Source organism: Pleurodeles waltl, chromosome 1_2, assembly GCF_031143425.1.
Source record: "Pleurodeles waltl isolate 20211129_DDA chromosome 1_2, aPleWal1.hap1.20221129, whole genome shotgun sequence".
NCBI classification, from domain to species: Eukaryota; Metazoa; Chordata; class Amphibia; order Caudata; family Salamandridae; genus Pleurodeles; species Pleurodeles waltl.
Genome location: NC_090437.1, coordinates 1267024024 through 1267096112, shown reverse-complemented (window position 1 = coordinate 1267096112; position 72089 = coordinate 1267024024). Strand labels below are relative to the sequence as shown.

Genomic DNA, 72089 nt, shown 5'->3' with positions numbered 1-72089 from the left:
TCTGGTCGACCATAGAGCTTGGCGTACAGGGGTAGGACCCCGTCCCCGAGCTTGTCCAGTTCCTCGGTGGTGAAGGCCAGGGCCCTTTCCCCTGCCACTCTTGCCATTTCCAGGACCAGAGGCAGGATACAGCAGCACACTCAGTGGAGTACCTGCATGCACGTAATCCGGGAGTCAAGTGAAGTTTGGGTGACAAGATGGCGTACGCTCCGCGGCAGTGTGCACCGTCACCGCCGGTGGCGATCATGATACGCTAATATTCCACATTGACAACCATGTTAACCAATGAATGGTCGCCTTACACTATTACGACAACCGCTAGCGGTATGAGGTCACTTCCACTACAATATTTCTGGGTTACAGGGGGCAGACATTTTGGCCATTGCTACACAGTTATTAATTTTCTCATTAGTCCCATGCAGGCTCAATTGTCCCCAACCCCTATAGGCATGAACAAATATACATTTACTCACCACAACAGTCCGAATGTATCATTGAGGACATGTCACTCCAGTTTAACATCTTACTATGCATATGTGTCATTGACTTGTATGCCAGCAGTGCTGAATATTTAACATGTTGGCAGATGTATGTGTGTTCCTCTCATGTGTTCTCAAGTCCTCCTCGGTACAGACCCATGTGGCGAGGGAGGGCCACATTGAGTACAAACCACTTGTTGATTTGGGGACCATTGTGGAGCGTCACATCATTATCAATTGCAGACTCAACCGTGCTACTATTCATGAACTTTGTGCATTACTGGATCCAGCACTGAGCCCGACTAATCAGAATCCGCATTCCATCCTTACTGAAGTTCAAGTGCTCCCTGCACTCCATTTCCTGGCCACGGGCTCATTTCAAGTGACAGTGGGCATGGGTGCAGGTATTTCACAGCCAATGTTTAGCATTATACTGTCCAGATTCCTGAATACATTTGTATGACACCTGCAGTCCTATGTGAGGTTTCCCCAAAGTGCTGACCTCCCTGCCATCAAGTCAGACTTCTATGCCTTTGCCAACATTCCCCATGTGATAGGTACCATCGATGGAACCCACATAGCTCTCATCTCCCCAAGAGTAAGTTGACAGGTGTACAGAAACAGGAAGAACTTTCACTCCATGAACATTCAATTGGTGTGTAATGCAGACCAGTACATCTCACATGTGAATGCCGTGTTCCCTTGATCAGTCCATGATTCTGGCTACCCCAACATGCGTTGGCTCCTGACATCAGTGAGGAATCCTAGGACAGATGCAGAGAGGAATTACATTGAGGCCCATGGACATACTTGGAGGGTGATAGAGCGCACAATAGGTCTCCTGAAGGCTAGATTCCGTTGCCTCCATATCTTTGGGGGATCCCTGGCCTATGAGCCTGTAAAGTTGTGTAGAATAGTGGTGGTGTGCTGCATGCTGCACAACGTGGCTGTGAGGAAATCTTTTCCCCTCTTGGAGGAGGAGGGGGCAGTATATCCAGACCAGCTTTCTCAAAGAGGGGATGAGAGTGATGGTGATGATGAGGAGGGGGAAGATGTACACTCCAGGAACCAACTTATGCAACTGTACTTCTAGTAACTAAGTGGTACTATTTGACACTGTTGCTGTCTGTGCAGCATAATGTCAGTATGCCTTATCTTCTATGGGGTTTATAGACATTGTCACTGTGACTAGGTTTGCATGAGACATGTGAAATTATGGAAACCTTGTTTGGCATTTCTGTTGGCAAAACCCCATGTTATGCGTGAGGTGCCATTCCTGCAATTAAGATATGAATAAATGATTTCAAAGACAAATGCATGCACACTTCCGTTTGATTCAACATAATGACAGGGGACATTTACATTGGTGAACAAGTGTTTTATTTGGTATCAGGGATGCCATTGTACTCCTTACAGTGATGGGAGTAGGCTACTGGTGGATGTCCATATTGGCTACATGGTCTCAGTGTTTGTTGGCAGTGGTGATATCTCCATCTGTTATTTACAGTTTTTGGGGTTGTTATTGCACTGTGTGGATGGTGGTTCAGTTGCACACTTGGAGGACAGTTCTTGTCAGAGTCACTTATTAGAGGGGGCCTTGTTCTTGGCAGGTGTTCCAGTGCCATATCTGGCCCTGAGGGACCCTTTGGGTGCCTGGTGTTGGCCTGTATGGTTTGAGGTGCAGGTCTCCTGTGTGTCCTCAGATGGTGGCACAATTCCAGTTGCTGCTGCTGCTGTTGTTGGCCGGTCTGTATCTTGGCCTGTAGTAGGGGCTTCTTGGTCTCTGGGTTTCTCAGGCTGGGTTGGGACAAGGTGCAGCAGCGCACTTGCTATGGTGGCCATGGTGGTATTGTGCAGTTTCCCCTGCTCCATGGTCTCTTGGTGTTGGGCTCTCTGCAGCCTTTGACTCTGCTCCAGGGTGGCCACAATCTGGGTCAATCTGTCCTGGGTATGGTAATATGCTCAGAGATCACTTCCTGGGCTGCAGCATCCATCCTGTGGCCTCCCCCCTGTGCCACTGATGCCGTCCCACTGGGCCTAGCCCTTTGTGCCTGTGTCCCTGGCACAGGTCTGGCGGTACCACTTGTACTGGGGCCATCGTCTTCCTGTCTGTTGGTGGGGGTGACTGTGGCCTCTGTCCTTGTGTTCCACCAGTCTGTGGTATGGATATACAGGTGGGGTACTGGTTGCCCTTGCCTGATGTTGGTGGGTGTGTGGTAGGGGTGTCAGTGGTGTCCTGGGTGGGGCTGCTGGATGGTGACAGTCCAGGACTGTGTGAGGGGCCATAGTATTTGTCACTGTCCAGGGTTCCCTTTCCAGTGTCCTGGGTGGTACGTCTGTCTCCATGTGCGGCACTGCAACTCCTTGTCCTGTCCGTCAGGGTGGCATGGGTGGTGGTGCATGTTGGGGTGAATGGACATGTCTTTTACAGTTGCATAATCGGATGGGGTGCACAGGGCTGGGCTGTTTTGTGCAGGTTTTCCACTTTTGGACCATGCAGGGTGCCATTGTGAGGTTGCCATTGCACTTTACTTAGGATGTGGTTGGTGTAGTGCCTTTGTGATTCCTTTCAGGGGTAGGTAGCTGTGCACAGGGGGGAGGTATGTAGGCCTGTTGGTGGAATTGTGGACATGCAGGGTGACTGGATGTTGTGATTGTTGCCTGGGTGGGGTAGTGGTCCTGGTGGATGTTGGAGGGGTGGGTGGTGCATGCATTACAGGTGTGATGGATATGGGGTAATTGTAGACGACTTACCTGAGTCCATTCCTCCAGTGAGGCCCTTAGGGTGCAGAATGACCAGTACCTTTTCCTCCCAGTCAGTGTAGTCGGTTGGCGTTGGTGGAGGTCCTCCCCCAGTATTCTGGACTGCAATGTTGTGCCAGGATGCCGTGGACGGAACCTTCCAGCGCAGGTCGTTCCTTCTCTTGCGGATGTCGTCCCTTGTGCGTGGATGGTGTCCCACTGCATTGACCTTTTTGACAATGTTCTCCCATAACTCCATCTTCCTGGCGATGGGTGTGTGCTGGACTTGTGCCCTGAATAATTGTGGCTCGAACGTCAGTATCTCATCCACCAGGGTCCTTAGCTCCCTTTCTGTGAAGCGTGGGTGCTTAGGGGGTGCCATGATGTGTGTTGTGAGTGGTGTGTTGTGTGGATCTAGGTGAGGGTGCTGTTGGGTGTGTGATTCGTCTGTTGTGGCCTTTAGTTTCCGCTTGTGGAGTTCTCAATCTCAGTTGTCCTATTGGCGATGCAAAGGATTGTGGGTTTTTTCTGTGTGTTTTTTATAGTGTTGTGGATGTGTGTCGGATGTGTGGGTTTAAACTTGACAATTTGTGCAATTCTCACTGTTGGGTCCCGTTGCTGGCTGTGGCGGTCTGTACCGCCAATGGTCGTTCGACTTCCACTGACCACTGCGGTGATTTGTGCATCATTATCTGGAGGGCGGGAGTTTGTGTGCTCGGCGGTGGCGGGGTGGGATGTCCTTCATTTTCACCGACAAGGTCCTGGCGGTGACTGGTGGCTGGGACATTTTTGACGGATTCAGATATCTGCATCTTTATTTGACGAGTTTCTGTTCACCGCCTGTTGGACCTGGCCCTTTTACAGGGTCATTCCCCAGCCATTTTGCTTTTTGCCTCCTTATTTTTCTGACCTTTGTTGGCTGACATTGTGACTCTGAGCAGTGCTAAAGTGCATGTGCTCTCCCTTGTAAAATTGGTATGATTGGCTTATACCTAATTGGCATATTTAATTTACCTGTAAGTCCCTTGTAAAGTGGTATCCCTATACCCAGGGCCTGTAAATTAAATTCTACTAGTGGGCCTGTAGCACTGTTTGCGCCACCCACTGAAGTAGCCTGTCAAACCTATCTCAGGCCTGCTAGCGCAGGGCCTGTGTGTGCAGTTTTCTGCCACAGGGACCATGCATCTAAATTTACTTGCCAGGCCCAGAACTCCCCTTTTACTACATGTAAGTCACCCCTAAGGTATGCCCTAGCTAGCCCTATGGGCAGGGTGTCATGTATGTAGAAGGCAGGACATGTGCCAGGTTGAGTGGCCTGTCCTGGTAGTGACAAACAGCCTAACTGGGTGTCCACTTCTTTGAGTGCTGCCTTCTCACAGGATTGCATTAGAAATGCCTTGCCTCATGTGTAAGGGGCATTGTCTGATTTATTAGGGGTAGCGTAGGCGTGTTTGGTATGGTTGTGATGGTGATAATAAATGCTGCTTACTGGTGTAATGCAACTTCTAGAAAGTGCACATTTATCTGTGCTTATGACTCTGGTGTTTTGCAGCTTGCCTCCAATCCACGTCTGGGCAGACTGACAGTTGGGGCTTTGTGCATACTTTTCAGACAGCCTGTACACAGGGAGGGTGGAGGTGTCTCAGAGGTACATCTACATATCGCATAGCCTTCCTGGGCTGGGAAAAGCGAGAGGTCGGGCACACCTACATTTGTAAAGGCTGTGCCCTGGCCTTGCACAATATGGTTGTTTACCCCCCACTGATGTTTGGAGCCTGTGCCGGAGGAGAGAAAGGACACTCCCAGAACGAGTTGTAACTGGTTGGGACCCCCTCTCCTCCCCATTGTAAAACACACTGTAAACTTAGTATAAGTACACAGGAATTTTCCCCACAATGTAGACACTTTGGACATTCTTGGAACTGCAGGAACCTTACCTGGAGCTGGACAGGACGCTGTTGAAAGGACTCACCAGGACCACCTTGGACTGCTGCTGCGCATTTTACCTGCTGAAGAAAATCACTGCCACAGCCCGGGCTGCAGATTTGGCCTTAGCGCTTTAAAAAGCGCTCTGTTTATGCCCCCAAATCACGCCGCAACCCGGGTGTCTAATTGACATCTAGTGCGAGGATCACGCTCTTTCCGGTGCCCCTAGGCAACAAGAAGAAGCAAAGTGGAGCAAGTGTGCTCCTGTCAGCGCCCCCGGGGCACCAGCCACCTTCTATCCTCGAGGGATCACCACAGCAGCCCGGGAACCTTCTTCAAACACTTGTGCACAACATCAATGGGTCCGATCTACCAAGCCTCACGAGCAGGACTCCGGGGAAGGCGCAGGGAGCGCTCCCTTCCCCCGGTCTCTGCATTAGGAGCAGGACAATCCTTTTCCTTCAAAAACTGGCTTTTTTTCTTTTTTTTTTAGATAACTGGGAAGGGAGACCTCAACAGATGCCATCTTCCTCTCGCCCCCTACTTGTTTGTTGGGCCTTGCCTGGCCCCCTCCCCGTGGACAGGGTGTTAGGAGGCTGAGGCAGGCCCCCACCAAGATCGTGGGCCCATTTATCACAAGGAGAGGGTCCGACTGCCCCTCTCCCCCAGGAGCACTGCATGGCCCCCGTTGTGTGCACAGGAGCGCTGAGGGCCCCTCAAGCTCCGCTTCTAGACACTGGGAGTGCCTCTTCTGCAGGAAACCAGGCACTTTTGAGGAAGTATTGGCTCAATAAGCCTAGTATGAACCTTGGGGGGGATTATATGTTTTTACCTGCTTTCCGGCCATTACATATATGTGCTGATGTTCTTTTTATGGGCATGACATGCTGATATGTACTTTTTATGACTTGTGATATGTTCTCGAATGTTCCTTTTATGGGTAGTTACAAGGTATTCATGACAAGTGCATAGATTTCCTTACTGTAATTCCTGACTACTGCTTATGTTGCAGAATCCTGAGTACTTACGTGTTCTAATGTGACAACTGCGTGTTCCTGCAGAGTATTAGTAACTTGTGTAATGTTCTGACAACTGCTAAGGTAGCAGGGTATTACTAAAGTGTAATGTTGGTCTAATTATGGTTTGTGCAATACAGTTTATTTTTACATAGCTCAGTGTTGTGTTTACTTTGTGGTGTACATTTTGCATCACGCATGTTGTGTGTGTTGTGCAAACACTTTACACATTGCCTCCGGGTTAGGCCTGACTGCTCATGCCAAGCTACCAAGGGGGTGAGCAGGGGTTATCTTGGATGTGTAACAACCTTGCCCTGACTAGAGTGGGTGGGTTCTGCCTGGCTTAGGTGCATACCCTAGCCAACCAGAAACAAAGCCAATGGCGGGATTCTGTTCAGCGTCGCCACAGTGGGGAACGGGGTTTACCGCCATGTTCATAATGACCCCTTTTATCACTAAGATGTAAAGACGTGGATCCTGCCAATGGGAGAGATTGTGTATTTACCACGTGACTGTGGCAGCCAAAAATATTGTATTAGAACTGAGAAGGCAGCAGTCGCTCCTTGACTGGCCACTTTGAGACTTCAAGTGGAAGCCTGTTGTGAAACCTTTAAATGAAATGAAATTGTCATGAGGGTGTCAGCTTCACTGGATACAAGCATTGATAAAGGCATGTTGCCAAAATCCATCTGCTTGTAATAAACGTTGAATTGGACCGCACGAGTGCTCTGTGCCACTTTTTGGAAGTTGTGTATGTTACCGGGAGTCCACCCTCACATTTTATGGAGACACCCGCCTGAGTTTGGCAGTCTCTGGTGATATATATAAATTGATGACTAAGAAAATTGGTTGGTGCAGAAGCATTTTTCTGTGTCCTTCCTAGGTTTCAGAATATAGACAAGAAGATGTGTTGTATATATATATCTTTCTGTGTTCCATTTTATGTTGTTTATGGGAGTTTGTGGGGTACACCTGAATATAAAGTACAGTGACCTGGATTGCCTTAATGAGTCGGTTGATTGCAACTATATACTTTCCAAACTGCCTTTGAGTATTGAACATACCCATATTAGAATATTTGTTTTGCTCTCCCTTTTCCTATTCTCTATTTTCTTTTTCCCCTAGAACATAGAATGCCCTAATGTGGCAATGACGCTGAATATATTTGCATGTGTATTGGCATCAGCTGCCTTGTGGCGCTTGCACTGCTGAGTTTTGAGGTTTAGGGAAGATATAAATGTAATGATGAGTGGCACTTGTGACACTAGGGACAGAATTTGTTCAATCTGGTATTACAGCACAGCTATTAGTAATCCACTTCTGATGATAAGGATGCAAATGTTAATTCCCACCTTATGCCTCCTGTTTTGTGCTTTTGCACTGTGCAAGAGTATAGCGACAGGACAACTACAGATCCTGCGCACAGAATAAAGACTGGTGTGCCCCACCTGTATCTTTCTTAAGGGAACATCACACTTGTACAAGAAAGAGGAAGTGGCATCTGACACTAGTGATGCCTGGCATGCCCCAGTCCTTCTAGCCTTGATGCAACTATTCTGTGTGTTGAAGATGTATAATGGGATAAAATCCTCTGTTTCAACCATACGTGTTTTATACACGTGCAACATTTGTTTTTTTCTTACCTTTGGGGTTACCATTTGTATGGTGAAATTGTTTGTGTGAATAGATAACTGTTACAGAGTGTCATTGTTTATTTATTATTTGGAAGCTGATTTTCTTTTATGATGATACTTGTGTATGTGATTAGCAGGGATCCAATTGCAACGTTTTGTGCTTACTTAATAAATACCTCAGTAATGACATGAAACATGACTTTAGAAAAAGGAACAGTAACAACATGTTGGTATTACATTATCAGTGGATTTCCAATGTTTGATCTGAATTAATATCCTGTGTCACAAATATACTATAAGAGGGCTTAGTGCATTGGTTGTGCACTGAATATGCAATGATTGTTGGCTATTAACATTGATGGTAATGTGTTTCCTAAATGTTATCACTTCCTATTATTTTACAAATATAATTAGAAGAGTTATGTTGCAAATATTGCGTCAAGCACTTACCAGAGGAAGAGCAAATTTTTATTGTTGTATACAATTGTTGTCATATTGCAATATACCTATTTCTTTCATAATGATGCGGTTGTGGACACAGGGGGAACCTTTACCCCACATAACTAGAGTGGATTTTCTTCTTTTTTTTATTTGAAAATGATTCAGGTGCTTATGCCCCTTAGCACCACTTCAGCTTCAGCTAATTGCGTTACAGGTTACAAATGTAGTACAAGCATGATTTGCACTGATAACGATCATGTCCTTGATATATTATATGTGAATGAGAACTTATTATACTATCCTGACCACATTGAGTTGAAAGGAATTGTCCCATTAACGGTGATGTTGTATACTACAGGCTTTATGATTCTGCTGCTTTTACTATCAGTCACACCTCACACGTGCTACAACATCCTGTGGGATCAGGTGTGTGCAAACAGGATGGGTTGAAATGATTGATTTACCCCATAATACATTGAGCTTTTAACATCAAAGTATGACTTATTAATGCAATTGGATCAAGATTTCCCTTTACACTTCAGATTTCTGCAACAATTACAATGAACTAGAGACATACTCTGGAAGAGAGCAGTGAGCTATGACTGTGGCCCAATGTTAGATTTTTTAAGTTCCGACAATGGATCATTGTTAGTTTTCATAGTGAAAAAGTTTCTTCTGCAGGGGTCTTGGAAAAACACAAAGTTTCACTGTCCTTCCATTCCCCAGCACAGGGTGCATGTTAGAAATGTAGTCTCTAGTTGGCAGAGGAATATACCCTTGTCCAAGTAGGGACCACAATCCTAGTCACAACCAATCAAAATTATCCTGTGCTCACCCTCTGGTAGCTTGGCACTGAGCTGTCAGGCTTAACTTAAAAGGCAGTGTGTAAAGTATTTGTGCAATAAATCATACTGTAAGACAGTGGAAACACAACAAAAAATACACCACACAGGTTTAGAAAAATAGATAATATTTATCTGAATAAAATAAGGTCAAAACGACAAAGATCCAATAAGCACAAGTTGAAATATCACTTTTAGAAGGTTAAAAAGAGTCTTAATCCTTAGAAATAAACAGTTGTCTCTTTGTTACACACAGTATGTGGAATGCGTAAAAAAAAAGACGCACGGAGACCACAAAGGAGGAGATGCATGGAAAAATAAGGTGTGCATCTAATTTTCCGATGCAGCACAGACGATGCGTCATTTCTTTCCACGCTGCAAGGGTTTTGCATCATTTTTCGGCATGCAGTCTTGGTTCATCACTGCAATGCGGAGATATTTTGATGACCCAGGGTCAATGCTGGGAAAATCCTTGACGTGCTGCAAGAAGGCACAGGTGCTACATCGATCCAGTAGGTGATATGTAAAATTTTTCCATTGCAAGACAGGAGCTGCATTGAATTTCCACTTGGGAAGTCGGACTGCGTCTTTCAGGTCGGCTGTACGGCGATTCCTCGGTCACAAGGTAGGCTTCACGTCGTTTTCAGCAGGTGTTGCATTGATTTTTGATACACAAGAAATTTCTTTGAAGAGGTGAAGTTTTTGGGCCCTGAAACTTCAGAAAACAGGAGGCGAGCTCAATCCAAGCGCTTGGATAGCCCTTTTGGGGGAAGGCAGAGTCCTTCCAGCAAAGTCAGAGGCCAGCAGGGCAGCAGGGTAACGGCAGGGCAGCAGTCCCTCTCAGGAAAGCAGTCCAGATGAGTCCTTTGGGCAGCCAGGCAGCTCCTCTAACAGGGTGCAGGTGTAGGTTCAGAAGCATCTGAGTTGGTGGGGTCAGAAACTCAGTTTATATGCCCCAAAATGCCTTTGAAGTAGAGGGGATTTCAAAGAGTGTTTTTGAAGTGCACTGGTTCTCCTTTCAGTTCAGTACTGTTTGCCAGGGTCCTAGTAGGGGGTTTGGCAGTCCATTGTGTGAGGGCAAGCCAGTGGCCTTTGAAATGTAAGTGTCAGGCCCTCCACCCATCAGGCCCAGGAAGATCCATTCAATATGCAGATGATTGCAGGTGTGACTGAGTGTCCTGTGTTTGTGGTTGCCTGGGTGAAATGCACAAGGGAGATGTCAACCAGCCCAGCCCAGATGTTGATTGGAGACAGGCTGTAAGGCACAGATAGTTTTTAATGCAGAGAAATGCTCACTTTCTAAAAGTGGCATTTCTGAAATAGCAATACTGTATAATCTCCAACCTCACCAATAAGCATGATTTTCTATTACCATTCTGACCATACTAAATATGACTTGGGTATCCGTTTCAGATCAGAATCTACCACTCAAAAAGTATATAAGGGCCGTCATAATGCTAGTCTATGAAAGGAGCCGACCTCACAGTACTGGAAAAAGAATTCAGGAGTTTTTCACTACAGGACATCTAAAAACACATATGTACATGTCCTGCCTTTTACCTACATAGCAACCTGCCCTATGGGTTACCAGGGGCCTACCTTAAGGGTGACATATGTAGACAAAGGCGCGTTTAAGGCTTGGGAAGTACTTTTACATGCCAAGTCAAAGTGGCAGGGAAACTGCACACACAGGTCTTGCAATGGCAGGCCTGAGACATGGTTAAGGGGCTACTTATGTGGGTGGCACAATCAGTGCTGCAGGCCCATTAGTAGCATTTTTACAGGACCTGGGCACATGTAGTGCACTTTACTAGGGACTCATAAATCAATCAAATATGTCAATTGGGGATGAACCAATGCTATCATGTTTAAGGGAGAGAGCATATGCACTTTAGCACTGGTTAGCAGTGGTAAAGTGTGCAGTGTCTTAAAACTAGCAAAACAGTGTCAGACAAATATTGGGAGGCAGGCAAAAAGTTGGGGGATGACCACCCTAAGGCTGTCAGGTCTAACAGTACAGTAGATTGCAGGATGGTGTACTAAAACTGAAATTGAAAAGATTTGTGTGTTTCCTGAGCTGTTCTGGATTGATGCTCTTTGACTTGCTATGTTGGTCAGGAGAAGCATCCCTGAGAGAATGGCCAAACTGAGACAGCAACTAAAATACTGTTTGACTGGCCTATGCACATGTCCATTGTTCCGCTGTCAGTATCTGATAAGTTGTTTTGACAGTCACATTGAGTTGCCTTCAGAGTCAGGTGGTGCAGGCCCTTCCTGACTCAACAACAACACCTGGACATGATCTCTAACTGGGAGATTGAACATGGGTCACCTGTGAAGTGTTAGGGGCTGACTCCTGGACACAAGGCCCTGATACCAAGAAGATGTCCCTAACTGGAGCAGCAACAAGGACAAAGGGCACCGTCAACATAACCAACTTCATCTCCTGCAGTTCTGGCTGAAAGACCTCAGTAGAACCGCGGTTCTAGAGTACCTGTCCTCCACTCTAGAGTACTGTTTTACCTCATGTACTGGTGACCTCTGAGGCAGGATATAAAGTACAGAAAATTGATAATTTTGAAGGTCTCTTTTGAAATTCATTGAGGCAACATGTCTCATACCTCTTCAAGGCCCACTAATAAATGGCTACGGGTACCCGCAGTTTTCGTTGTGCTACTACTCATGGTGTCTGTTGATTTCAGACAGATTCCTCTTACTTCAAAATAGGAACATTGAATTACAATGAGACTTGTGAACTTTGAGACTTTGAACTTCTTTCCCAGATTTACAATACAACTAAACATCAAGGGGATGACCAAGCATGTTTTGAGGGGAAAAGAACTATGTTGAATTGAAAGTGAATGTTGATACAATGTTACATGTTCTATGTCATTTGATGTTTGAGCACACCTGCTCCAACAGTGCTTAGTAGATAATAAATTACAGAGCATTATTGCACATCACCTTTACCAACTATCGCTGTAAAAAGACATACAACAACACCAATGTTCCATTACCGGTCAAATAAGAGTTGTCATGAATAACAATGCATTATAGTAAGTACAAGTGTAGGGATAATAATAGGAGTCAGTTGTTGTGAGGTTAAGAATAGATTAGTAAGTAGTGTCTCAACTATGCATCCCAGATTCCCGGTGGAGGAGACAAATGTTTGTTCCTAATTACACACAGCAACAGGTAGCTAATGACCATCTACGGCTTGTTAATGTCCCATGTACAACATTGCCTACACAAACTACCACTGATAGTGATACATCAGGTATCCATCAAAGGCTGAGCAAGAGATACTAAGGATGATGCAGGACTGCAATAAAGGTAATTACAACATGCATTCCAGACACAATTTACAGACCTAAACACTGCTGGAAACAGGTCAGTGCCAGGAAGATTAGGTACACCATTTCATCATTGATTATCAGAGGAGGGTTGTAGAAGCATGTTTTATTTTATGTGGAATTTATCTTGCATTGTTCACGTTTTGTGATATTCAATGATGACAAAGGCCTGCAAAGTGTGTATAAATGCACCCAGAGAGATAGCTTGTAATGCAAGGCTTGCTTAAATGAGACAACTCACTTAACCTGCATTGCTTCATTCCCCCAGCAATAGACAGACATCACCATGTCCACATAGGTCTGGGCAGGAGTTGTGAAGAAATTGTTTTGTTGATGCCTTGGGAAGTCCCAACCGTTTCAGTAATGTGAGTGTCACACTTGTAGTCATCTTGTATCACGCTGCCATCACAACATGTTTTTTTACTGTGATTGGTTTGATGCGTCATATGTGTAATACATTGCATCTCCTGATCAATATCACACCATGTATTAGCCCTTAGTGATGAAGAAATCACCTTTTTCTGTAGCCTGATTGGAGGATGTATTTTTATGCATTTGTGGTCTTCATGCATAAGAATTCTGGTTGGTGTTTCTCTTATCGAACATGTTATTTCTAAACACATGGCCCCATTAATTGATAAAAACAGCTTAGTAAAAAACTTGACTTTTCCTGTGTCTCTTTCTTTAGCTTCGACAGGTTGATATCTAAGATATCATCTACCATCAATCCAAAGTGTCTGTACCAGAACATTGAAGCAGCCTATTGACATTTTCCAGAGGAGAGCAAAAAATCTAGGATTCAAAATCAGGAACTCATATTCAGGGCGTAAAGGTGTCTCTAACGCTTCACGGAAGAAATCATTGGCAAAAGATCATCATAGTGCACACAGATTCTTTTCTCTCAGGAGAGAGGGAATTTAGAAAGTTTTTTTTTTTTATTTGTTCTCTTGAAGTTCTCAGTGAGAAGGAATGTCTGAAGACATTCCAGTAAGTGAAGTCACAAAGTGTTCTCCTTGTGGGAAAAGTTTAATCAGAGCTCTTCAACTGCACTCCACTCACAATATGTGTGTCCTACATGAGTAGATGTGCTAGGTGGAAGTGTACAATAGCCCATGGCTTTGCAATACAGATGTTCTACCTTTGTATTAGTATAGAGTTTTTGGTCTGTGCATTATTGTGCTATGGCTGTGATTATACCGGAATTTCGATTGTGATGCTCCATTGTTTCAAAACATTGCAGAAGATGGCAGGACATGTTTCTGAAACTGAGCGGTGTTATCTAGTTCCTCAATGATTAGTCGCACTGCTGAAACTAAATATTAGGTTCTGCATGTCGTAGGGCACCAATCATGTAGAAATCTACTGATATACTGGCATGCTTATTCCTTAAATGCCTATTCCTGTAGCTAAGATTGTCTGGTGCAGAGGGTTATGGTTGGTGTATAGCTACAAGAGTATGTATAATGACCCATGTTTCCAATATAAATTGTGGAGGGTACAGAAACCAACAAGAAGTAGTCAAATATCATTAAGGCTAGACAGATTGCCTTACATTTATATAGAAACATTTTCTTTGATTTACATTATTTTTAACTAAAGTCATGAAATTGTGGAAGACTAATGTATATTTTTTCACAGTACCCAAGCTTCAAAAGCATTAGTGATATTTGAAGTTGTTTTGTGTGAGCATTTGGAGTATCCTAGGTAGTTCGTTTAGGACCTCATTAGTGTCCTGTTAATTACAATGGGCCCCAGAATGGGGCTTACCAGAACCACTTGAAGAGAGCAGCTGAATTCTCCTTAATTGTCAGGAGGAAAATATGGGAAGCAGCACAGAAATACTCATTATACATGAGTACTTTAGCAAGCGTGATTCTGACCCACAGACTCAGCATCATATCTTACGCAGATGACACTCAACTCATTCCTATCCTTCTCAGAATGTGCATGACCAACATAGCCAACTGGATGAGAGACAACTACCTCAAACCCAATGCTGACAAGATGGTAGTGCTGATATTCAGCTACATTAACTCACCCTAGGACTCCACCTGGTGGCCCACAGAACTAGAACCCACCCCCTCAATGTCGAACCAAGCCAGAGGCCTGGGCATCATCCTGGACACCAACCTCACCAAGAGACACCAAAACAGAGCCATCAGTTCTGCATGCTTTCACATACTTTGCATGCTCAAAAAAGCTGTCAAATTTGTCCCTCCTGACAACAGAAAGAACATCACCTAGGCCTTCATCACAAGTAGATGGCACTATGGCAATATCATCTTCTATGGCATCTCCACACACCTGCTACACAAGCTGCAAAGCACCAAAACACCACCGCCAGACTAATCCTCAATCTTACTTGCTGCATGCACACCACACCTCACTACACTGGCTCCCCATTCAGAAACGCTGCCAGTACAAGATGCTCACCCACATCTATAAGGCACTTCACCACCAGGGTCCCACCTACCTCAACAAGAACCAACCAACCAGGTGCCTCTGCTCTGCATCACCCCCTTTCACCCATACTCCCTGTATCCATAGGAGCAGGACAGGAGGTAGGGATTTCTCTTACCTGGCAGCTATACCCTGGAACAAACTCTCTCAGCACAGTGGGGCAGCCAAGTCACTTTGGATTTCTGCAAGAAATTGAAAACCTGACTCTTCAACTGATCCTACATGCAGAAACCGCACCTACTCACTGCCTGGATACCATCATGAATGATGTTTTGCGCTCTACAAATGCAGGTTGCATTATGTTACATTAAATTACATTATAACGTTATACCTCAAAAACCTGTAGTTCCCATTATTTATCAGCCCCATAATTATTGTGTACCCTAATAATGGTAATTCAGAGGACAGGACAAAAAAGGGACTATTTAAGTACACATGTAATACAGGCAAAGTTAGGATTTCAAAGTCTTTGACCAAGGGATGACTAACGGTATCATCCAATATCTGCACCAAAAAGAAGGGGCCTGGGTTTTAGAAGGTTATGGGGCATGTAACTTTCCATCATCCGGCCAGTGATATATGGATACATTGAATAGCAGCCTTGTTGGAGCTGATTCTTGGGGGCACCACACATTCAGAAATAGAAGCTCTGATTTAGCCATTCACCATCAGCAATACATGCTCAATGTTGTATTCTCTACGATCCCAACAAATTATGGAATTTCTCACCTATATCTGACAACACGACTCCTACATCAAATACGTCTTTGCTCATTTGGGTCCTTTAAGATGTAAGTAAATGTACGTATATGTAAGTAAAGCGTAAATATTTATTAATAACTTTCTTTTGACAAATAAGGCTGGGTAGCTCATTTGTAGTTTCTCAGTACACTTAATGACAGCTATTTGTGTTACCCAATGTAATTCAGTTGATTTTGGGATGGATGGAAGGCTGAATTAGTCTTGTTTGGGTTCGAACCTTCACTAAACTTTTCAGAGACAAGCTTTTAACTGGGCCTGATTCCCGAAGGTAAGTTTACGCTTTTTAACCCCTTTGCTGCCAGGCCTTTTCCCCTTCCTGTGCCAGGCCTTTTTTTGCCTTTTTGGAATAGTTCTCGCCTAGGCCCTCATAAATTTTTGGCCACATAAGCTACCCACGCCAAATTTGTGTCCTTATTTTCCAACATCCTAGGGATTCTAGAGGTACCCAGACTTTGTGGGTTCCCCTGAAGGAGGCCAGGAAATTAGCCAAAATACAGCGAAAATTTCGTTTTTATAAAACAAATGGGGAGAAAGGGGCTGCAGAAGAAGGCTTGTGATTTTTTCCCTGAAAATGGCATCAACAAAGGGTTTGCTGTGCTAAAATAACCAGCTTCCCAGCTTTCAGGAACAGACAGACTTGAATCAGAAAACCCAATTTTTCAACCCAATTTTGGCATTTTACTGGGACATACCCCATTTTTACGATTTTTTGTGCTTTCAGCCTCCTTCCAGTCAGTGACAGAAATGGGCATGAAACCAATGCTGGATCTCAGAAACCTAAACATTTCAAAAAGGTAGACAAAATTCTGAATTCAGCAAGGGGTAATTTGTGTAGATCCTACAAGGGTTTCCTACAGAAAATAACAACTGAAAAAAAAAATATTGAAATTGAGGTAAAGAAACAGCAATTTTTCTCTACGTTTTACTCTGTAACTTTTTCCTGCAATGTCAGATCTTTGAAAGCTATTTACCGTTACGTCTGCTGGACTCTTCTGGTTGCGGGGATATATAGAGCTTGTAGGCTCATCAAGAACCCTAGGTACCCAGATCCAATAAATGAGCTGCACCCTGCAGTGGGTTTTCATTCTATACCGGGTATACAGCAATTAATTTGCTGAAATATGAAGAGTGAAAAATAGCTATCAAGAAAACCTTTGTATTTCCAAAATGGGCACAAGATAAGGTGTTGAGCAGCAGTGGTTATTTGCACATCTCTGAATTCCGGGGTGCCCATACTAGCATGTGAATTACAGGGCATTTCTCAAATAGACGTCTTTTTTACACACTCTCTTATATTTGGAACGAAAAAATGTAGAGAAAGACAAGGGGCAATAACATTGTTTTGCTATTCTATGTTCCCCCAAGTCTCCCAATAAAAATGATACTTCACTTGTGTGGGTATGCCTAGCACCCGCAACAGGAAATGCCCCAAAACACAACGTGGACACATCCCATTTTTTAACAGAAAACAGAGGTGTTTTTTGCAAAGTGCCTACCTGTAGATTTTGGCCTCTAGCTCAGCTGGCACCTAGGGAAACCTACCAAACCTATGCATTTTTTAAAACTAGAGACCTAGGGGAATCCAAGATGGGGTGACTTGTGGGGCTCTGACCAGGTTCTGTTACCCAGAATCCCTTGCAAACCTCAGAATTTGGCAAAAGAAACACGTTTTCCTCACATTTCTGTGACAGAAAGTTCTATAATCTGAGAGGATCCACAAATTTCCCTCCACCCAGCGTTCCCCCAAGTATCCCGATAAAAATGATACCTCACTTGTGTGGGTAGGCCTAGCGCCTGCAACAGGAAATGCCCCAAAACACAACGTGGACTCATCACATTTTTTGACAGAAGCAGGCACTATTAAAAAGGAAGTAGGAGCTGAGGACCAAAGCATAGGAAGATCTAGATAAAGCAGCCAAATTAAAAGATGGCAAACTTTTTCGGGAGATTGTTAATCGTCCGTTTTTTGAAAAATGTTCTGACCCAAGGAATCGAGTGTTATATCAGCAGTCAGGTTTGGAGTGATCATTTTTCCAATATTTTTAATTCTGAGGAGGCTTCTTTATTTCATCTGGAAGCTTTACCCCTGCTGTGTAATTTAGCAGGGAAAGAATGGTTAGCTGATCTTATAATTTACTCTCTGTAATTAATGCAATTCAAAGTGCAGCAAATAACAAGGCTCCAGGCCCAGATGGGATTCCAATCGACTTGTATAAACACAATAATAATTTATGGGCCCCCCTATTGACTAATGTCCTCAGAGGCGCTGTCAAAGGCAACCTTAGAGACTCGTGGAAAGAGTCAATTATTGTTCCAATTTTAAAAAAAAGGAGATGGAAGTCTCCCCACATGCTATCGTCCGATCTCCATGCTAGATTCCACAGTAAAGATTGTTGGTTGGGTAATTCTAGATAAATCGGAAACTTGGGCAGAGGACTTAGCCTTTTTTTCACCTGTGCAGTATGGCTTTAGTCCCAGTGCAGGGACAGTAGAGCAGGCCTTAAATGTAACCCTTATATGGGGTAAGTATGTCAAAGCCAAGAGAGGCGCACTTTCTATGGCTTTTATGAACCCCTCTTGCGCTTTTGACCTAGTGGATCGATCAGTTCTCTGGGATCACACGGATCAAGCTGGCACTGGTCACGCTCTGGTAGACTTGGTGCAAAGACTACACACAGATACATCACAAAGGTGCGTTACACATTGTTATGGGATTGTACAAGTCCTATTAGGGTGACCAGAGGTGTGAGACAAGGGTGTATCCTTGCGCCTATTTTATTCCTATTATATATTAATTTACTGGGTACTTTTTTTAGAATCCCATAGTTTGGGTATTCTAGCCTAGGCTCCCGAGCTGTTCCGGTCCTTCTCTATGCAGATGATGCAGTCCTACTGGCACTAACGGCAAATGGCCTTCAACAATTGCTGGATGGATTCTATGACTTTATGTCTATACGTAAGCTTAAGGTAAATTTTCAAAAATCATTTGAAATGACCTCTGTCCTCAAAACTATCAAAACAAATAATTTTGATATAGGGGGACCCAGTTGACAAAAGTTCCTTTTTTTAGCCTTTTGGTGCATTTTGTTTGATACAGGTGGGTCTTGGGAGAGACTGATTGCAAAAAGAGCACTCAAACTAGGAGCAGCATTGGACGCGCTATTTAGATTTGCAAAGCAGCTTGGTTGTAAACCCATTAAGGAATTGATGCAACTATATAGAAGCAAATGTATTTCAATTGGGGTTTATGGTGCTGGTATATGGGGTAGCTCCCCATGAGGGCAACTACAAGTCACAGAGAATAGATTTTTAACTTGCCTATTGGCACTACCTCAAAGTACAGCAAGTCTGATCCTTCATCTCGAATTAGGGGTAGATTATATTGAGGAATTTACAGGCTTAGCTCCCCTGTTACTATGGGTCAGAATTTGGTCTACACCGAATGTAGCATTTTCTCGGTTAATATTAGCAGATTGTTTAAAATTAGCCAAATGGCAAGCAATACCATGGCTGGTATAGGTCAAAAGAATTTTGTATGATCTTGGCTTACAGGCCCTTTTTGATCATCCTGAGGATATTTGTGCGCAAACTAAAGACCGGGTTAAAAAACAGTATCTGGCGTACAGAGAAGAAGGGTGTATTGTGAGAGCCCTTAACATGGTGTCAGTGACGAATTCCATGCAGCTTGAAAATATTTCAGGAGTGAATACATACTTGTTATGGCTACCTAATCCTCAGCATAGGTATTATATAACAAGGCTGAGGCTAAATTTTATTCACTACCTGGTAACTTTTCCAGTAGCAGGGACTAGAATACCTATACATTCTTGTTGACCACGCGATAACACCTCTATTCAATCTACATTGTACTTTATGCTTTTTTGTAAATTATACTCTGTTTATTGGGCCCGCTTCCTCTGCCCTGTTCTTAAATATATGCAACCCCTTTCTTATAAAATGGTTTGAGATACTTGCAATCTGTTGCCTCTCCTGAAATATATTTTGCTGTTTTGAGTTTTATTATTGCTTCCAAAGACCAAACGGAAAGTCCATGGTACGGGTTCGTGAATTCTTAAGCCAGACTGATTTTTAAATTTGTGTTATTATCCAACTTTACGCAAAATGCACTTTAAGAGAATTAAATTGAGATATGTCTTATAGTGTATTGATTCTGTAAAATTAATGGTGTTAGTGATGTTATACTGTGTATATAGGATTAAGAGCCCACACAACCAAAGGGTTTTATTTCATTTAGTATGATTAGACCAAGGGAATTGCTGGAAGTGACTCAAATATTTTGCTATTTTGCACAGCTACTATCCAATTAGACGTAAAATGTGCTCTACATGAATAGAGCTGAAAAATACTTTTTGATGCGTCAACGTTTTCTTAAGGATTTTTTACTGTATATATTTGATCTAGAAGTGATATAAACAAATATATTTCCTGTTCTTTTGTACACTTTTTATAGTATCTTTTTCACTTTTTAACTGTTTTAAGATTTTAAGATTATTCGTTATATATGTAATGATTAATGTTTGAAATAATATTTCATGTACTTTTATGGTTTCAAGTGAGACTGAATAAAGTTATTTTGTCTGTATAAAGTTATTCATTTTTTGCACAATCTTCTCTCTTTATGATAAATTAAAATCCTTAGAGAAGTGGTCTGTAATTATCAGATATATCGTGCAATTTAAAAATATAATCCAAACAACAATTTAGAAAACATACTGAAAAAAATAATTTGCATTCTTTAGCAAGTAAACAGCACTGCTATAATTTTATAGTTTCTGCATGGCTTTATAAGTAAGTACATTACAACATGACAATTTCGATTTTTGCAGTAATCAGCTTCAGAATGAAAAAAAATAATGAGACAAAGTAAATTTAATTATTTGATGCTGGCCCACAGACTGTATGCATTGGTCTTATGTTTGCTGAAAGATCTCCATCCTGTTTAGCTTCGGACATCCTACGTTGTAAGCATCTGTTACAACATCTGTTTAGTCTTTTTTTTTAAAGAAACACATTTTCCCACTGCATTATTTATTTTTGGCATTTTTCATCTGAATCCCCAGTTGTTATTGTGGAGTCTTTGATTAGGTCATACTGTATTTTTTAATTTTATAATATGTGCTCCCTGACCTTCTCTGCTTTTCCATTGCATATGAATGCCAGAGTGTTGCAAACTGCTATTAAATTCCAATACTCAATACAACAAGTTTCCAGGTGAATTTACGGTATAAGAATAGGGAATAATGGATTATAGTTACAGATCGCCTGATGATTGTTAGACAATGTTCAAAAACACACACTCCTAAAAGGTACTAATTGCATGGACATTGATACATAAAAAAATGGCAGGGGGAGTGGAAGTGACTACACATTCCTTTTGCCCTATTGATGGCATCGTAGGAAGTGACATCACAGGATCATTGGCCCAACTACCTCATGAGAAATACCATCACATAACCTCTGACCTGCTGTCAGTTTGGGGTGTCACTGTTTTCTAGACTAGTGCATTTTAATGCAAATCTGTCCAATTATGAAGTAGGTACGGAACAAGGTCAAATGCTAGACTTTGATTTATCATTTTCTGGGGGAATTGCCATTTTGAAAAACTCTCGACAGTAATTCTGGCCAAAAATATGAGTTTCTGTCTGTGGCTATCAATTAATCAACCCCCTTTCAACGTTTTTTCAATGGTAAATTCAATCTGAACCAACAATACAATATTGGAGCTGCCTCTGTACAGCTGACAACCATGATACATGTTCAGTTGTGGAAAGGCACAGTGTAACTTGATATATTGTTTAAATGAAAAAGATGCAAAATGCTAGTAAAAAAAACAATGTGTTATTTGTCTTCAGCTTTAGACATTGTATTTTTGATTAAAAAAGAAAACAAAACTGGGAAACACAGTGGGCTTCATAACCGCCCTGTAGGGCACAATGCAATATGCCTGCATAATGAATGAGGCGTAATTAAAAAAGACAACTCACCTAACTCCATAAATAAGACATATTAGCTCCCAAGTTAATATAATTTAGTTTGTTGTATTTTGAACAAATAAATATAGTCTTGATCTAGTCGAGTGCACTTGTATTATAAGCTAGTGAGATACCAATATTTACAACAGAGCCGTGGTAAAATAGGTTGAGAACTCCGTCTGGTGCCCAGTTAATTAAATGGCTAGTGATGGCGTACTGCAGACCTAAAAATGGGAAAACATAGAACAAGGCACCCAACACTCACTTTTAATTAATATTTCCCAAAATGAAATTCAAATGTAAGCAATTGACGCAGAGTTCTTGGTTTTAAAAGGTTAGCGTTTTATCAGTGTCACTCCTTGTATGCAGATAGTTCCTTAATATTATTATTCTTGATACAGAAAGAGGTTGGGTGTACACAAACACCAGCAACAGCCTGCACAATTGCTAGGCCTTAAGAGACTGCCATTCACAGATTATAAACCATTGTTTAAAAACTATAAAACACTTTGCTTCACACCATGATGATCTGTACCCATCTCTTCATGTGCAGAAGCGCTTTTCTTGTCTCAACTGCATGGCAGAGGATTCACTAGGAGCCTGTAAATTACACACACATTCACTGAGAGCCTGTAAATCGCTCACAGCTTTTCGGAAGTGGCTAAAAACTTAGTGTTTCCATCTCTGCTCTAATTTGGTAAAGTTATGGCTTGACGATCCGGGCTAAGGAGGAGGCTAGCACTGGAAAACCTTCCAGGTAGCCATGACCTTTACAAGTCATAATGTAAGGATATACAACAACCAGTGGCATACCAATTGTGTCATAGGCCCTAGTGCAAGTAAAAAATAGGTCCCCAACTAATACAGGGCTGCAATAATCGGGGTTCAGGGGGCTTTTCTATAGCCTTTGGAGACCAGTGCGACTACACCTCTAGCCCCATTGGTATCCGAGCCTCTGAAGCCTAAGCAGCACCTCTCTCCAACTCTGTCCTTACCTTCTGGCAACAGAGAAAAAATTACTTTTCTTGCCTTCGTTGAGCAACAATTCCAAGAAGCATAATTGGCTCTAGGGGAGCTCTGTAAGCAAGGGGTTATCCAGGACTTACTGCTGCTTGACTTCCGTATACTTGGATATCAAACTTTTACTAGTAAGTTTCTTTCACAGGCTTTCCATGCAAAAATATATTTAAGGTAAAGGGGAGCATAAACATTTATGTTAATAGATCAATTTAGTGACGTTCTGTTGATGTTTCCATGCAGGGCTTTGTTTTAGTACATATGAAGCGCCAGGAGTGAACATTGTCCTAAGCCAACCCATGCTAGGACAATACACCCTGCATGATAGGTAACCACATGCAGTAACCTTTCAAACTCCCAGAGTCTCAGAAAAATTATTTTAATGTTTGAACCTTTTGGCTCTCTGGGACATGAGTACTCACAAACATTTTTCCCGAGGGTAAATTGTATGGTCTGTGTTGAAAGAGATACTGATCTAGTGACTAAATTGCATAATGTGAAACCAGAAAAGCTGAGATCGATTCCCGTTCATACTTGATTGAATTGTGTGACACTAGGCAAAATATGTATTTACTTTGCCTCTTTTTCTTTCTGATCACATGAAATACATTGTTAAACTGTCCCTACAAATTTTTCAGGACTGTGTAGTTCGTCAATAAAACTTCATAATATAGAGACTAGGGCCCTCATTACGACTTTGGCGGTCGTTTTAAAAGACCGCCCAAGCCGCTGCAGCCAGCATATGCTTTCTCCGCCCTATTAGGAGTTTTCCGCTGGGCCAGCGAGCAAAAACAGCATTTCCGCCTGCTGGTCTAGCGGAAAACTCACCACACAATTGATGCCATCAAGTAATCGAGCCGGCGGAATGCTGTGGTGCGTTGGATGCGACAGCACCCGTTGCTCATTTCACTGCCCGTTTTGGGCAGTAAAATGCGTGACAGGGCTGTCCATCGGGGCCCTGGCACAGCCCATGGCAAGTGCATGGGCAGTGCGGGAGCCCCCATGGGGCCCCCAACACCCCCTTTCTGCCACCCTTTGCATGGTGGTGGGACCGCCATGCACTGGCTGGCGGAAAGGGGATTCGTAATCCCCAGGGCAGCGCAGCTTGCAGTGCTGCCCTGGTGGATTGCGACCCCTGAGACTGACAGGCTGTCAACAGGTGGCAACCTGGTGGTGCCGGCGGTTGGATCGTGACCCATCTGCCACAGTCATAGTAGGGCAGTCAGAGCGCCCTGTCTGCGATGGTCCGACCGCCATTGCAAGTGTGGTGGTCTTGAAACTGCCACACTCGTAATGAGGGCCTGAGTCTACTTATACAGAAGTATGAACCCTGTCCAAGTAGGGACCACAAACTAAGTCAGAGCATTATCGGTGGGCTCCGTTGAGGTAAATGCGTTGCATCATCGTCGGGCCATGCAGAGCGTTGTCAGCGAGTCGCGCAGGCATAACTCCCCTGTTGTTGGCTCAGCCACTTTGTTGTCTTGGGAGACGCGATACGCCAATTTTTCAGCCACACTCAGGGTGATGTATCAATTTTTGTATAACGCAGCTTCAGAACCCACTTCTGAGGTCCAGAGCTTGGAGGGGGCAACTCAGGCAAGAGTGAGGATCATAGAAGGCACAGTCCAGCACCATGACGAGAGTTATGGGCAGTCTTTGATATCCCGGAGATGGGAGGAGAACAGGAGGCAAGCCAGCAAGCCCTTGGAGATCACTCTGATGGGAACGCAGAGTCCCTCCAGCAGGGTCAGAGAGCAGTTGGCAGCAGGGCAACAAGCAGAAAAAGCAGTCTTTCCGGAAAAGCAGTCCAGTTGAGTCCTTTAATCAGCACAGTAGTTCCTCTGACAGAGATTCAGTTCCAGGTCCAGAAGTGTCTAATTTGATGGGGTCAGAGACCCAGTACTTATTTGTGAAGTGGGGGAGACATCAAAGCGTGGTTTTGAAGTGCACCAGTTTCAATACTGTCTGGAGTTCTGTTGGCGGGGGGGTCAGTCTTTTGTGTGGGATCAGCCCACTACCCTTTGAACTGTAAGTGAGAGGCCCTCCACCCTTCCTGCCCAGGAAGACCTATTAGTATGCAGACAAATGCAGAGGCAGTTGAATGCCCTGCTGTCTGCATGGAGTGCACAAGGGAAGCTGTGACCCAGCACAGAACAGATGTGGATTGAACACAAGCTGTAAGGCACATAGAGCAGTAAGAGCTGAGAAATTCCTACTTTCTAAAAGTGACTTTTCTAACATATTAACGTTAAATTCAACTTTACCAGTGAAGAGGATTTATAATTACCATTCCAAAGAAATGAAACATTATGTGCTGCAGGAATTACAGATTAAAAGTATATTAAGGAATTCTTGATGCTGGCCTATCAGAGGACCAGGCTTCCCTATAGTGAAAAATGATTTTGGGAGCTTTTCACTACCAGGGCATGTAAAAAAGTATGTGTCCTTCCTTTTAAATGCACTGCACCCTGTCCTGTGGGCCACATAGGACTGACCTTAAATAAATTGGGAGTTTAAAGCTTGGCAAAGGGTCTTAAATGCCAGTTCAAGGTGGCAGTAAAACTGCACACACGGACCTTGCCATGGCAGGCCTGAGACATGATTAAGGGATTACTTATGTAATTGGCACAATCAGTGTTGCAGACCCACTAGTAGCATTTAATTTACAGGCCCTGGGCATAAATGGTGCACTTTACTAGGGACTTATAGGTAAATTAAATATGCCAATTGGGTAGGAGCCAATGCTACCATGTTCAGAGGAGAGAGTAAAAGCACTTTAGCACTGGTCAGCAGTGGTAAAGTGTGCTAAATCCTCAAACCAGCAAAAACCAGCAAAAACAAGATCAGAAAAATAGAGGGAGGCAGGCAAAAAGTTGTGGAAGACCAACGTAAGGCTGTCAGGTCTAACACTAATGCTACTCCTGTCTGTCACTAAAGAGAGCATAAGGGAGCACCCTTCTTCCAGACCTATCAGAACTATCTAACCCCATGGCATTTTGTAGCAGTAAGCAACCTCAGTGCATTAGCAAATGTGCCTGTCTAAGCGTGCAGGCCTGCACACATCTATTGCACAGCTATCTTCCTTCTTAGTATAAAGGTCGGGCCAGCAGGGCTGCATCTCAGTCACAGGTCACAGCAGTTTCCATGATAACTTCAGTGTGAAGTGCTTCTCACCGAATTTAGCATGGATGCTGTTTAAAAATAAGACACTGTCCTTATTGTACCGTGCCAGAGTTGCAGAGCAGCTCTTTTAATTAGTCTGAAAAGAAAGAGACATCTCCTACAAGCACAAAAGTATAACAGGGGTATCACCTTCCAAATGTGCGATCCTGGAACTAATTGTGCAGACTACAGGGCAACAATGCCTACCAGTAATAAATGCTTTTGTGGCACATTCGCGTAGAAGGAGAAAAGATGTGCAAACCATCATTATAAAAAGATCCAAAGTAAAAAAAAAGCTAAAATGGAGTCTAAATGTAATCTCTACAACAACATGAGTTCAGGATGTGTGATAAGCATATCTTTCTCTTGTCTTTCATTTAATGAACTATAACATTGTTCTAAATATAATAAAAACCTAAGCCACCTACATGGTACACATGGGAAATGGGTTACCCTTTGGTTTGCTAATTATATTATTTTCAAGGGGTGGGAGGCGTGAAAGTTTCTAAATTCATATTTGAATACTATCACGCATAATAAATACCTCTAGATGCTGTGACATAATCTGATGTACTTAGGTGAAAGAGTTCTGCATGTCAATGAAATACACTTTTTTTCAATTAAGCACGGTATTTAAAATGTAGGACATGGGTATTTTATGGGTTACATGTCCTCACAGTGAAAATCGCTATAGGGAGTCCCTGGGTTACATTATAACACCTTATAATTTTCAACTTCAGTTTTGGAGTAGCTAGAAAAATGATTCAAGAACTCACTTTAATAGTAATTTAGAATCCAGCTTTATGGCCAAGTCAGATTTTATATTACTATTTGAAAAATTACACTTTTAGAAAGTTAAACCAAAAATTAAATGATTGACAGTGTGTAGACACTTTTCGAACACTCACACCCAGTCACTTTTAGAAATTTATAATTTTCCTGCCTCATTAGCTAGGCATCAATCCTTATAGGAGACGAGCTGCCACCGGAACAGTTTTAGATTGATCATAAGGGAGGGTTTGCCCTTTATTATAGCCAAACCTCTGGGAGCTCTGCACAGGATAAGAAGTATTCTACCATCTTGGTTTTAGGTAAAGAAGGACACAGTTGGATAGTTTAAAGTAAAACACAGGAAGTGCTGCTAAAGTGGGTAGGGTCAGCCCTGGGAACCTTTACCCCTCTATCCCGTAGACTGCCACTGGGCATGGCCTGTGGAGGACAGAAGAACTTTATCTGCTGTTGTGACCTGTGAGGAGAACCCTAAGGACTGGACCTGTTTCCACTTGTACCTTGGACCATGAAGTGGGCTCCTAGGGTCGATTGGCTGACCTCATGGTAAGTTTCAGGGCCGCAAAAGCTGCAAAAAGCCCACTTTCCTGAAGAGCCCAGCTCACCAGTTCCAAATGGACCTACCCTCCTGGTGACTTTTACTGGAGTGAGGTCTAAACTATAATTGGTGTTCCTATGGTCCTGGGGCTTTTAGATAAGTTTCATAGTGTATTTGCCAACATCAGGACCGTGCGCGTTCCACAGGCGACGTGATGCAAAAAGCCAATCCTGATGCAATGTAATAATTCATGCATTGTGTATTGATGCAGTATGTTAACCTTCTGTATTGCAGAGAATTATCTTAAATGCTGTTTGCAATGTATTGTTCATTTTCAAGGCTTTGCTGCAGGATTACAGTGAGTGGTTAGGGTGTGGTCCCTAATCTGAGCCCTTCTAAAATCCTTACCTGCAGTCTGGCTGGGTGTGGCACGTGGGCGGGGTCTGGGTCTATTTAAGGGACCCAGCCCAGCTCCACGTGCTCACTACTCAGAGGTCCCGGTGCAGAGCAGCAGCATTTACCTGAGCTCCTGTTCGGAGGCCTGCCTAGGCTTTTCCAGGCCCTGTCCTCATTATCTTGGTGATCCTCAAGCAGGGTGGTAAGGCGGAGGTCGGGTTAGGCCCCGACTCCGTTTTCAGAAATATTCGAGTTTTGGGCCTTTTGGTTAATCGCGTGTGCAATTGTTTTCATGGCATTTAACTCTTGTAGTCCTGATCGGCAGAGTGTGCGATCGTTTCATGTCATTTGAATCTTGATGTACGAATCGGCAACAGTGCGCGCAAATCATTCTTGGCATTTAACTCTTGCAGTACAGATCGGCAGACTGCGTGGTCATTTCATGGCACTTGAATCTTGATGTACGAATCGGCAACAGTGTGCGCGATTCCTTCTTGGCATTTAACTCGTGCAGTACAGATTGGAAGAGTGCGCGATCATTTCATGGCACTTGAATCTTGATGTACGAATCGGCGACAGTGTGCGCGATTCCTTCTTGGCATTTAACTCTTGCAGTACAGATTGGCAGAGTGCGCGATCATTTCATGGCATTTGAATCTTGATGTACGAATCGGCAACAGTGTGCGCGATTCATTCTTGGCATTTAACTCTTGCAGCACAGATCAGCAGAGTGCGCGATCATTTCATGGCATTTGAATCTTGATGTACGAATCGGCAACAGTGTGTGTTATTCATTCTTGGCATTTATCTCTTGTGTTTCAGATCGGTAGAGTGCGCGATCATTTCTAGGCATTGAAATCTTGATGCATAGTTTGGTATTAAAGTGCATAATAATTTCTAGATAATTGAATTCTAAAATGCAGAACAGAGTGTGACCTTGAAGTATCATTTCTGAGTCTGTCGCAGTTCATTCATTGAAAACGTATGTATTAGTTGATTCTTGTTATAACGTAGTTGCTATTTCAAGAACTAACCTGAGAAAGGTCAATGTTCAGAGCATAAGATGTTATTCTAAAAACACTTATCTGAAAGTTTGCATAGTCCTTCTCTATTTTCCAGGTACCCAGAGCTCATAAGGTCATGTTATAGAAAAGCCCTTGATCATTAATGTTATCAGTATATAAATATTTGGAACAAAGTTTATGAAAATCAATGTGAATAATCTTGCTATTGTGTTCTTAACTGTTGCTCCCACAGGTCTCCTTCCCTGCTGTTCCCAACCTAAAACCCCATCCCCCCTTGGCCATTCTTTAACTCTGTGCTATGATAGCTAGTAGAGTTTGGAGCTGCCAAGAGGTGGACATAGTGGGAACAGGCGCAAACCCAGAGGATCTGGTCTCCCTGGCAGTATTCCTCCTGCCTAACCCTAAAAGCATGGCTTTTTCAAGATTTTGTGCAGCAGACCGGGAAAAACCTTCCAGGTGAATTCAACAAAGGTGGGTTGCCACTGGGGCAAAGATTCAGGGTGCTCCCATTTAGGGGTTTCTGCAACACCAAATCCATTTTAGTAGGTCATCATAGAGAAGGTATTGTGTCTCATGGATCCCTGTTCAACTATAGTTTTCAACCATGCTCTCCTGGAGAAATTCAGGCATCACAAAAAGTGACTAAGTCCAAAGGTAGAAATCTTCACAGGGCAAAAGTACGAAAAGTATCTGGCCTGTGAGGGACCTTCCTTGGCTGCAATCTATGAATTTCTCAGCCTTCCCACCAAAAGTCATGCTAATGGCTATTCAGCTTCATGGAGCCCGTCTTGACCACAGCCTGCTGCCTTTCCCCACTGAGGATTTGTGACTTCAATTTCAGAGATTAGGTCAGAATGTAAAACTTCACACTGGGCTGAACCTTTTTCTCCATATCAGACCAATGCTTCATTGTGGTTGCCCTTAAGTCTTACCCTTGTTCCAGTTTAGTGTGACCAGTTGCCCACAGTTTGCAAATTGTGGCACTATTTTCATCTATAACTTTATAAATGTATTTGTCATTTTGGTGTCATTCAGTTCATTAAAACAGTATCTATTTTCATAACGTGGAGCTGGATTTTTATTATGTTATTATTATTATGTTTGTTTTTGCCTTTTGAATTGTTTTGGTATTTCTATATGGTTGCACATTTTCTTAAGCTAAGCCTGCTACTGTGTCTCATAGCTACCACGGATTGTGCTCAGGTTTGAATTACTGAAAAAGTTTACTGTACCTAACAAGGATAGTCACATTATTTGCGGTGGACTACTATCCATGGAATTAATCCACTTTCTCACAACCAGGGACTGGCGTTTGCCTGACAACCAGTGGCTCAGAAGCAAGGGCACATTTTTCTTGAAGTCTTCTGTTAGACCTGACAGCCTTAGGGTGGTCACCCCTAACTTTTTGCCTGCCTCCCTCCACTTTTTGGACACTGTTTTTGCTGGCTTTTAGACTCTGCGCACTTTACCACTGCTAACCAGTGCTAAAGTGCATATGCTCTCTCCCTTAAAACATGGTAACCTTGAATCATACCTGATTGGACTATTTAATTTACTTATAAGTCCCTAGTAATGTGCACTCTCTGTGCCTAGGGCCTGTAGATTAAATGCTACTAGTGTCACCTCGACTTGGCATTTAAAAGTACTTGTCAAGCCTAAACCTCCCCTTTCTCCACATATAAGTCACCTCTAATGTGTGCCCTAGGTAACCCCTAGAGCAGGGTGCTGTGTGGGTGAAAGGCAGGACATGTACCTGTGTAGTTTACATGTCCTGGTAGTATAAAACTCCTAAATTCGTTTTTGCACTACTGTGAGGCCTGCTCCCTTCATAGGCTAACATTGGGGCTGCCCTCATACAGTATTGAAGTGGTAGCTGCTGATCTGAAAGGAGTAGGAAGGTCATATTTAGTATGGCCAGAATGGTAATATAAAATCCTGCTGACTGGTGAAGTTGGATTTAATATTACCATTCTAGAAATGCCAATTTTAGAAAGTGAGCATTTCTTTGCACTTAAATCTTTCTGTGCCTTACAATCCACGTCTGGCTGGGCTTAGTTGACAGCTCCTTGTGCATTCACTCAGACACACCCCAAACACAAGGTACTCAGCCTCACTTGCATACATCTGCATTTTGAATGGGTCTTCCTGGGCTGGGAGGGTGGAGGTCCTGCTCTCACACAAAGGACTGCCACACCCCCTACTGGGACCCTGGCACACAGGATTGAACTGAAAAGGGACCTGGTGCACTTCTTAGCCACTCTTTGAAGTCTCCCCCACTTCAAAGGCACATTTGGGTATAAAACAGGGCCTCTGCCCTACCTCATCAGACACTTGCTGGAGAAGAAACCTGAACCAGAAACTAAATCCTGCCAAGAAGAACTGCCTGGTTGCTCAAAGGACTCACCTGTCTGCTTTCTACAAAGGACTGCTGCCTTGCTGTTGGCCTGCTGCCTTGCTGAACTCTTGTCTGGCTGTGAAAGTGCTCTCCAAGGGCCTGGATAGAGCTTGCCTCCTGTTCCCTGAAGTCTCAGGACCAAAAAGACTTCTCTTTTTCACTTGGACGCTCCGTGCGCCGAAATTTTCGACGCACAGCTTGTTCCGCGGCGAGAAAAACGCCGCACACCGACGCTGATCGACGCGACGCCTTCGGGACGACCGGAACTTCAACGCACGGCTTCGCAAGGACAACGCTGCCCGACCTCCAGAGGAGAAATCAACGCGACGCGTGCCGTGAGATCGAAATTTCGACGTGCAGCCCCGCAGAACGACGCGCAGCCGGAAAGCAAGCAGGAAAATCCACGCACAGACCTGGGACATCTGGTAATCCCCGCGATCCACAGAAAGAGACTGTCCGCGCGCCGGAAAACGACGCACGACTTCCCTGCGTGAAAAATAACGACGCGAGTCCGTGTGTGCTGGGGAGAAATCGACGCACACACCCTTTTTCCACCTATCTCTTCTTCTGTGGCCCTCTGAGGAGATTTTCCACTCCAAACCAGGTACTTTGTGTTTGAAAGAGACTTTGTTTGCTTTTTAAAGACTTAAGACACTTTATATCACTTTTCAGTGATATCTCTACAAATTCACATTGCAGCTTTATTCGTTTTGACCTACAATTATCCTGATAAATATTATATATTTTTCTAAACACTGTGTGGTGTATCTTTGTGCTGCTATATGGTGGTATTGTATGATTTATTGCACAAATACTTTACACATTGCCTTCTAAGTTAAGCCTGACTGCTCGTGCCAAGCTACCAGAGGGTGGGCACAGGATAATCTTGGATTGTGTGTGACTTACTCTGACTAGAGTGAGGGCTTTTGCTTGGACAGGGGGTAACCTGACTGCCAACCAAAAATCCCATTTCTAACATCTTCACATCTTGCTGTTGGAGCTGATATGTTGCCTACTAGCAAAAGTCTTTCTTCCTTTCTTCTCAGGAACAGAAATAACGTGCCGGTCATTACAATAGGGGAGCCAGCCAGGAAGAGAAGCCCAACAGATTCTTGGTGTGGAGAAAATCCAGAAGGACCGCTGTATGACCTGTGTCATGAATGGTCTCCCAGGTTTCATGAGTAATTCCCATATTGAATTGAAGCAAGATATTCAACTTTGTCCAGCATTCATGTTTTGTGCAGTGAGACTAGTGTGCTGCTGCCTGACTCTGGGGCTTGCACAGAAGAGGAGTTGTTGTCATCATCAATGGGAAAGCCCTGATCCATCTTAGGAGGCCACAACTTTTGAAGATGAACACCTGTTCGAGATTGAGCCCAGGAGGTGCAACCCTTGAAACCAAGCATCTCCCTGCATCCAGCCCAAAAAGCTGCATTTGCCTAACAGGAGCACCCTGTATACAGGTTTGCTTCTTTAATCACAGGTCCACAAGCCTTTACAGAAAGAAGCTGTATTTATTACTTTGCATCATCTAGTCTGTTACAGGAGGAGCACGTTGGCAGACACAAAAGTCACATCTCAAGCAAGGTATTCGTTCTAAAGACCGAGAGACATAATCACAGAGGCAAGCCTGCCATTAAGAGCTATAGACTTTGCCTGCATGAACTCGCAGTGCCACAAACTATTGAATTAATCTATTCACAGTTAATTAATGATTATGCCTACACGTCATATGAGGGACCATATATATTAGGAGAACGTCTAGAACTGGCAGAAGGTATTGTTAGGGGTTAAGTGCTTCAATAAGATTTGTAGATGAGATTACAGCTTGTTTAGTGCATTCATATTTGAACTGCAGTATTTCATTGTCCTGAGAGATTAAATTATTATTCATTTATTAAGCTAAGCACAGGGCTGGCCATCACATTATTGGATTTATTGGTTGGTTGTTGAGCTGTGTGCTGAGAGTTTTCTCTCAGAAATAGGACCAATGTATAATGTCTATCAACTTTTAAAAAAAAATACTTGCATTTTAAATTTGAATGTTTTCTATACAGTCCTATAAGGTGCATATGTCCAATGTGTTTCTGTTTGTGAATTCAGTCTTATTAATCACCATGAAAGATAAACAGTTTGAAAAGTATTGGTTTCTACTTTAAAAAGAGTATTAACTGGTGATCATATAGCTGGATTTAGGACTGCCCAATCAACTATTTTGATAGTTCCAAAGTCCTTGTTCGAGAAGTCAAGTTGAATATGCTGCATGCATGAAATTAGGTTTTCAGTTGGGGGCAGGGGGGTGAAGCCTCCTGTCAATCCTTGTCAGGGTGAACCATAAGTCACTACATTAACTCGCAGCTTGGCACAAAAGTAGCCAGGCTTAACTTTCTGTTGAGGTAATTGCGGGTGGCAGAGTATTGACACAAACGGGCCTGTTTGCAGTCACAAGTAACCCTTACATCACGATGTTCTGCTTTTTCTTGTGGACAAGCTCTCAATAATGCCAAGCAAGGGCCCAAAACCTGAGGGGGGCAAGTCTTGGGTATCAGGACTGACACCAGCAGAGGCCAGCAGCAGGGCTCAGGGAGGTCCAGGTAGGTCCGGTTGTAGTTGGTTAGCAGGCCAGTTACAGGGAGGTCTCTAGAAGCTTGTGTCCCTGTAGCTCGTCTGCCAGCTGACCGGTGGAGTCACTCTGGGTAGCTAGGGATCAAGTCAAGGAGGTCCATTCTTCTTTCTTCAGAAAGGAAGGCAGAATTTCAAGCAGAAGGGCTATCTCCTGGCAGCATGGCAGTCCTTCTTCTGAATCTTCCAAATGTCCAGAGTGCTCTGATGAGTGGTTCTGAAGATATCAATCAATCAATAGTTTATTCGGTCCAAATTTGGGCCATTTAAAAGATTTAAAAAGTATATCTGAAGATAACTAATGGCAGCTTTGTCTAAGAATTCCCCAACCTACCCCCAAAACTGGTTCTGGTCAGTTTCTTCCTTTCCCCTGGTTTTGTTTAAAAATTGTCTAGGGTGACACAAAGCAGAACAAGACTGGTGACAGGTGCCTTTCTGTGTGCTGCAGGCAAGGTCCTTTGACATATAGTCAGGGTAGGAGACAGCTCCTTCCCAACCATCTTGTCAAGAAGACCATCTCTCAGCTACACAGAGGTTCCATTGTTCATGGTTTGGGCCAAATGCACATTCTTGATGCAGAACAATTAATAGGCACAGGGAGCTGGAAACTCATAGAAAGGCCACAGAAACTTTGGGCAGGCAAATGGCAATTTTCTAAAAGTGGCATTTTCATAATTATAATCTAAAATCTGGCTTTACTGTTAACGATGATATTAAATTATAATTTATTTGAGTGTAGACATAATTTCCTATCTGCTCCCAATCTGAAGTTAACACATTAATTCTAATAAGATAACCCATTAATAGTCTATGGGAGGGATAGGCCTGACAACAGGGATACAAGATTTTAGGAGTTTTTCACTGTCAGGAGATGTAAAGCTTAAGCACACATCCTACTTTTTGAATTCAGAAAACCCCGCCCTTATAGCCTTTAGGGCTTACCATAGGGATGACTTAGAATTATGACCAAGGAAGGGTTAGACCTAGCAACAGGTGTATTTCTCCCTGTTTAAAATAGCAGTTTAAAACTGCACACACAGACGTTTCAGGGGCAGGGGTAGGTTTGTATGGATGTTCTACAAGACTAAATTAGCAGGTGGCACAATGAGTGCTGAAGCCTTTTAATTTACAGGCCTTGGGTACATGTAGTACCATACTAGGTACTTATAGGTAAATTAAACGCACCAATCAGGTGTAGGCCAATTATACCGTGTTTAGAAGTAGAGCACTAGTATGTTACCACTGATTATCAGGGAAAAAGTGCAGATCCTAAAATCGCTCAACAGCAAAAAATGTATTTGGTAATTTGTTCGGGACCAAGCTACCTTGTCGCCTATTACATTCCTTTCATTTGCATGCTGATCCTGAGTCATGACAAGGGTATTCTTGGTCTGATAGTACCACTTTCTGCTGTTTTATGGCTACATTAAAGCAAACTGATCAACTGCATGGTGCAGCCCTAGTGGAGGGATTACTCTTGCAATTCCCACACAGATGATCATACATAGGTCAGATTAGAGGATGATTGTACAAATCCACACATGTCCGGCCAACCCATGTATATACAATCCTTAAACATTGTTGTCACATTATTGCTTACATGACTCCTAATACTTTTCATATAGGCAAGACTACAAGCCCACAATCGTCAAGCCAAGCACAACCATACAGAAGATGATGCATGTCTAAAAATACATCTCTCTCTCTCCTAAAATCTTTCATTACAATCCTAGAGAAGCGTTTCTTTCTTTTGTTGTTTAACTTTCCTTAGATTATGAAGCCAAGAATCACAGGTTATATCACTATGGTCAAAATATAAAAATATTTTTGCTGATTCTAGGCCAGACAAAATAGGAAGAGGGGGATAAGTGGCTTTCAAAAGAGCAGCAACCAGCTCAGGGGAGTATGAGCAGCTTTGACGTGGCAGGTCTGATCTGTACCAGTGGACAGTGCTACTGCAGAACAATTTCAATGCAACATCCTCTATCGGGCACGATTGACAGGACTGGTGCCTGATTTCCCTTGTTCCAAGGTCAGCAGCTCTAGCCACTAGGCCACATTTCCTCCCTATCTGACTCTCCGTCACTGAATAGTTCCTTTCTGGAGTATACTGAATAAACTTGCCCCCACGGTGATGATGACACAATTCTTGTTGCATTTAAACATACACAAAGCAGGTGCTTTGTGCTCCAGGCATGTTCTGGGGAAGCTGCTGTTCTCACACTCATTGACCTGACTTGTGCACTTTTCAGTGGTACATGTCAGGCCCTACTTGTTGAAGTTGCTGTGCTCACATGCTGCTGCAGAGGGCGCCATTCGGCGCTACATGTGTGCCCGATAGGCCTATCGTTTTATGTGCTCATTTCTCCCTTCCAACTGCAGAGTCTCCACAATCATAAAAATACTTTTCTACTCGACGCTTGTGAATACCAAAACAATAGTAAACTTACACAAAAGTGCATGTTTACCTTTGTGAGCCAGGCCCAATGACAGGGGAACCTGAGGGTCAACTAAGAGATGAGTAATGACCCGATAAATCGGTAATTGCATGTCCGATTCCCCCAATAATTCCTCACTTTCCCCAAACTTTCACAGAGATCTCTGTGTGAAAATAGAAATCACCTTATAATTTTAATGGGGCCACCATCGGAATTAAGAGATCGCTAAGAATGATGTCCTATCTGCTGGACATGTGTGGCTTCCACAGCCTATGGCTGTGATCTTATTCAAAAGTTACGTAGCATGGTTTTTATTCAAAACATGTTTAGCACGTTTTCTTATTCAAAAGTAATGAATGGCTTCTTATTCAAAACATGTATAGCCCAGACTCCTATTTAAAAGTATATAGCATGATGTCTTATTCACAATATGTATAGCTTATGGAGTGGTTTCTTATTCAAGACATGTATAACATGGTTCAATCATCTTGCTGTGTTTAAATACGATACGACTATTGCTCTAACTGCAATCAACAGGTTAAAAAAGTGCAATGGATTGAAATCAAATCCCAAAGTAAAAACAGCACACTTTCTTTTTGTATGAATGTACTCTCAAACGTAAAACATACATACTGAAGTCCTACCGCGTAAGCCATTTGTAACATATAAAGGTGACATTTTTCTAACAAAACCCATTTACTTCCCATTCAGACAGCGGGTTTGGTAATTTTACATCTAAATATTTGACAGTGCATTACACATTGATAAAATGTCATACTCTGCTCTGCACGGAGAACAAAAAAGTCTGCTCATTCGTTTGATGTTCTGACGTCTGTCTTTGAAGAGTTGTTCTCTTGGGCAATACAGCTGCATGCTCTTGACAGATTTCTTCATTCCAGTGGTTTGCAGACATAGACACAACAATGAAGCAAATGCGGTGAAAGCGTGATGAGACATACCCCAGAGAGAGGTTGACAATGTGGTCTTCTTTTATGTTCAGGCATATTTATTTCGTTTATGAAAGTTGAAGCATGTTCTAGCCTGAGGTACAGGAGACTTGATTCGGTTTATATCATCCGTGGCTGAGAAACGATACAATGATATGTTAGAAATGGGGTCTTTGGTTGACAGTCAGGTTACCCCCTGTTCAAGCAAGGACCCTCACTCTAGTTAGGATAAAAGAGAATCACCCTCAGCTAACCCCTGCTTACCCCCTTGGTAGCTTGGCAGAGCAGTAGGCTTAACCTCAGAGTGCTGGGCGTAAAGTATTTGTACCAACACACACAGTAACTTAATGAAAACACTACAAAATGACACAACACCAGTTTAGAAAAATAGGAAATATTTATCTAGACAAAACAAGACCAAAACGACAAAAATCCAACATACACAAGTCAAGTTATGATTTTTTAAAGGTTTAAAATAAAAAGAGTCTTTAGGTAGTTGTAACAACACACTAGCGCTGCTAGCGTGTAAATGTACCTGGTTTGCGTCAAAAATAACCCCGCACGGGCGGTGTGCGTCGAAAGTAACCCTGCACGGCTGTGTGCGTCGAAAACAACTCGGCACGGCGGTGCGTGTTGAAAAAGCCAGCCACACGACGATCCGAAAGTCCCGCGGCGCAGGGTGCGATCTCTCAGCCTCCGTCAGCGATGCTGCGCGTCGTTTCTCCTGCTCCGGGCGTCGGTTTTTCGGTCGCGTTTCCTGCGGCGTCGTTTCTCAGCTGCGGAACCGGCGTTGTGTCGTTTTCTCAGCCGCGATCGGATTCGCGTCGATCTTTTCTCCGCACGGCGCTCGGTGCGTGTATTTTTGTCCTTAGGCTGCCAGCCTCTCCTTTCAGGGTCCCAGGAACTGGAAGGGCACCACAGAGCAGAGTAGGGGTCTCTCCAGAGACTCCAGGTGCTGGCAGGAAGAAGTCTTTGCTATCCCTGAGACTTCAACAACAGGAGGCAAGCTCTACATCAAGCCCTTGGAGATTTCTTCTTCAAGATGGAAGGCACACAAAGTCCAGTCTTTGCCCTCTTACTCTGGCAGAAGCAGCACTGCAGGAAAGCTCCACAAAGCACAGTCACAGGCAGGGCAGCACGTTTTCCTCAGCTATCAGCTCTTCTCCAGGCAGAGGTTCCTCTTGGTTCCAGAAGTGTTTTCTAAAGTTTGTAAGTTTGGGTGCCCTTCTTATACCCATTTTAGTCTTTGAAGTCACCTTTCTTCAAAGGGGACTCACACCTTCTTGTGAAATCCTGCCTTGCCCAGGCAAGGCCTCAGACACACACCAGGGGGCTGGAGACAGCATTGTCAGAGGCAGGCACAGTCCTTTCAGATGAGAGTGACCACTCCACCCCTCCCTCCTAGCAGAGATGGCTAATCAGGAAATGCAGATCACACCCCAGCTCCCTTTGTGTCACTGTCTGGTGTGAGGTGAAAAACAACCCAACTGTCAAACTGACCCAGACAGGGAATCCACAAACAAGGCAGAGTCACAGAATGGTTTAAGCAAGAAAATGCTCACTTTCTAAAAGTGGCATTTCCAAACGCACAATCTCAAAATCAACTTTACTAAAAGATGTATTTTTAAATTGTGAGTTCAGGGATCCCAAACTCCACATGTCCATCTACTCTCTAGGGGAATCTACACTTTAATCATATTTAAAGGTAGCCCCCATTTTATCCTATGAGAGAGAGACAGACCTTGCAACAGTGAAAACGAAATTGGCAGTATTTCACTGTCAGGACATATAAACCACATTACTATATGTCCTACCTTACCCATACACTGCACCCTGCCCTTGGGGCTACCTAGGGCCTACCTTAGGGGTGCCTTACATGTAAGAAAAGGGAAGGTTTAGGCCTGGCAAGTGGGTACACTTGCCAAGTCGAATTTACAGTGTAAGAATACACACACAGACACTGCAGTGGCAGGTCTGAGACATGATTACAGAGCTACTTATGTGGGTGGCACAACCAGTGCTGCAGGCCCACTAGTAGCATTTGATTTACAGGCCCTGGCACCTCTAGTGCACCTTACTAGGGACTTACTAGTAAATCAAATATGCCAATCATGGATAAACCACTTACATACATTTTAAACAGGAGAGCATATGCACTTTAGCACTGGTTAGCAGTGGTAAAGTGCTCAGAGTTGAAAAGCCAACAGCAACATGTCAGAAAAAAATAGGAGGCAGGAGGCGAAAAAGACTGGGGATGACCCTGCATAAGCAAAAGTCCAACACGACCCCCTACCAGCCTAAAGCCAGGGGAGAACAATCAATACCTTGATGTACTTCCCTGATTGGGGCGATAGAACAGGGACCCAGGCCCACAACAGCAGGGGCATGTTCCAGTTCTACGCCTTCCTGACTCCAGTTGGATCCCTCTGTCCATACTCTCAGGGCCCACTAAGCTAACCCATGGGGAACCCTTCTCCACATCTACAGACACCATCTGTGCAACACCTAACTTTACTTTGCTCACAGATGTATTGCAATGGGCAGATAGTACCACCAGGGCCAACACAGTGGTGTTGCCCACTCCACCCCCGGGATGTGACTCTCGTCCTCCCCCCCCCCAGGGGCAACTCTGTCCACCAGGACAGCAAGCCACAGTGGCCCCAGACAACTGTCAGGGATGAGAGCCCGACCTCAGGCCTCTCTAACCACTGTGACTGTGGAGAGTGGGGGGTGGTAGCCCCAGGTGCCTGGCACCCTTTGACCACTCTCTCTTCCACCAGGTCAGGGATGACAACCTGACCCTGGTCCTCCCCTCTGGGGCTCTGTAACCTCCCTGCAGAAGCGGCACCCCCAGAGTCAAAAACTGTCAGGGTGCTTGTAGAAGCAGTCCTGCACAATTCTTCCACCAGTGCAGGGATGTTAACCTGCAACTGATCCTCCAACCTGGGGTCTGTACCTTCAGGTTGGACCAGGGCCAGGGGTGAGGCTTCCCTCCCCCTGCCCTCTCCTCTGGGGTCCTGAACCACCCAACTAGGAGTGGCCCCCCCAGAAGACAACATGGTAGGGGCACTGTTAGCAGTAGCCCCTTCCTCCAGGTCAGGGGGGACACCCTTAACCTGGCCTCCCAATCCAGGGTCTGTACCCACAGACTGGATCACTGCCTGGCAAACCAGGACTTCCTGGGGGGCATACCTACCCCCTACCAGGTCAGAGTTTACCCTCTGAACCTGGTCATCCAACCTAGGGTCACCACCCTGCGGTTGAACCACTGCCTGGCACACCAGGACTTCCTTGGGAGCACACTTACCCCCCATCAGGTCAGAGTTTACCCCCTGAACCTGATCATTCAACCCAGAGTCACCACCCTGCGGTTGAACCATTGCCTGGCACACCAGGACTTCCAGGGGGGCACACTTACCCCCCTCAAGGGACACACTGTCCTGAAGGGCCACACAAGAGTCTGGCTGGCGCAGGTCCCCTGACCTCTGCCCATCTGACAGAGTCTGGATTCCCCCCAGCCCAGAAATGGTCTCACCAAGGTCATTCATGGGGGGCTCTGCTCTCAGAGCCGACCCCTGACCCTCCAGGTTCTCCACTGGGGTCCGCAACCCCCTCTCAACCCTCTGTCTGGACTTCTGCACCCCCTCACTAGGAGTGGTACTGCCAGACACCAGAACTGGTGGGACGCTGGCTACAGCCGCCCCCCCAAGTTCTCCTGACACTGTGGGGTCTCCCTCAACAGATGGCCCTATGGTACAGGCTAGGCTCCCCTCCTGGTGTTCCCGCAGGGAACCCTCCAGGACCTGGGACCGGATCTCGGGCACCTTGGGCCTCAACCCATCCCCATTCCCTCTCCTCTGAGACTGGACATGGGGTCCCTCACCCATCCCACTACACTGGGACCTACCTGGGACACTACAATCCTTCCCTACCTCACCTGGTTGGGAACTACCTAGACCACTCCTCTCAGGAGCACCCCCAAATGCCTCTTCAGACTCTCTGGTACTCACCCAGAAGTCTGCCTCCATTGTAAGCTCCCTGGGGTCAGAGAACTCACACTCCACCTGGTGTTGGCATAGCTCTGGAAAATAAGGACTAGACATATGCTCTCCAGCAATTACATCACTCAGCCCCTCGCATGAATTAACCAAAGTACCCTTCACCCAACCATCCAGTGACTCTGCTTTGACAAAGCACCCCACATCACCCTCCTGAGACTGGTGAGACAGTACCTGACTGTCCCTGACACTCAACCCACACTCTTCTGGGATGTCTTCACACTCCATAACCAGGACTTCTACCTGGGGGGAACCCCTCTCCCTGTCACTCTCACCTAGAGTCAGTAGAGTGTCCCTCCCACCAGTAGGAATATGACTCCCCATGCCAGTTCCCCAATCCACCTCAGGGACCCTGTGCATCACTGGAGCTACCTCATACCCCTGAACCTCCTGGCGTGTGTTAACTCCCTCCTTCAAGTAGGGCACCACCTCTCTGGGCATGTGCACTTCTGCAGCATCACTGGATATACAATTGTTGCTGCCACCATTCCAGCTGGACTCAGCCCTCATGACTTCCAGCTCTTTCAATTTAAGCTCGTAAGCATAAATCATTTTTTTAATCTCTAAGTTCCTCCTCCTTTCTTCCAACTCCCAATCGAGCTTTTTCAGCTCCCATTGGTACTCCCTCTCTGCCTGTCTGTCCTGTAACTCTTCAGGAGTCAGACCCTTGGGTGACACCCTGCCATCCCTCCTGGGGACCCTCCCCCCAGGCGTAACAGGTTCCTCCACTACACCACTGTGTATCCTCTGCACTTCCCCACCCATATTCTCCTCCTCTGTGTGCCCTCCAGCCTTCTTGATTGTCACCCAAGCCCTCTGTGCCTGTTGCAGCTCCCCCTCCCTGGTGGAGCTCTCAGTGGGACAGTCAAGATCTTTAAGGAACTGTTTCAATTGAGCAACTGAGTACTCCTTCAGTTTCTCCATTTCAAACACAGCTCCAGCTGTTGCATCTCCAGATTGAGACATGATGGTCACAAGTGCAAAGTTCCAAAAGGCAGAAAAAAAATAATTTCCCAATGAAGTAAAAAGAGTCAGTCAAGGGATCAGCAAAATCATGGAAGTAGAATAAAAAGAGTCCTTAAGAGAAAAATCAAAAGATCACCAAACAAGTAGTATGTGGTCACGTAGTGGTCTGAGATCAAAACAGTAGTGTACACTTAATTACTGTATGTCAAGTACAAATACAAGTCCAAATCCCGACCGCTGGTCACCAATGTTAGAAATGGGGTCTTTGGTTGACAGTCAGGTTACCCCCTGTTCAAGCAAGGACCCTCACTCTAGTTAGGATAAAAGAGAATCACCCTCAGCTAACCCCTGCTTACCCCCTTGGTAGCTTGGCAGAGCAGTAGGCTTAACCTCAGAGTGCTGGGCGTAAAGTATTTGTACCAACACACACAGTAACTTAATGAAAACACTACAAAATGACACAACACCAGTTTAGAAAAATAGGAAATATTTATCTAGACAAAACAAGACCAAAACGACAAAAATCCAACATACACAAGTCAAGTTATGATTTTTTAAAGGTTTAAAATAAAAAGAGTCTTTAGGTAGTTGTAACAACACACTAGCGCTGCTAGCGTGTAAATGTACCTGGTTTGCGTCAAAAATAACCCCGCACGGGCGGTGTGCGTCGAAAGTAACCCTGCACGGCTGTGTGCGTCGAAAACAACTCGGCACGGCGGTGCGTGTTGAAAAAGCCAGCCACACGACGATCCGAAAGTCCCGCGGCGCAGGGTGCGATCTCTCAGCCTCCGTCAGCGATGCTGCGCGTCGTTTCTCCTGCTCCGGGCGTCGGTTTTTCGGTCGCGTTTCCTGCGGCGTCGTTTCTCAGCTGCGGAACCGGCGTTGTGTCGTTTTCTCAGACGCGATCGGATTCGCGTCGATCTTTTCTCCGCACGGCGCTCGGTGCGTGTATTTTTGTCCTTAGGCTGCCAGCCTCTCCTTTCAGGGTCCCAGGAACTGGAAGGGCACCACAGAGCAGAGTAGGGGTCTCTCCAGAGACTCCAGGTGCTGGCAGGAAGAAGTCTTTGCTATCCCTGAGACTTCAACAACAGGAGGCAAGCTCTACATCAAGCCCTTGGAGATTTCTTCTTCAAGATGGAAGGCACACAAAGTCCAGTCTTTGCCCTCTTACTCTGGCAGAAGCAGCACTGCAGGAAAGCTCCACAAAGCACAGTCACAGGCAGGGCAGCACGTTTTCCTCAGCTATCAGCTCTTCTCCAGGCAGAGGTTCCTCTTGGTTCCAGAAGTGTTTTCTAAAGTTTGTAAGTTTGGGTGCCCTTCTTATACCCATTTTAGTCTTTGAAGTCACCTTTCTTCAAAGGGGACTCACACCTTCTTGTGAAATCCTGCCTTGCCCAGGCAAGGCCTCAGACACACACCAGGGGGCTGGAGACAGCATTGTCAGAGGCAGGCACAGTCCTTTCAGATGAGAGTGACCACTCCACCCCTCCCTCCTAGCAGAGATGGCTAATCAGGAAATGCAGATCACACCCCAGCTCCCTTTGTGTCACTGTCTGGTGTGAGGTGAAAAACAACCCAACTGTCAAACTGACCCAGACAGGGAATCCACAAACAAGGCAGAGTCACAGAATGGTTTAAGCAAGAAAATGCTCACTTTCTAAAAGTGGCATTTCCAAACGCACAATCTCAAAATCAACTTTACTAAAAGATGTATTTTTAAATTGTGAGTTCAGGGATCCCAAACTCCACATGTCCATCTACTCTCTAGGGGAATCTACACTTTAATCATATTTAAAGGTAGCCCCCATTTTATCCTATGAGAGAGAGACAGACCTTGCAACAGTGAAAACGAAATTGGCAGTATTTCACTGTCAGGACATATAAACCACATTACTATATGTCCTACCTTACCCATACACTGCACCCTGCCCTTGGGGCTACCTAGGGCCTACCTTAGGGGTGCCTTACATGTAAGAAAAGGGAAGGTTTAGGCCTGGCAAGTGGGTACACTTGCCAAGTCGAATTTACAGTGTAAGAATACACACACAGACACTGCAGTGGCAGGTCTGAGACATGATTACAGAGCTACTTATGTGGGTGGCACAACCAGTGCTGCAGGCCCACTAGTAGCATTTGATTTACAGGCCCTGGCACCTCTAGTGCACCTTACTAGGGACTTACTAGTAAATCAAATATGCCAATCATGGATAAACCACTTACATACATTTTAAACAGGAGAGCATATGCACTTTAGCACTGGTTAGCAGTGGTAAAGTGCTCAGAGTTGAAAAGCCAACAGCAACATGTCAGAAAAAAATAGGAGGCAGGAGGCGAAAAAGACTGGGGATGACCCTGCATAAGCAAAAGTCCAACATGATACATGATGAGTAATGTCCTGCAAAGGTGAAATACATCTTGACGAGCAAGTTCAGAAAACATTATCATTCAAAATCTTTCAAATGCCTTCCTATGTGCAGTGTCTTTATACATGTCAAACATTAACCACGACTGCCATACATCATTTTTTTGATCCAGTGAGTTCTTGCAGCGCCCACATTTATAAACAAGCAGAACTTGTAAATACAAACATGCATATTGCCAATTTTTAAAAATCATCAAAGGTTACAGGGACTAACAGGTTGCTGTTTTACTCATACAAAACCGTAGAAATTCAGCAGTTGTAGTTAAACTTGTAGTTAAGAAACTATAACTCATTGCCCAAAGTTACTCTGCAGCACCAGTTACAGTTTCTTCAGATAAGTGTAACTATAACTATATCTGCTGAATTTGTAGGGTTTTATATGAGTAAAACATCAACCTAACCTATAACACCCTTCTAACCTTTGTCTTTGTCAGTGAAATTCTATGGCTGTTTTTAACACGCATATTTCTGTCAGGTTGCGACCAGCCAATCAGGGCCTTGTTTTTCCTCTGGATTTGAAGAGGATCGAAGGAGAATCTGAGGAGGATTCTGGCATCTGCTGATCATCCCCAAAAAATAATTGGGCTATTTTCTGCCCATGACCCCTCCATGTATCCAATGGGGTGAGGATACCTGCATGCAGACCCATTTATAGGTTTTTACACTGTTTTACTCCCACCTTCAGCCAATGGGAGAAACAAAATGTCAGCCGCAACTTTTCTGTCTAGTTGCAGCCAGCCAATCAGGGCCTTGCTTTTCCTTCCAAATTTGAGGAGGATCCAAAGAGGAACCGAGGAGGGTCCCGGGAGGATCAGCTCCTCTGGATACAGACATTTCTTTTTCCTTTAAAAACTCCAAAACTACCTAATGGATTTACACCAAATGACAAAAACCATGCTTTGAGGAATAAATTTAAGGTAATTTTACCCAGCGTTTTGGGCTTTGGCCATGTTCAAAATCATTATGGGAATTAACATGGGAAAAACACTTTTTTTGACCCACCTTTTTCTTAACCTCCGCTTGACGGATCACCCTGAAACATTCGATGTACAACAAGGATCCTCGAGCACACCTGTTTTGGAAAATTTCATAAAGATCCATCAAACAGCGCCAAAGATATAGCCAAGTTAAAAAATGTTTTTTTCCAATGGAAACTAGGTCTTAACTATAACTACCCACTGTATATATACTACTACTATATATTCACTGAAAAAACAAATGTTACAAGGATGTTATAGTTAGGTTCAGATTGTACATGTACAAAACCATAGAAATTCAGCTGTTACAGTTCAAGTTATTTCAAGTAATTATAACTTGTGCCGTAAGGTGTGAGTACGGCTCACACCCTTACCATGCACAGTTTTCTCATCTATAAGTTTACTGCAAATGTCACAGTGGTATTATCAATGGCGTCATAGAAGATGTCATGAGTGTTGTAACATCTGGGGTAATTAGCCATACATGGTGAGGACATGAGTATAGTTACGTTATGGCCCAAGTTATAGTATATATATAAATATATTTTTTGCTTGCACTCCTTTCTGCCCTCCATGCTTTGTTGTGCTGCAACTGCTCTTCCTGCCTAGCAGCCATGGCCTGTTGTGAAGCTCCTTTCCTGACCCTTCTTGCCTGTGTCCATCCCCTACCCATCCCTTTTGTCCTCCATAATCCTTTGTGCATGGCTCTACCCATGCTCTTTTGCCCTCTGTGGTCGTTGTGCTGCCACTAACCCTCCCATTTGCAATACATGGCCTTCTGTGCTGCTGCCCCCTTTCACCTGCCCTTTGTGGTTAACTTGCTGCCCCTGACCCCCTCCCACCTTCCCTCTGTTGTATGTGTGTATGCCATTATAGTCTTACTGTTCCATGGTGTGTTGTGTTTGCAGTGCCCATTCTGTCTGCCATCCATGGTCAGCTTGCTGCTCCAACCCTGCGTCCTTGCCCGTACCCTCCTTTTTCCATGTACAGGCTCCTATCCCCTCCCTCCTGCCTTGCCTGGTCTGTCGTCATACCCTTGCCCCCTGCCTCCTGCCCTTCATGGCCTATTATGCTGCAACTGACCCTCCTGTCTGTCCAGAATGGTCAGATTTGAAAATAAAACCTGGAGAATTGATTTTCCTCATTGACTTACATTGAAAAAGATATGATTAAAGGCAGGAGACAGATAAAATAAAGACCCTTTGGGCTTAAAATCATTAGGAATCTCCTGTCCGAATCGAGTCTGTTGGCATGCATGGTTGTACTGCCATGGCCTCTTCCTTCTGCCCTCAATGGTCTGGTATATTGCCACAACATCTCTTGGCTGTCCTGCATGGTTGATTTGTTGCCCTCACCCTCCTTTCCCCTGCCTTCCATGGTCCCTTGTGCTGCCACTGTCCTTCCCGCCTGCCCAGCACCGTCAACATTTTGCCTATGCAGCCTCCTCCCTGCCATAAATTATCCAAGTCTGTGCCCTTGACATCTGCCTCCCTGCAGTATTCTAATGAACAGCTAGATTACTAATATTCTATTTTTATTACAAAAGTTTGGCATGCCTGACATCATTTTGATGTAATCAAAACTGTAATACCTAAAGTATTTCATTTGGAAATTATAAAAATGAGAGGGTCTTATTACCATAGAAATGATGGTTATTTCTCTAAAATACTAAAATGAGGACATATTTTCTGAGTTCTCACATATCGACAAAGCACTTTTAAGTTATTTGCTATCTTGATGTTTTTATCCAGCTGATCACTTGATTAAATGTTTCACTTGGTGGAGAGAATGCGGTGTTACAGCCAGAGCTGCAGGCTTGGCAACTGGGGAACCAGGTTCGAGTTTCAGTATCAGCTCGACATCCTTTGATTCTGGGCACATCACTTAATCTTCCCATGCCTTAAGCCCAAAAGGAATGTGTTCTTGTATAATGTAACTAATGCCCATGTAAAGCACTCCAATACATTTGGGTCAAGCCGGTGCTATATAAAACTACAAAAAAACAAAAAAAGTATTGCACACTTCTATCATTGGGCTATACTTGGCCTATATTTGGGTGATATTTGTGCTACATTTGGGCTCTTTTTTCTCTGGTGACCATCTTGGGAGACTCCTTTGTTACGAAGCTCCTTAATCTCCTCATTTACTGCAGTATCCACAGTAGAAAATGCTTTCAGTTTTCCAGTTCGATTGCATAATAATGGCTGTCAGATGTGCCACACTTTTGACATTAATTCAGAATATGCATGCTTCAGTCTACATGTCAGAATGATTTAATGAAATAGAAGAGGAAGATATTTGAGAACTCACTTAAAATGTGAATTAATTTTTCTTTCTACAGCACTAACCATAATTGCTACGACAAAATGAAACCCCTCACTTTCGTGCTTTCTAAATTAAATATTTTAAGTTTTACCTGTTTGATTCACTCAAGAAGACTTCAGGTGTGCCACACTTTTCTCATTAGGAAGACTGCTAGCGCTCTAGTTGTTCTTTAGAACACTCTGGAAGGCTGCAGTAGAACACAAGGGAATCAACTGACAGGCTACTCCGGTGGAAGAAGAACAGGAAGATATTTGAGAACTCACTTAAAACATGTCCTAATTTTTCCTTCTACGGCACTAACCATACTTTCTTTGACAAAATGAACTCCCTCATTTTGTTACTTTCTAAATTAAATGTTTTAAGTTCTACCAGATTGATTCAATCAAGATGGCTTCAGTTGTGCGCACTTTTATCATTTTTTTTGGAACACTCTGGAAGGCCTCATTCTCATATGGCTGAGAAAGATAATGTGAATTTACAGAAAATATGCTCCCATTTTAGCTTCTGGAGCACCTTCCATAACATCTATGGGAAAATCATGAGAAAACAGTTTTCTCTCAAACATAACTCAAGAAATCCCAGTCTTTTTCACAGGGTAAAATCACCTTAACAACAAATGATTTATATTGTAACTATAACTCGTGCCGTAAGGTATCTTTAACTCGAGTCCCTGCCATGAACAGTATTTTCATCAAAAATGTTACTGCAAATATTACATTAGATTTCATCAATGATGTTGTCAAAGATGTTATGAGTGCCGTAAATTGTGGTGTAATTAGCAGTGTATGACGAAGGCGCGAGTTATAGTTACTTAAGGGCACAAGTTATAGTTACTTGAGATAACTCTAACTATAACGTGAATTTTCATGATTTTGTATGTTTAAAATGTGAGCCTAACTATAACGTCCATGTAACCTTTGTTTTTTTTAAGGTAATTTCCATGTTTTTAAAATACTATTTCCTAACTATCACGTCCCTGTAACCTTTGGTTTTTCAGCGGATATATATGTGAGTGTGTGCATGAGTTTCTGAGTTTGTCTGTGAGTGGGTGCATTCGTGTCTGAGTGAGTCTGAGAATGGATACATCAGTACGTGAGTGGGCGCATGAGTGTGTGAGTGGGTATGTGGGTGTGTTGAAGAGTGTGTGAGTGGGTTTGTCACTTGGAACATCAGTGTATGAGGGGGTATGAGAGGGTGTATGAGTGTATTTATGGTCTGTAAGTGGAAGAGTGACAGTCTGAATGTGTCTGTGAGTGTGCGCATTAGTATGTGAGCGAGTGTGTGAATGTATATCTTTTTTTCTCTCTCTGCCAGAATTGTGACTCTTTCCTGGTTTTACACAGGGGGCCACGTTGAGCGCCATTACGAATCGATCGTGGCCAAAAAAAACATTTTAAATCTTTTTCAACCTAATAAGGGGTTCCTCGGACACCCTTTAATAGTTCCCATGGGGACAAAGAACCTCTACCCTACAACTTTCTGAACAAGTGGTGGCTAACCAATCACAGTATTTCTTGTGTCACAAGAGTTTGCGATGCTCAGCGCAGGGGTCGTGACGGAGCCGCATCACTGTATAGACAAATTTGGATATTCTTTAATTTCCTCAGAAACTGCTAAACAGATTTACACTAAACAATAAAGAGGGCTGTTTCTGGACCAATAATTACCTTTCTGCCAAATTTGGTGTAATTCCATCCAGTGGTTCGGGTGCTATCACTGTTCAAAATCCCTATGGGAATTAACATGGGAAACACACCTTTTTTGAACCCTCACCCCTTTTTTGGCGGCCCCAAAACTTGACACAACTGTTGGATTTTTTAGAAAATTTCTTGAAGGTTCGTCAATCTGTCCCAAAAATGTAGGCAATTAAAAAACGGTGACTGCCACTAGGTAATATATATATCTCACCCACTGGCGATAAGTAGTTATAGCTAGGACCATGTTTCCATTGCAAAGCGTTTTTTGACTTGCCTATATCTTTAGCGCCAGTTGACAATTCTTCATGAAATTTTCCAGAAAATGTGTTCCTTAAAATCTTGTTGTACGTGGGAAGTCTTGAGGTGATTCGTCAAGCGGGGACTGAGAATAAGGGGTGCTCAAAAAATGTGTGTTTCCCATTATGATTCCCACAGGGTTTTTACACACAATTACAGCACAAACCCCTGGACAGAAATACACCAAATTTGACAGAAAGGTAGCTCTTGGTTGAGAAAGAACTTTTTGTTATTTGGTGTAAATCTGTTCAGTAGTTTTTGAGATATTAATAGGAAAAAATAGATATTGTTAGAAATGGGATATCTGGTTGGCAGTCAGTTTGCACTCTATTCAAGCAGGGACCCTCACTCTAGTCAGGGCACAGGAGACACTCACTTAAGATAACCCCTGCTCACCTCCTTGGTAGCTTGGCACAAGCAGTCAGGCTTATCTCAAAGGTAATGTGTAAAGTAGTTGTAACAAAACACATAGTGATATAGTGAAAATATTACAAAATGGACAACACCCAAGTTTAGAAAAATAGCCACTATTTATTTAAATCAAACAAGACCAAAACGACAAAAATCCAACATATACAAGTAAAGGTATACATTTTCAAAATAATAGAATCTCACTCCATAGAAAGCAATGGAAATGTTGTTGTTACACAAAGTACCTGGTTTGCTTAAAAAATAAAGCAGCACAGGTGAGCGTGCATCAGAAAAGTCAGCAATGCTTCGATTCCTTTCTCGCAAGTGAGGCCGTATGTCGTTTCTTCTCTGGTCGGGTAGGCGATACGTCGTTTTTCTCTCCCTCAAGAGAGCGATGCGTTGAATTCTCAATGGGACACCTTTGATCTGCACGGGTTCACATTGATTTTAACGCCCAGTAGTGTGCATGCGAAATACCAGGCTGTGTGGGGTTTGCGTCGATTTTAGCAGCCGCAAGCGGCTGTTGTGTCATTTTTCCAGCCGCGATTCAGGTGATGCGTCAATTTCCCAGCTGCGATGCAGGTGATGCATCGATAATCAGCTGTGAGGTGGATGACACGTTGTTTTTACAGCTGCGTTGCAGGTGGTGCATCAAACTTTTCTCTGCACAGCTTCCTGTGATACCAGCTTCACCTTTCAAGGGCCCGGGGACTTGATAGGGTCCCACATGGCAGGGCGGGAGTCTCAGCAGAGAGTCCAGGTGCTGGCAGAGGAAGTCTTTGATGAACCTGAGACTTCAAAACAAGAGGCACATTCAGTCCAAGCCCTTGGAGACACCTCTCAAGCAGGAATACACAAAGTCCAGTCTTTGTCCCCTTTCACAGACAAATACAGTAACTGCAGGATAGCCCAACAAAGCACAGTCACAGGCAGGGCAGAACTTCTCCTTCAGCTCTTTAGCTCTTCCTCTGGCAGATGTTCCTCGTGAGTGCTTGAAGTAATCTAAAGTCTGGGGTTTTGGATCCAATACTTATACCCCTTTCTGCCTTTGAAGTTGCCCAACTTCAAAGAAAACTCTCTGTTGATTACATGGTCCTGCCTTGCCCAGGCATGGTTCCAGGCACACACCAGGGGGTTAGGGACTGCTTTGTGTGAGGGCAGGTACAGCCCTTTCAGGTGTAAGTGACCACGCCTCCCTCCAGCCTAGCCCCAATGCCCCATCAGGATATGCATGTTACACACCAGCACCCTTTGGGTCACTGTCTAGTGGAGATGCACAAACAACCCGTAGGTCTGACCCAGACAAGGAATCCACAAACAGGCAGAGTCACAGAATGGTTTAAGCAAGAAAATGCCCACTTTCTAAAAGTGTCCTTTTCAAACTACCACTCTAAAAACCATCTTCACTAAAAGATGTATTTTTAAATTGTAAGTTCAGAGACCCCAAACTCCATTTTTCTATCTGCCCTCAAAGGGAAACTACACTTTAAGGATGTTTAAAGGCAGCCCCCATGTTAACCTATGAGAGAGATAGGCTTTGCAACAGTGAAAAACAAATTTGGCAGTATTTCAGTACATGTCAGGACATGTAAAACACACCAGTACATGTCCTACCTTTAACATACACTGCACCCTGCCCATGGGACTACCTAGGGCCTATCTTAGGGGTTCCTTACATGTATAAAAACAGAAGGTTTAGGCTTTGCAAGTGGGTACACTTGCCAAGTTGAATTGGCAGTTTAAAAACTGCACACTCAGACACTGCAGTGGCAGGTCTGATCCATGTCTTCAGGGCTACTCATCTGGGTGACACAATCAGTACTGCAGTCCCACTAGTAGCATTTGATTTACAGGTCATGGGCACCTCTATTGCACTTTACTAGGGACTTATTATTAAACCAAATATGACAATTATGGAAAAGCAATACAATTTCCAAGCACTTGCACTTTAGCACTGGTCGGGAAAACAGTAAAAACAGAGTCCAGCATACCGCAACAACCTGGGAGTAGAGGCAAAAAGTTAGGGGAGACCATACCAAGGATGCCAGATCTAACAGATAGCTAGAAGCACAAAGAGTTCACAAATTAAAACAAACGTGTGCTGGGAAATGCAGAGCTCTGAGTGTCTCCCAACACTTCCACCAGGAAGAGTTAGTAGCCATCTTGGGACTCAGCTTCAGCAGAGTCCCACCAAAATAGATAAAAAGAAAGGGGGCCAGGGTATGAATACCCTGATCCCTAAGCTCTGGTGCTGGGGCAAAGGGACATCCCCAGGGTAAAAAAAAGTAGATTTAAAACGTTTTTCCACCAATTGATAGTGGATCGGCAAATCTGTGGCAAATTTTTTTTAAAAAACAACGTTGGGTTCCCTCGACTGGGCCAGAGGCATGCAAAAATAAAGGAGAGGGTGCATGGGGCCCACCCCCTAGGGCATTTGTATGCCCCAGGGACTGCCAACTCCCAGGCCTTAATTCACACTGTAAACGGGGGCCTCTGCCTCCCCAGGAATATAGAATAATACATGTGAGGAGGCCGCATTGCCCCCTGCAGCCCCAGGGACTGCCACCTCCCAGGGGCTAAACAATCAATAGATGCAGGAGGCAGTGCCCCCCCCCCCTCGCAGCCCCAGTGATTGCTACTTCCACGAGCTATAGAATAATGAATGTGGGTGTTCACCCCGTGTCATAGCTGTTTACTGTGACTTGGCAGAAGCTTTGTCAGCTCCCACAAAGTCACAGCAAAAACTCCACTCAAAGTGAGGGAGAGCTGTCAAACAGCTCTCCTTCTCTGTGATCTGAGGTTTCCTCTGTTTCCCTGCTCACGGAGATGCAGAAATGAGCTGATTTAGCTATAACTTGCACCCTTGCCATGCACTGCTAATTACCCCTCAAATTCCACCACTCATGACATATTTGATAACATCAGTGATAATGTCAGTGTAACATCTGCAGTAAAATTATTGATTAGAAAACTGTGCATGGTGGGGGCTGCAAGTTATAGTTACCTTGGGGTGCGAGTTATAGTTACTTCAAATAACTCTAAGAGGTGAATTTCAATGGTTTTGTACGTTCAAAAGTGAGCCTAACTATAACGTCCCTATGACCTTTGTTTTTTTAAATTTAATATATGTGTATATGTATATGTATGTATGCATGCAGTGCCCAGCCCCTAGGCTTCTTTCTGCCCTCGGGATCCCATAGCCCAGGGCCACCATATTATTTTAGGATGGTACAAGCACTCCTACCCGGCAAATTTAGAAGGGGAAGGGAGGCACATGACCCCCACCTGGGCATATTACAGCCCCGGGGAATCCCATCTCCTATGGCCTGGCCTTGTTGTAAATGGGAAAAGGAGTTAAGTAGCCCATCTTCCCGGGCTAATTTCTGGCTCCAGGAACCCCATCTCCCAGGGCCCAGCCATATTTATAAGTGGGAGGGGGGCATGCGTGCTTTGACTTGGATAAGTTCAAGAAGTTGGGTGAATATGTCCTTTAAAGAAGTGGAGCTTTACTTGGGCTCCTGCTATGTTTATAATTGTAAGTGCTTTCCATTGAGGTTTATGTTCTGTGAAATGAGACTCAGTGCCAGAATGGATCCTTACCTGCTTATTGTTTTGTGCAAAATGTCGACCGAAACAGGGTACTTCCTACTGGATAATTAGTATGCGCATATTCTATACTATTGCTGGTTAAAGGCCACAAGAGTCCTGAAGCCAACAAAAACAAATTTAGCAAAAATACTAGGGTAAAGGTAAAAGAATTGGAGGGAGCCTGCAGAGAGGACCAGGTCCAAAAATTCTCAAGTATATCTACAACTAAACGTTTTTTCAGTGTCTAAACTTATCTCATCCACACATTTATATGGGCACTCAGGGGAAACGTTCAGTGTAGACATGACTCTACTCTGTAATGACGTCCCGGTTACTCTTTGGACGGAAAAATAACTAACAGTAATGTAAACATTCATTAATTTTTATTCGTATACTCAATATTAGTTACATATTTTATGTAAGCTGTGCATTTTTGTTTTGCTTCAAGTCCATAGTTTAGAGATAATGTGGTCAGTGTGAATATACAATGTAATGTCTAATCTTATTTCACCTCTGTAAAGCTTATATTTCATGGGGTCTTTTATTATTAGAACTTCTGCACTCTTTGTCAGTGTACTACATGTTTCATACGTGTCTAGCATGCCTCGTTAACAAAATGCCTTTTATTATTATTTACCATTCTTCTACTCTTCAGAGCGTCATTAACTGCTCCATAATGTAAAATTCATCAAACAGGATGGTTTCATGTTGAAAATTCTACACTGCTGTGCAGAATCCAAAGGCATTATTTGTCAGAATTATTGCTCAATGCGTGTCACTGATGTTTCTAGTGGCATAAGTGAATGGTGGGGGTGTGGGGATGCGAGCACACTGTCTCACATCCCAGCACAGTTCGCCCCTTTGTATAATGGTAAATGAGGTACACAATTAGCGTTTATCTCAAATCTGACTGTAATTTTTCACCAAAGTTGGAGCAGATAGTGCTGTATATCTCTAGACACATGCATATGGTTCTGGATTGTATCCTTCATCAGTAGGGAGCAAAGAAATTTCAACTGGGGTTGCTGGAAATACTACCCAAATCTTCACGGGTCACAGTACCACTCACAGGCACACTGGTGCCTCACATCCCAGCACAGTTCACCTCTTCGCATTATGGTAAACTTTGGTGAAAAACTACAGCTAATTTGGAAGTTAAGTGCTAGTTGTGTACTGCATTTACTAGGATGCAAAGGGACAAACTGTGCTCCCAAGCCCCCTGCTGCATACGTAAACAGTGTTTAGCTCACAAGTGGCCATTACCAGTAATAGACACTGTTGAGTTACCTAACTTCAAGGGGCAACTCCCTGAGTAACTAGTGAGGTAGAACTCTGGAAAATCTTTAAATATGAAATATAGATGACATAGCTGGTAAACAGTACATTCGTTTTTTTAAGCAAAACAAATGATAGTTTAAATGGCAGGAAATTAGGAAAAGGTTGGTCGTTAGGTCTGGCCAAAATACAGTTTCAAGTACTTGCCAGGCTTTTGCAATAAAGAAACACCATAAATGATAGTGCATCTGAGTTAGTCTCTTCAACGTTTCCTTTTCTAAAATGTTTCAACCCATAGGACAGCATATATAGAGACGGACAATAGGCTAGCCTCCTTTGACCACCGCATTGTTGACAGTTTAACTCACATTTTAGATCAGCCCACAGGATAGCCATTGAGTTTAGTTATTGGAAATTCTTGTTTAGTGGCATTTTGCCTTTGTCATCGGAACAGCATTTGTTGCGAGGTGAGGGAATCCTACTGCAACTCTCACTTAGTGACAACAAGAGCTATGAAAGGAAGGTAAGCCAAGCTACTACAGCTTCTGACTCATTCTGCCCCATCTTCTGGATCTTTATCTGTGCTGCCTAACTGCTCTAGCCCTGAAATGTAATAAAGAGAGGCAGTGGTAACATAGGATTCCTTGCCATGTCTTGCTCTGTTACAGAAACAAAGTCACAGCAGAAACCACTGGAAAAGGATGGGGAAAACCGTTCCACTCCTCTCATAATCACCCGTTTTCCCTTGAGAAGTTCCACAGCTATGGAGAAGTGGTATAAGAGGAGAGACAAAGGCAACGGTTTATGGCATGGTAATGTTAATGAGTACATGCACTGAGGTTTAATCCCCGCTCCAACCCCTTTACTTTCAAAAGTTGCTGTTGCCAACAGTTCATGCATCCATTTTATTTTGTAGCATGTGTAGCGAAAAGGGGATATGAACAATCACGGTCCAACACATGCACCACATTGGGTTGGGTTTTGCTAATTTCTTTATTTTGAAAATTAAAAGCAATTAACTGTAAAATAGTAACTTCAATAACGAATTATATACACACATAATACAAAATCTGTAGTAGGCAATCACATTCAGATATTTGAAGCAAGCACATGAATTAATATTTAATGAATTAAGTTATCCTCACTTCTGATGCCATCTTGAAGGTTAACTTTCACATGTTATGGCTAAGAGACCTGTTTTGCATTTAAACTGTTTTTGCAAAAAATATTTTCCTCTCACTTCTCACTGCAGATGCCGTTTTTTCCCAGAAGCCTATTCTTCCCTACTTAATAGGCATTTGGCATATATTAGACAACTGATAGTGAGGTTCTTACCAGGAGGAGAGGAGATGACAGGTAGAACAACTCATGGGAAGAACTGCTTGAACCACGAAATTCAGTTCAAAGTAACAAAGTAACAAAGCAAGGGCATGATTGTGTAGGACCTTTGTGCAAATGTGAGAAAGTGGAGAGTTTACCCAGAGTTTGCTGAAGATTAATTGGCTTGCAAGAGAGGCAATGAAGAGAATGTTGCAATTTTGTAGAATTATATTAACATGTGTCCCTTAGACAGGGAGGAGAGCTTGCTGCAGAACTTAGGAGGCAGATCTTGGGGATGCCTTCTTACTTTGAGCTGAGAAGACCCTTTCAGCCCCTGCTAATCTCCACGCTTGGGTGTCAAGACTTTGTGCCTGTATATTCCTATTCTCTCATCAGAACCCTTCATTTTGCTGACACCTTTCATTACTTTGCTTAAAATAAATGCCATTTACACCCAAGCCTCACAAATTTAGATTATGGATATTTCCTTTATGAAACACACATGTTCTGCATTTTATTTTAATTCTATTTTGAAATACCAACTTTTGGATTATTTTAATTTGTAACAATAATGACTAAAATGTACATATTTAATTTTAATGACTCATTTGAATTCATGTCCTTTGAACTCACTTTAAATCTCTTTCTCGATTTCTGTGAAGATGCAATTGAACGTCGCTGTTCCTGGTAACTGATAGAAATGATAGCTCCTGATCCCCTCTCCTAGTCGATTAACAAAGGTCCATATGACCCACAGCGGGGTTATTTAATGATTACACCTGATGTTTGGAATACAAAGGTCCCCTATCTGGTAGTTTCAAAACTGCATCATTTTGTGCCGTGTTTTTGTTTTCACAGTGCTTTCTCATGCTCTGTTTTCCTGGCAGTGTATTGAAGGTCCCTTCCTAAGTGTTCCATTGCAGCATCGGTGTCCTCCCCTCAGTGAAATAACGAGCTGTGTCTCTGGTGCAGTGGCTATATTAACACTTTACATTGTATTTATTATCAGGTATTTCCACATGGGTAGCAGCTGTCTGTGTAAGTATAAGTAAAAAAAGTTTTAAAAACAAATGGCGGTGCAATAAAGAAACTATTGTAAGGTATGGGTACAGTACCCTTTAACTATTCATGCCTAGATGCTGTTCTAGAGTTGCGATTCCCATTACAGCTACACATTAGACTCACTGGCAGATGTCAATGACTCAATGGAACTTTACTTTCTCAACCTGAAAGTTGGCCTATCTAAAGTAAGGGCAACTTCTTCCTCTAGCCACGGTGTCTTTGCACAACTGCTAATTTGCGTAAAAAAAGACATGTTTAACTGAGAAAGGTTCTAACACTAGGAAAATGTCAAATCACAGAAACAAGCTTTTCTTGAAGGTAGGAGGCAAAAGACTGATAACTGCGGAGAAAGAGGCAAATACTGGAACTTGACAGACCTGAAAATGCACAAGGGGGAACCAGGGTGAAACACCCATCAAGCAAAAACATCAAGGTAATAAAATGGAAGTGACAAAGGGGAGAATAACCCACTGTAAATATACTGCTACTGCACTGAACCAATTACTTATGCGTAATCTTCATTAGTTTTAGGTTAGTCCTCCTCATTGCACTAACTTGTGAGGCCGCCCCACCTCCTGACAGAGAAACTAAAGTTTTCTTTAATTTTTATTCCATCACATAAACAGCCACTGCTCATAAAAGCCCTTCTTCCCCTTACTTCTTGTTTGTATTAAGCCATATATAATTGTGTCTTAGGCAGGGATGGAAGGAGGGAACCTATTATGAAGAGGAGGACGATTCTAAGAGCAATGAAGATTATTGGTAAGTAATTCTGTCCTCCTTGTGATAACACTAACTTGTGAGGATGTACCTAAGCAATCATAGTCAGACACAATTAAATGTAATAGAATTACTGTATTTCAACAATTACATCACTGCTTTTTTCAGAACTGAGAAGCCAAAATTGTACATACCTTTACCAAATAATTTCAACTTATATTGGAACAAAAATGTATTAGCATTTGCCAATGTTTTTTGCTGCTCTGCACATTTCCTGAAGTGAAACAACACCCACTCAGCCCACAATGTGACTTCGGCCCTAGATGATCATGCTTGATCCTTCCCTGGTAATGCAACCCCCTAGCTCTTTAGAATTTAGAAACTGACTGCCTCACCCACCTAGTGATTGCTGTAGATGAACATTTTTTTTCTTTACATACAGTACACTATGAGACAACCAGAGACTGGGAGGATCTGAACATTTTTGTTTTATAAGGCTTACCTTATGTAAAGGGTAGAAAGAATACCATGTGAGGACTGCAAAACAGGAAGAATAATTTCATGAGTGGGTTGAAAATAGAATCTCGTTTTCTGGCTTGAATTTTGGGTCTGATCTCAAAACTACCAGGTCAGGAAAAAAATTCAAGCATGGAAAGGAAATTAATAAAGATATTAATTCCCCCAACGTTCTTGCCAATGTTGTATCAAGCAAAAAGGTTACTTTTGTCAGCAGCCAGGATTTTATGTTTGTTCCAGCAGTTCAAACGTTTGCTTTTGAAGCAGAGAGAAAAGCTACAGTTTTTTCAGTCTGAAGCATTTAATACATTTCTTTACAAGCGAAGGAATGGGAGAGAGATTCCCTTTTGACTCTTTGTAGGACTTTATGGCAGCCCATTGGCAGGATAAAATGGAAAAACATGGAAAGTTTGCAGAACCATCCCTTAAAAAATCCAAAATGGCGAATGGATCACCTAACACTGGGTCACTGTTCATACCCGAACACTAAAAACAAAAATGTTTCCAATGTTTATCATTTACTTGTGAAGTGGAATCATTTTTTTTTTTTTGTCTGGATATCATAAGCTACTTCTCTTAAGCATTCCCTTTGCTGCAACCCAACCCTTTCAACTTACAAGCTGTTAATCGTATTTGATGACCTGATTGGGCATCAGGGTCGGAAATCGAAGGTGGTCCAGCTTTTAAGGAGACAAAGATGAGGTTACAAAAATAGCAGTGTCAATAACAGAAACCAAGCTTTGAGAAATAGTTTTACCACTTCCCTCCCAATCCTTGGAAGTAACTTCAGGAGAAGGGGAAATGGAGAGAAGGTATAAAGAACTTGCTGAGGCCATGGGAACATTAGACCATCTATCTGCCAATCTTCCCAACCGGGATTCTCTGTGCAAAAGCATGGTAGAAGCACAGATGCGAGGTGGGCTATTGTGGGCAGACTGAAATGCCTCATCACCCTGTGAAATGCTTGAGGACGCAGGTGGAATACTATAGTTTAGGGTATGTTTAAACTTTGCTGTCTGCCTACACAGGTTCTCATTAGATAATGCTGTTAGAGATATACACCTTGTCTTCCCTTGCCTTTTTATGTATGTTTTTGCACCTTTATTGTCGTTTATGATTAGGACTGGTTTCTTGAACAAATTAGTTGAGTTGAATGATTCTGAATATGACCAGCTGCTCTGGGTTTCTTGATCTTCTAAAGTTGCTCCCCAGTCCAACTAGCTTGCATCTGGTTTTACTGTCAGGGGAGGTAGTTCCGACATCTGTATCGCTTCATGAAACTCTTGAGGACGCAACAACCACTAAAGGGTCTTAATCAGTTAAGGTGAGATATGTATTTTCATTGAATAGTTCTGAGAGACTGGGGACCAGCGAGATAGACTATGTTGGCCTATAGGCTAGTGGTAATGTGACCACAGCATCACTGCTGTGCATATAGACATTAGTCTACCTGGAGAAGAAGTTAGCTGAAGGAGATACTTGAGATGATACCGCAGGCTTGCTATTCTCTACTCAGGTAGAAAAACCCTGACTCTAACTGCTGCAAAGAGGGCTCTGATGAATTTCCTCTGACAAGCTGAAATTAGGTGTGACTTCTCCCTGTTCAATACCAGGCTTCAGAGAACACAGAACATCTTCCTGTACCTTAGAAAAAAGATGCAACAACTAGCCAATCATAAGGTAGTGAAATAGGTGCACCCCAACATATCTAAATGTGCCACCACTGGAGCTAGCACCTTTGTGAGTACTTTTAGGGATGAGGCAAGGCCGAAAGGCACCACCTTGAATTGGAAGTGGTATTCCCCCGACAGAAACTGAAGAAACCTCTAATCCTTCAGATGAGGCATGGAAATAAACATCCTGTATGTCCAATATCACCAGTCACTCTTCCTCTGTGATGTCTGGAATTATTTGTTGTTGAGTTGAAAGTTATAAAGTTAGATGCCTTACCTACCTGTTGAGATTCTTTAAATCCAACAGTGGACAATATCTCTTGCCTGGCTTAGGTAGTAGAAATGTACTGACTAAAATTCTTGCTGTTTCTGGTGTTCTGGAACCAATAGCACAGTTCCTTTTTGCAAAAGCATGCCACCCCTTGCAGGATTGTTTGTCCTTTTAAGGGATCCTTTGGTAACGAAGCCTGCATAAAGCATGTTTCTAGCAGATTGAAATTTTGATAGCCCGAATGGTCTATATCTCTGCATCTAAAACCCATTTGTCATAGATCAAAGCTTGCCATTTTTGAAGCCCAGCCTTGAAAGCGCTGTTTATTGCAAAAGACTTTTGTGTACTTTTTTTGAACAAGGGATTTTCTGTATTGAATGGTCTAAACAGTTGCAAAACCTTTTTCTCCTTTTCCACCTTCTTAACTAGATTGTCTAGCTGTGAGGAAAACAATGTATCCCCTGCAAAGTCAGAAAAAAACCTCTGAGACTGCTCCAGCTTGCATAACCTCAGTCGAAGGAGCCTGCAAGATGCAATCAAGTGTTCTGCTTAGGTTGCCAAAAAACACAAGAAATCGAATGATACATCGCAAAGAAATTGAGCTGGGACATTCATATTTGGTAGGATTTCTGCGGGATCCTGTTTCTCCTGGAGTGCATTGAACAGTAGTTAAAGATCCTTCAAAATAGTTGGAGAATAATATGTTGATGCTCTGAGAGCAAATTTTGAGGGTGAATATGCTCTTTTTTAAAGATGCTGCCCCTTTCCTATCATGCCATTTTAATGTTGAAGTTTCCTTCTATGCCAATGAAGCAGGTCACGTCATACTTGCTAGTTCTGTATTCACTTCAGTCAACTGGGGCAATTTTTTTTCAAATGACTCTCGTAGATTTCATTTTGATAAAAATCATCGAAAACCTTTTTATCTATGTCTCTCCTCTCTTTCAGATGGATATTTTCCACTATATCATGAACTTGGAGATCATCTAGTAATCAGACTTTTTATTAAGAAGTCACCTTTCTGCTTTCTGATGCTCTTTTGGTTGAAACCTAAGCATTCTCACTTATATATTTCAGCTTGCAGCTGCACATCCAAAGCATAACTTACCCCAGGACTAGACTAGAAGTCCTCCTCATCATCTGGAAGAGTTCTTTGCCTTTTAGTTATTGGTTGTGACAGGACTAGTTGGACCTGGCGCTTTTTGCAGGGTGATCTCCACACTTATTGCCTCCTTCCTCCTATTTTTTCTGACCTCTTGCCATTGGCTTTAGGTCTCTGAGCACTTTATCACTGGTGATTAGTGCTAAAGTGCAGGTGCTCCCCCTTCTAAAGTTGGTCTGATTGGCTTACCCCTATTTGGCACATTTAATTTACCTGTAGGTCCCTTGTATAGTGGTGTTCCTGTACCCAGAACGTGTAAATTAAATGCTACGAGTGGGCCTGCAGTGCTGATTGCACCACCCACAGAAATAGTCTTTCAGACCTGTCTCATGCCTGCTATGCACTGCCACAGAGACCTGGCATCTACATTTACTTGTCAGGCCTGAAAAGCCCTTTTACTACATGTAAGTCATCCCTAAGGTAGGCCCTAGCTAGCCCTATTGGCCGGGTGCTATGTATGTAGAAGGCAGGACATTTGCCTGGTTGTGTGGCCTGTTTTGGTAGTGACAAATAACCTATTTGGTTTCTCACTGCTGTGAGTGCTGCCTTGCTCATAGGTTTGAATTGGAAATGCCTTGCCTTATGACTAGGGGTATTGTCTAATCTATGATGGGTAGCGTAGGCATGTTTGGTATGGTTGTAATGGTAGTGAGAAATGCTGCTTACTGGTGTAGGTGGATTTTTTATTTCCATTATAGAAATGCCACTTCTAGAAAGTGGGCTTTTCTCTCTGCTTATGACTCTGGTGTTTTGCAGCTTGACTCCATTCCACGTCTGGGGAAGAGTGACAGCTGGGCTTTGTGCATACTTTTCAGACAGTCTATATACACAAGGAGGATGGAGGTGTCACAAAGGTGCATCTGCATATTGAATGGTCTTCCTGGGCTGAGAGAAGAGGAAGCGGGCACACCTGCATTTGTAAAGGCTGTGCCCCGGCCTCACACAGGGCTCATTTACTCCTAACTGATGCTGGAGCCTCATCTGGAGGAGAGAGGGGACACTCCTAGAACCAGTTGTAACTGGTTGCAACCTCTTCCCCCCTTCTTTATAAGTTTTGTGTAAAAACTGAGTATAAGTACAGGGGATTTTCCCCATGTTAAGAGATACACCTTAAAACAAGAAGATACTTTTTTTTGGGACACAGAATGCTACTGGAGGGCCTCACCAGGAACCGCCTTGGACTGCTGCTGCTGTGCTGACCTGTGACCTGTGACCTGCTGGGTCACTAGGAGGAACTGCCACTGACTGCAAACCCTTTGTACTGGCCTGCTGTTGGGCCCTACCGCCCTGTGCTTCCACTGGTGTCCCCAGGGGCTGGGTGCTGTGACCCCTGCTCCCTGTACCTACTTGCTTCCAACGCGAGGACAGTGCTGTGTTAGGATTATCCTGTTTAAAACTGCATTGTGCACGCTTTTCCTTCTCCGTTCGGGTGCTTTTGCTGTGGGAAACCACTGCCAAGACATGGGTGGGCTGCGACGCTCCAGCGCATCCAAAACAAGCTTTGTGGAGTGCCCAAGGGTGCAGGAAGACGAAGGTTGGAACAAATATGCTCCTGGTGGTTCCTCTGGGAGAGGAGCACTGAGAGAAGTGCCCCCGGGGCACGAGCAGGCACTTCATTTTGTGAATTCACCACTATGGTGAGCCTGGAAGGGCTTCAGCGGGGCTGAGGAGCCCGAGATCACCGTCGCAGCCCGGCCTGCTAGAGCAGCCACCCGCCATGAGGGAGAACCACTGTGCGGATGCAGGAAGGGCAGTGGCACCAGAAGACTCCACCAAGTGGTCCATGAGCTCTGGTGTGCTCAGGGCGCGCTCCTGGGAAGGGAGGCCCCCGCGACTTGGTGCATACATCCTCCCCCATGAGGGAGATCCTGAGAGGTCTCCCCACCACCTGTGATGGGTGTGTGCGGCCCTGCTCCTCATTTTTGGCCTACGGAGTCTGTCGCAGGATGGGGTGCGAATCCTCTCCAGCAGACCCCTTCTTGCTGGGCCACCCCCTGTAGGATTTACAACCATCGCATGGGATGCCTGTAGTGGGAGTACGTGAACTCCTACATCTCATCTATAGGGCTAGGGTTTACCACCCCCTGTATAATATAGGCGATGGTGCCTGATAATAAAGTCTGGGCTTCTGAATGTACTCACTGCGCCCTGTGTATCTTTTTGTGGGTGATATTCTCCCCACAGGTGGAGCCATGATAGGGGGATTACAGTGATGATATTGCCAGGAGCTTTCATGATATTTCATTCTTATGGGCTTTTATGGTAATATGTCTACTAGGATATGTGCATTCTTGGTAATGTAGTTATAGTGACCTGATGCATTCATGATGATGTAGGTTAATGATAACATGTGCCTTCTTTTAGTAATGTTTACCTGACTACTGCTTATGTTGCAGGATAACCAGTAACCTATGTGTCGTATGTGACTACTGCTGGCTTTGACAGAGTAGTAGTACTGTATAATATTCTGACAACTGCTTGGGTAGCAGGGTATTACTGACATGTTGTTTTTGGTCTAATAACGTTGTGTACAATACAGTTTATTTTTATATAACTTGGCGCTGTGTTTCGTTTTTGGTGGGGATAGTGCTTCACCTGTGTTGTGTGTGTTGTGCAATTGCTTTACACATTGCCACTGTGATAGGCCTGACTGCTCGTGCCAAGCTTCCAAGGGAGTGAGCAGGGGTTATCCTGGGTGTGTAACCCCCTCGCCCTGACTAGAGTGGGTGAGTTCTGCCTGGCTCAGGTGCATACCCTAGCCAACAGAAACCTCATTTAAAACAGTTCTGCACTTACTGCATAATCACTCATTGCTTATAAATCAGACCTGGAGACTGAATTTCATAATCAATGTCTGCAGTGGAGGTGGCAGTCAAAGAGCTCTCAATTGGCTCCATTCTGAACTTAAACAACAAGGTGATAGATGGAATGCTTGATTCCAGTGGCATAGTGAGCACAAGACCCACATCTGGGCATACCCATCACACGTAGGCCGACAACCACAACAACAACAAGGTGACAGATGGAATGCTTGAATTAATCTCAGCCACTGGCAATCACTCAGGCCCGCATCCCAATTCATAATTTTTTAGCCCACCATGCCCCCTCATTTTTTAGGACTGTTCCTATTGGAGCAGGACTGATGTGCATGTGGCTGGCTCCAAACTGAGGTGAAATTGTGAGTAGAAGACCAATGGGTTGGAATTCTTCCCTGAGCGATTCCCAGTGGTTATACTTATTTCAAGCCGCATCCCATCATCTTTTGTGTGCTTGATGTACCATTCTGAACTGAGTCATGCTTGAGCAGCTACTGCTGTTTATGTATTTTACCTAACAACAAACAGCGAGAGAAGAATCAAAGAGCAACCTGGTGCTCCCCTGCTGTATTGTGCGCTCTTCCATTGAGCATGAAAGAAACAGCGATCCAGCTTGCAGAAGCTTCTGCTCAGGACAGCAAAGAATGCTTAAATTGTTCCCTGTTCCAAGTAAAGCACCTGAGAGTGGTGTGCATTCCTTACTGAGAGCACCATCAGGCAATTACTCATGCCATTACCCATTAAGTATAGTCTATATCATGTTTTTTTTTAATACAGTGATCTGAAGACATCTATCTTAAGTAGGTGTGTAGTAGAGTATGTAACTGGAATAGAAAACAGAAATGACCTATAGGAGATACAGAGTCGATCTTGGCTTGAGAAGTCTGCTGTAACCAGGTCTGTAGATGCATCCAGGATAGGTCAGAAGAAAATCCAGGACTAGAATCACGAGGTCATGACAGCCCCTAGAGATGTTGGAGAGAATTGGTCCGCATGGCTGGAGCATGAAGACAAGCTGAGGAAAACTGCAACGCCACCTTGATTGCATGAAGGATCTCTTAAAACGCCAGGAATTATTCACAAACCTTCCAGTCGTCCTGTGCCTGACTACTGCCCTGTCCATATGGTAGAATGCAGCACCCAGAAACAACGCAGGACAAGTGGTTCTCCACCTGACAGCAGTCTCTACTTTAGTGCCTATGACAGGCACTCACAATGGGCCTTTTGTCTGAAGAGAGGGTATTACAGTTCTGCATGTGTTTAGCTGCGAATAAAAATCATGGCCCTTGTTTGTTGCATTAATTTTATTTTTGCACGCCGTTATTACTATCATATAATTTAACCCCTTCGCTGCCAGGCCTTTTCCCCCTCCTGTGCCAGGCCTTTTTTTGCCTATTTGGGGCAGTTCGCGCTTAGGCCCTCATAACTTTTTGTTCACATAAGCTAATCAAGCCAAATTTGCGTCCTTTTTTTCCAACATCCTAGGGATTCTAGAGGTACCCAGACTTTGTGGGTTCCCTTGAAGGAGGCCAAGAAATTGGCCAAAATACAGAGAAAAATTCTTTTTTTTAAAAAAAAATTGAAAAAGTGGCTGCAGAAGAAGGCTTGTGGATTTCCCCCGAAAATGGCATCAACAAAGGGTTTGTAGTGCTAAACTCAGCAGCTTCCTAGCTTTCAGGAACAGGCAGACTTGAATCAGAAAACCCAATTTTTCAACACAATTTTGGCATTTTACTGGGGCATACCCCATTTTTGCAATTTTTTGTGCTTTCAGCCTCCTTCCAGTCAGTGACAGGAATGGGCATGAAACCAATGCTGGATCCCAGAAACCTAACCATTTCTGAAAAGTAGACAAAATTCTGAATTCAGCAAGGGGTCATTTGTGTAGATCCTACAAGGGTTTTCTACAGAAAATAACAGCTGAAAAAGAAAAATATTGAAATTGAGGTGAAAAACACATAAATTTTTCTCTATGTTTTACTCTGTAACTTTCCCCTGCAATGTCAGATTATGGAAAGCAATATACCGTTACGTCTGCTGGACTCCTCTGGTTGCGGGGATATATAGGGCTTGTAGGTTCATCAAGAACCCGAGGAACCCAGAGCCAATAAATGAGCTGCACCCTGCAGTGCATTTTCATTCTATACCGGGTATACAGCAATTCATTTTCTGAAATATAAAGAGTAAAAAATTGCTATCAAGAAAACCTTTGCATTTCCAAAAAGGGCACAAGATAAGGTGCTGAGGAGCAGTGGTTATTTGCACATCTCTGAATTCCGGGGTGACCATACAAGCATGTGAATTATAGGGAATTTCTCAAATAGATGTCTTTTTTACACACTCTCCTATATTTGGAAGGAAAAAATGTAGAGAAAGACAAGGGGCAATAGCACTTGTTTTGCTAATCTATGTTCCCCCAAGTCTCCCGATAAAAATGATACCTCACTTGCGTGGGTAGGCCTAGCGCCCGCGACAGGAAACGCCCCAAAGCGCAACGTGGACACATCGACAATTTTGGGAGAAAACAGAGGTGTTTTTTGCGAAGTGCCTACCTGTGGATTTTGGCCTCTAGCTCAGCCGGCACCTATGGAAACCTACCAAACCTGTGCATTTCTGAAAACTAGAGACCTAGGGGAATCCAAGGAGGGGTGACTTGCGGGGCTCGGACCAGGTTCTGTTACCCAGAATCCTTTGCAAACCTCAACATTTGGCTACAAAAAACACATGTCCCTCACATTTCTGTGGCAGAAAGTTCTGGAATCTGAGAGGAGCTACAAATTTCCTTCCACCCAGCGTTCCCCCAAGTCTCCCGATAAAAATGATACCTCACTTGCGTGGGTAGGCCTAGCGCCGGCGACAGGAAACACCCCAAAGCGCAACGTGGACACATCCTAAATTTTGGAAAAAAACAGAGGTGTTTTTTGCGAAGTGCCTACCTGTAGATTTTGGCCTCTAGCTCAGCCGGCACCTAGGGAAACCTACCAAACCTGTGCATTTCTGAAAACTAGAGACCTAGGGGAATCCAAGGAGGGGTGACTTGCGGGGCTCGGACCAGGTTCTGTTACCCAGAATCCTTTCAAACCTCAAAATTAGGCTAAAAAAACACATGTCCCTCACATTTCTGTGGCAGAAAGTTCTGGAATCTGAGAGGAGCTACACATTTCCTTCCACCCAGCGTTCCCCCAAGTCTCCCGATAAAAATGATACCTCACTTACATGGGTAGGCCTAGCGCCGGCGACAGGAAACACCCCAAAGCGCAACGTGGACACATCCTAAATTTTGGAAAAAAACAGAGGTGTTTTTTGCGAAGTGCCTACCTGTAGATTTTGGCCTCTAGCTCAGCCGGCACCTAGGGAAACCTACCAAACCTTTGCATTACTGAAAACTAGAGACCTAGGGGAATCCAAGGAGGGGTGACTTGCGGGGCTCGGACCAGGTTCTGTTACCCAGAATCCTTTGCAAACCTCAAAATTTGGCTAAAAAAACACATGTCCCTCACATTTCTGTGGCAGAAAGTTCTGGAATCTGAGAGGAGCTACAAATTTCCTTCCACCCAGCGTTCCCCCAAGTCTCCCGATAAAAATGATACCTCACTTGCGTGGGTAGGCCTAGCGCCGGCGACAGGAAACACCCCAAAGCGCAACGTGGACACATCCTAAATTTTGGAAAAAAACAGAGGTGTTTTTTGCGAAGTGCCTACCTGTAGATTTTGGCCTCTAGCTCAGCCGGCACCTAGGGAAACCTACCAAACCTGTGCATTTCTGAAAACTAGAGACCTAGGGGAATCCAAGGAGGGGTGACTTGCGGGGCTCGGACCAGGTTCTGTTACCCAGAATCCTTTGCAAACCTCAAAATTTGGCTAAAAAAACACATGTCCCTCACATTTCTGTGGCAGAAAGTTCTGGAATCTGAGAGGAGCTACAAATTTCCTTCCACCCAGCGTTCCCCCAAGTCTCCCGATAAAAATGATACCTCACTTACATGGGTAGGCCTAGCACCGGCGACAGGAAACACCCCAAAGCGCAACGTGGACACATCCTAAATTTTGGAAAAAAACAGAGGTGTTTTTTGCGAAGTGCCTACCTGTAGATTTTGGCCTCTAGCTCAGCCGGCACCTAGGGAAACCTACCAAACCTTTGCATTTCTGAAAACTAGAGACCTAGGGGAATCCAAGGAGGGGTGACTTGCGGGGCTCGGACCAGGTTCTGTTACCCAGAATCCTTTGCAAACCTCAAAATTTGGCTAAAAAAACACATGTCCCTCACATTTCTGTGGCAGAAAGTTCTGGAATCTGAGAGGAGCTACAAATTTCCTTCCACCCAGCGTTCCCCCAAGTCTCCCGATAAAAATGATACCTCACTTGCGTGGGTAGGCCTAGCGCCGGCGACAGGAAACACCCCAAAGCTCAACGTGGACACATCCTAAATTTTGGAAAAAAACAGAGGTGTTTTTTGCGAAGTGCCTACCTGTAGATTTTGGCCTCTAGCTCAGCCGGCACCTAGGGAAACCTACCAAACCTGTGCATTTCTGAAAACTAGAGACCTAGGGGAATCCAAGGAGGGGTGACTTGCGGGGCTCGGACCAGGTTCTGTTACCCAGAATCCTTTGCAAACCTCAAAATTTGGCTAAAAAAACACATGTCCCTCACATTTCTGTGGCAGAAAGTTCTGGAATCTGAGAGGAGCTACAAATTTCCTTCCACCCAGCGTTCCCCCAAGTCTCCCGATAAAAATGATACCTCACTTGCGTGGGTAGGCCTAGCGCCGGCGACAGGAAACACCCCAAAGCGCAACGTGGACACATCCTAAATTTTGGAAAAAAACAGAGGTGTTTTTTGCGAAGTGCCTACCTGTAGATTTTGGCCTCTAGCTCAGCCAGCACCTAGGGAAACCTACCAAACCTGTGCATTTCTGAAAACTAGAGACCTAGGGGAATCCAAGGAGGGGTGACTTGCGGGGCTCGGACCAGGTTCTGTTACCCAGAATCCTTTGCAGACCTCAAAATTTGGCTAAAAATACACATGTTACTCACATTTCTGTGGCAGAAAGTTCTGGAATCTGAGAGGAGCCACAAATTTCCTTCTACCCAGCGTTCCCCCAAGTCTCCCGATAAAAATGATACCTCACTTGTGTGGGTAGGACTAGCGCCCACGAAAGGAAAGGGCCCAAAACACAACGTGGACACATCACATTTTTTTATAAAAAGCAGTGCCTACCTGTGGATTTTGGCCTGTAGCTCAGCCGACACCTGAGGAAACCTAGCAAACCAGTGCATTTTTGAAAACTAGAGACCTAGGGGAATCCAAGGAGGGGTGACTTGCGGGGCTCGGACCAGGTTCTGTTACCCAGAATCCTTTGCAAACCTCAAAATTTGGCTAAAAAAACACATGTCCCTCACATTTCTGTGGCAGAAAGTTCTGGAATCTGAGAGGAGCTACAAATTTCCTTCCACCCAGCGTTCCCCCAAGTCTCCCGATAAAAATGATACCTCACTTGCGTGGGTAGGCCTAGCGCCGGCGACAGGAAACACCCCAAAGCGCAACGTGGACACATCCTAAATTTTGGAAAAAAACAGAGGTGTTTTTTGCGAAGTGCCTACCTGTAGATTTTGGCCTCTAGCTCAGCCAGCACCTAGGGAAACCTACCAAACCTGTGCATTTCTGAAAACTAGAGACCTAGGGGAATCCAAGGAGGGGTGACTTGCGGGGCTCGGACCAGGTTCTGTTACCCAGAATCCTTTGCAGACCTCAAAATTTGGCTAAAAATACACATGTTACTCACATTTCTGTGGCAGAAAGTTCTGGAATCTGAGAGGAGCCACAAATTTCCTTCTACCCAGCGTTCCCCCAAGTCTCCCGATAAAAATGATACCTCACTTGTGTGGGTAGGACTAGCGCCCACGAAAGGAAAGGGCCCAAAACACAACGTGGACACATCACATTTTTTTATAAAAAGCAGTGCCTACCTGTGGATTTTGGCCTGTAGCTCAGCCGACACCTGAGGAAACCTAGCAAACCAGTGCATTTTTGAAAACTAGAAACCCAGGGGAATCCAAGATGGGGTGACTTGCGGGGCTCTGACCAGGTTATGTTACCCAGAATCCTTTGCAAACATCAAAATTTGGCCCAAAAAACACTTTTTCCTCTCATTTCGGTGACAGAAAGTTCTGGAATCTGAGAGGAGCCACAAATTTCCTTCCACCCAGCCTTCCCCTAAGTCTCTCGATAAAAATGGTACATCACTTCTGTGGGTAGGCCTAGCGCCCACAAAAGGAAATGGCCCAAAACACAACATGGACACAACATATTTTTTCACAGAAAACAGAGGTGTTTTTTGCAAGGTGCCTACCTGTGGTGTTTGGCCTGTAGCTCAGCCGGCCCCAGGGGGGGGGGGCAGAAATGCCCTAAAATAAATTTGCCCCCCCAACCCCCACCCTCCCCCGCCGGGAGCGACCCTTGCCTACGGGGTCGCTCACCCTGCGTGACATTGGCACCAAAAAACAAATCCCCGGTGCCTAGTGGTTTCTGCCCCCTTGGGGGCAGGTTGACCTAAACTCAGCCAATCTGCCCCCAAGGGGGGCAGAAATGGCCTAAATACAATTTGTCCCCCAGGGGAGCGACTTTTGCCTGATGGGTCGCTCCCCATCTCTAAAAAAAAAAACAAAGAAAAAAAAGAAAAATTCCCCTGGCGCCTAGAGGTTTCTGCCCCCCCCCCCCCGGGGGCAGATCGGCCTAATAATAGGCCGATCTGCCCCCCGGGGGGGCAGAAATGGCCTAAAATAAATTTGCCCCCCCAACACCCACCCCCCCCCCCGGGAGCGACCCTTGCCTACTTGGTCGCTCCCCCTGCGTGACATTGGCGCCAAAAAACAAATCCCCGTGCCTAGTGGTTTCTGCCCCCTTGGGGGCAGATTGACCTAAAATTGGCCAATCTGCCCCCAGGGGGGCAGAAATGGTCTAAATACAATTTGCCCCCCCAGGGGAGCGACCCTTGCCTGATGGGTCGCTCCCCATCTCTAAAAAAAGAAACAAAAAAAAAAAAAAAACACACAAAAAAAAATTGCCCTGGCGCCTAGAGTGTTCTGCCCCCCCCCCCCCGGGGGCAGTTCGGCCTAATAATAGGCCGATCTGCCCCCCGGGGGGGCAGAAATGGCCTAAAATAAATTTGCCCCCCCAACACCCACCCCCCCCCCGGGAGCGACCCTTGCCTACTTGGTCGCTCCCCCTGCGTGACATTGGCGCCAAAAAACAAATCCCCGTGCCTAGTGGTTTCTGCCCCCTTGGGGGCAGATTGACCTAAAATTGGCCAATCTGCCCCCAGGGGGGCAGAAATGGTCTAAATACAATTTGCCCCCCCCAGGGGAGCGACCCTTGCCTGATGGGTCGCTCCCCATCTCTAAAAAAAGAAACAAAAAAAAAAAAAAAACACAAAAAAAAAAATTGCCCTGGCGCCTAGAGTGTTCTGCCCCCCCCCCGGGGGCAGTTCGGCCTAATAATAGGCCGATGTGTCCCCCGGGGGGGCAGAAATGGCCTAAAATAAATTTGACCCCCCAACCC

At 44.1% G+C, this 72089-nt stretch overlaps 1 long non-coding RNA gene across 1 annotated transcript; it reads right to left on the bottom strand.

Moving 5' to 3' along the window:
- Nucleotides 1–35962: 35962 nt before the first annotated feature.
- On the bottom strand, nucleotides 35963–47906 carry LOC138296191 (uncharacterized). The gene is made up of 3 exons (XR_011203786.1): nucleotides 47817–47906; nucleotides 45426–45495; nucleotides 35963–37112 (listed from the first exon to the last, which is right to left on the bottom strand). It is a non-coding gene; the product is annotated as an uncharacterized lncRNA (long non-coding RNA).
- Nucleotides 47907–72089: the final 24183 nt, after the last annotated feature.